General features: G+C 34.9%; 6 protein-coding genes and 2 long non-coding RNA genes across 9 annotated transcripts; 4 read left to right on the top strand and 4 right to left on the bottom strand.

Annotated features, from left to right (window-relative positions):
• The first annotated feature begins 9,526 nt into the window (after positions 1 to 9,526).
• Positions 9,527 to 13,089, top strand: LOC131000415 (uncharacterized). Its single transcript, XR_009093732.1, has 3 exons — positions 9,527 to 9,867; positions 12,170 to 12,233; positions 12,828 to 13,089. It is a non-coding gene; the product is annotated as an uncharacterized LOC131000415 (long non-coding RNA).
• A 2,415-nt stretch (positions 13,090 to 15,504) lies between these two features.
• On the top strand, positions 15,505 to 19,066 carry LOC131000414 (uncharacterized). The gene is made up of 3 exons (XR_009093731.1): positions 15,505 to 15,844; positions 18,147 to 18,210; positions 18,805 to 19,066. It is a non-coding gene; the product is annotated as an uncharacterized LOC131000414 (long non-coding RNA).
• Positions 19,067 to 28,699: 9,633 nt separating this feature from the next.
• Positions 28,700 to 29,772, top strand: LOC131000413 (protein SENESCENCE-ASSOCIATED GENE 21, mitochondrial-like). The gene is made up of 2 exons (XM_057926300.1): positions 28,700 to 29,130; positions 29,252 to 29,772. Exons 1-2 carry the CDS (start codon positions 29,057 to 29,059, stop codon positions 29,472 to 29,474), a joined length of 297 nt encoding a protein of 98 aa, XP_057782283.1. The 5' UTR covers positions 28,700 to 29,056; the 3' UTR covers positions 29,475 to 29,772.
• A 3,107-nt stretch (positions 29,773 to 32,879) lies between these two features.
• On the bottom strand, positions 32,880 to 35,552 carry LOC131000411 (uncharacterized). Its single transcript, XM_057926298.1, has 2 exons — positions 34,949 to 35,552; positions 32,880 to 33,277 (listed from the first exon to the last, which is right to left on the bottom strand). Exon 1 carries the CDS (start codon positions 35,462 to 35,464, stop codon positions 34,955 to 34,957), a length of 510 nt encoding a protein of 169 aa, XP_057782281.1. The 5' UTR covers positions 35,465 to 35,552; the 3' UTR covers positions 32,880 to 33,277; positions 34,949 to 34,954.
• Positions 32,880 to 39,157, bottom strand: LOC131000412 (uncharacterized protein At5g01610-like). Its single transcript, XM_057926299.1, has 3 exons — positions 38,980 to 39,157; positions 38,382 to 38,885; positions 32,880 to 33,277 (listed from the first exon to the last, which is right to left on the bottom strand). The coding sequence occupies exon 2, from the start codon at positions 38,881 to 38,883 to the stop codon at positions 38,395 to 38,397; it is 489 nt and encodes a 162-aa protein (XP_057782282.1). The 5' UTR covers positions 38,884 to 38,885; positions 38,980 to 39,157; the 3' UTR covers positions 32,880 to 33,277; positions 38,382 to 38,394.
• Positions 39,158 to 49,749: 10,592 nt separating this feature from the next.
• On the top strand, positions 49,750 to 51,512 carry LOC131000409 (galactinol synthase 1-like). The gene is made up of 4 exons (XM_057926294.1): positions 49,750 to 50,241; positions 50,361 to 50,681; positions 50,773 to 50,907; positions 50,995 to 51,512. The coding sequence occupies exons 1-4, from the start codon at positions 49,933 to 49,935 to the stop codon at positions 51,217 to 51,219; spliced, it is 990 nt and encodes a 329-aa protein (XP_057782277.1). The 5' UTR covers positions 49,750 to 49,932; the 3' UTR covers positions 51,220 to 51,512.
• A 398-nt stretch (positions 51,513 to 51,910) lies between these two features.
• On the bottom strand, positions 51,911 to 54,893 carry LOC131000410 (ADP-ribosylation factor 1). Of its 2 annotated transcripts, XM_057926297.1 has the most exons (7): positions 54,578 to 54,893; positions 53,727 to 53,881; positions 53,350 to 53,420; positions 52,699 to 52,818; positions 52,468 to 52,586; positions 52,297 to 52,378; positions 51,911 to 52,207 (listed from the first exon to the last, which is right to left on the bottom strand). In XM_057926297.1, the coding sequence occupies exons 2-7, from the start codon at positions 53,872 to 53,874 to the stop codon at positions 52,202 to 52,204; spliced, it is 546 nt and encodes a 181-aa protein (XP_057782280.1). In that variant the 5' UTR covers positions 53,875 to 53,881; positions 54,578 to 54,893; the 3' UTR covers positions 51,911 to 52,201. The 2 variants fall into 2 exon arrangements, with proteins under 2 accessions (XP_057782280.1, XP_057782279.1); XM_057926296.1 differs by having other exon boundaries at positions 51,911 to 52,378; positions 54,578 to 54,734.
• Positions 54,894 to 55,972: 1,079 nt separating this feature from the next.
• On the bottom strand, positions 55,973 to 58,908 carry LOC131000408 (nitrogen regulatory protein P-II homolog). The gene is made up of 8 exons (XM_057926293.1): positions 58,553 to 58,908; positions 58,380 to 58,425; positions 58,247 to 58,274; positions 57,393 to 57,480; positions 57,009 to 57,076; positions 56,846 to 56,915; positions 56,276 to 56,311; positions 55,973 to 56,197 (listed from the first exon to the last, which is right to left on the bottom strand). The coding sequence occupies exons 1-8, from the start codon at positions 58,749 to 58,751 to the stop codon at positions 56,112 to 56,114; spliced, it is 621 nt and encodes a 206-aa protein (XP_057782276.1). The 5' UTR covers positions 58,752 to 58,908; the 3' UTR covers positions 55,973 to 56,111.
• Between the last annotated feature and the right edge of the window lie 570 nt (positions 58,909 to 59,478).

Below are 59,478 nucleotides of genomic sequence, written 5' to 3'. Positions count from 1 at the left end.
AATGCTTCAACCTCAAGGTTGATGGGTATAAGAGGTGCACCCTTAGACCTTGTGTTCATACACTACCTACCAACCAAAAAGAAACAAAGAGTCAAGACACAATCTTAAAATTGAAAATAAAAATAAAGCAAGTAAAATGTCCAAAGTAGTTAAGCACAATGATTCAAAATATCACAAGTAATCAAACTAAACTAATCCCCGGCAACGGCGCCAAAAACTTGTTCGCTATTATTTTTACTACGCCGCAAGTATACGGTGTAGTTGCAATATAGGGAAGCAAGGTCGTATTCCACAAGGATTAGTAGTCAAATTCTAGTGATTACCTTAAGTCATTATGCTATAGCTATTTAGACTAAACGATGGAGTGATTGATTTGATTATCTACTAATTACTTAACAAGTGCAAAGACAAATAAAACCAAATAAGCAAGTGGATTAATAAGATGATTAAAGCGATTTAGGGACTAGGCATCGATGATTAAGCAAAAGACTTCAATTATAGCTCAATATTAATCTTGACAATCCTAATTATCTAGAGTGATCTCCCAACTAGTTCTAGCCCCCTCCCGGACGACTAGAGCGGTAGATTACGGGTCATAGTTGCCGTCCCCGGTCGACTTCTAACCTATAACTCCCAAAAGCACACAAAGATCGACATACTCTCACCCAACTCTCAACCTCCCGGTTATCGAATTGATATGTTTCAAACACCTTATCTATTGCAATTATCCTCTCTCGATTTAAAGTGCAAATTAGAAATGCATAGAATGTGGCCAACAATCCATACAAGAAATAAATCAAGGGTTTGAAAAGATAATGTGCAAATGAACAAACAAGATTTATATTGAGCATAAATAATCAATCCATTACAATAATCATCTAGCCTAATCCCCAAATCAAAGAGAAATTTAGCCTAACATGTTCAAACACAATAAATCAAAGTTAAAGGTGTACATAATGAAAGAGAGAGTAAGAAATGACAAATCCTATTTATGAGCTTCTTCTTCCTTCTCTTCTTTTCAATGGTCTTCAATGGTAGATGGGTGTATTAAAGGAGGCTAGGGTTTAGTGTGTGGAGTGGAGTGTTGGGGAAGATGAGTGATGGAGAAGAAGAATAATGAGAGAAAAAGGGGGAAAATGGGGTTTAAGGGCTGAAAAACGCGACTCCGCTCTTTTCCCGCGGTCATGGCCCGCGCCCGTGGTGCTCAAACGTGGGCAAAACTCAGGGAACCCGCGGTCCCGCCCCGCGTCCGCGGGTGGTGACCGTGGGGGGGACCCGCGGTCCCAGCCCGCGGCCGCGGGTGGTGACCGCGGTACACCCCTGGAATTGAGCACCTAGCCCGCGGTCCCACCCCGCGGCCGCGGGTGGTGACCGCGGGCGATACCTTCCCCACGACGCGTGACCGCGGCCGCGGCCTCTGTGCGCGGCTGACTTTGTCGGCCCCGTTCTCCCTCGTCCGAGCTCCGATTCGGGCGCCGTTCACGCTCATGGATTCCTCTCGAGACGTACTTCGATCCTATGCTCTCACAATTCTCCAATCAACTCTTGATTTGCCCTGAAGATACTCAAAAACTATACCAAGAAATCAAAACTTCATAAAACTAAATATTCGGGCACAAACAAGCATTCACAAGCAAAACATGAAGGGAAATGACAACAAAACATGTGGAATTGAGGTACGAAAACCATGTTTGTCAACCCCCCAAACTTAAAGTGTTGTTTGTCCCCAAACGACGAAGAGAAGAGAAATAAAAGTAAACAAACATGTAAGCATGAATTGGTGTCATTTCAAGGGCTTCAACAATTTTTTCAAATGAGTATCACAAGTAGATGTGCATTTCAAGAAATCACAAGTGTCAAAGAGTTCAACATTAGAGCCTCCAAGCTTGAATCCTCACAAAGGTGGATGTTTCAATGATGCACTCGACTCTCAAATGTTTAGAATGGACGTGTTTACACTCAATTCGAAACAATGCATGCAATCTACCATAGGCTTGCCATTTGTCCTAACTCTCTATGCTTCAATGTGTTATAAATAGAGATCAAAAAGGGCTTTCATTGGGTTGTAATGAGGGCTCTTTGGTAAGGTGAGTAGTTTTTTTAGGCAAAGTGACTCATCCCACAATCCATCAATCACAATGAACAAATCAACTTCACCATTTCTCTTATCAATCAAAAACCAAAATCCCTACATTTCATCTTTAGTGATATCTATCATGGCCATGATTCAAAAGGCAAATCACTCCCCTTTATGCTCTTTTATTCACATTCATTTTCATTTCTTTTTCTTTTTGAGCTCATAGGGGACTAGTGATTTTCACTTAATCAAAGCTTGATAAGCACTTTCAATCATTTCCCAAACTTTTCTTCATCAAAGCAACCACTAACACTCTAAGTTCTACCCCTTTATCATTGGTTCATTCAAAGAAAGGTTACAAGGCACAAAAGGGGTAAACTAGGATCATATGAGAATTTGGCACAATTGGGGTCAAGTGGCTAACAAAGATGGCCTTAAATCACTTCAATATTAACAACACATCTACTTTTATTTTCAAGAGAGGACTCATGGCAAGTTCTAGAGACCAACATACATGCTCAATCGATTTACACTCAAGAACAAAATGAGATTGTAAATGTATGACAATCAAAGGCTCAATTCTTACAAGCTCATTTTCAAGTTCTTGGAGGCAAAACATTTAACTCACTTGTCACAAGTTCAAACTTTTCATGCATAATCCACAAGTGATACACACAATTTTTCCAAGAAACGATTCATATCATAAGCCCAATGACATTCAATCAACATCACAAAGTTTGATACAATTATCCCAAGCAAAACAAAAACAAAAATATCAACCCAACTAACTCTCAAGCTTTCAATTATTCAACAATAACAAAAACAAGACAACAATACTAAAACAAACAAAAACAAGTAAAGCTTAAGATAGATGAGACAACTAATCCATCTCTCCCCTCCCCCCAAACTTATTTCACACAAAGTGAAAATGAGTTTGGAAAAAAAAAGAGAAGGAGAAGTTGTCTCGGACTTCACAAAAAAAACTAACATAAAAAAAAATAAACCATACAAAAATTAAAGGGTACCTTGTTGGGGTGCCTCCCAACTAGCGCTTAGTTTAACGTCATGAGCTAGACGTCTCCATGATGGTGTTATGGCTCGGGGGTGGTTCCAACGAACACTTCAACTTTTGGTTTCAAGGGCAAAAATGCCTTGATTCTTTCCTTCTCAACCACAAAGGTTCTTTCATCCTTCTTTCTCAATTCAATTGCTCCATTGTTGAAAACCTTGTTGATTTTGAAAGGACCCGTCCATTTTGATCTTGGCTTTTCCGGAGGTAGTGATTGACGGAAGGTGAGGAGAAGGACTTCATCATCGGGTGCAAACTCCCGTTTGTGCATCATCTCGTCATTAGCACTTGTTGTCCTCTCTTTGTAGAGGCTTGACTTCTCAAATGCATGATACTCATCTAACTCTTTGAGTTGGAGTACACGGTCTTGCCCCATTGGATGTATCTCATTCTCACCAAAGAATGCATACTTCAAGTGTGTGGGGAGAAGCTTCAACTCCAAGCCTTGGGCTTCCTCCTCTTTCCTTTCTCCCTTCAATTTTTCTTTCATGTTGATGCAAGGTTCAATCACTTGCATCAATTTGCATTCCTCCACTCTCATTCTTTCTTCCCCATCTTTGTGCTTGGGAGCTTTGTGGATTGAGAAGGTAACACTCTCATCATTCACTCTCAATGTGAGCTTGCCCTTTGCAACATCAATTAGGGCCCTCCCCGTCGCCAAGAATGGACGTCCAAGGATCAAAGGTACATCCTTGTCCTCAACCATATCCAACACCACAAAATCCACCGGAAAAATGAATTTGTCAACCCTCACCAAGACATCCTCCACTATCCCTTTTGGATATGAAACGGAACGGTCCGCCATTTGCAAAGCAATCGTGGTTGGCTTAATGGTTCCTATTTCAAGCTTGTTGAAGATGGAGAGAGGCATCAAATTTATGCTTGCTCCCAAATCACACAAGGCCTTTCCAAAACGACCATTTCCAACATCACATGGGATAGTAAAGCTCCCGGGATCCTTGATCTTGATGGGTAGCTTCTTTTGAAGAATGGCACAACATTCTTCGGTGAGGTTGACCGTCTCAAATTCTTCTAATTTCTTCTTCTTGGATAGAACTTCCTTGAGAAATTTTGCATACTTGGGCATTTGTTGCAAAGCTTCAACAAGGGGGATGTTGATGTGTACCTTCCGAAAGATCTCAAGGAATTTAGAAAACTCACTCTCCACATTTTTCTTTTGAAGTCTTTGAGGGAATGGAATTGGTGGGCAATAAGGTGGTGGTGCCTTGTACACATCTTTCTCCTTCTCCTTATCGCCTTGCATTTTTGAGGAAATGTTCTCATCATTGTTCATGACTTCCGGAGGTATCTTGGACTCTTCAAGTATCTTCCCACTTCTTATAGTGATAGCCTTGCAATGTTCTTTTGGATTCACAACGGTGTTACTCGGAAATTGCCCCTTTTGATGTTGGTTGCTTAAGGATTCGGCAATTTGTCCCACTTTCATCTCAAGCATTTTCAATTGGGTTGCTTGAGCCTCTAACCTTTCATCGGTTCTTGTCATGTGGGCTTGAGTGGCCGTTATGAATTTCATTAAGATCTCTTCAAGGTTGAGCTTCTTCTCTTCCTTGATCATGCCATCACTAACCGCAAATCCGGGCGGTGGTTGCAAGAAGTTATTGGGATTACCATAGGAAAGATTCGGGCGCCGTTCATGCTCATGGATTCCTCTCGAGACGTACTTCGATCCTATGCTCTCACAATTCTCCAATCAACTCTTGATTTGCCCTGAAGATACTCAAAAACTATACCAAGAAATCAAAACTTCATAAAACTAAATATTCGGGTACAAACAAGCATTCACAAGCAAAACATGAAGGGAAATGACAACAAAACATGTGGAATTGAGGTACGAAAACCATGTTTGTCAACCAGGAATGGGGAGAGTATACATCAGCAGAGATGTAGTTTTTGATGAAGCTCTCATGCCTTATAAAGTAGGATCTGATCCAGAGAAAGAAAATGCAGATGGTAAAATTTTGTTGGATGAATTGTTTGATAGAAACCATGCTGATAATGAATCAGGTGGAGCAACTGAAGTCTCTCAACAAGCTGCAGATGATGAAGATGTTGGGAGCAGCTCTGATAATCTAAGCTCATACCAACTAGCAAGGGATCGAGCAAGGAGGCAGCCCAAGCCACCTCAGAGATATAACCAAGCTGAGATGGTATACTTTGCTTTGAGCATTGCAGAGGAGCTGGAGTATCAGGAGCCCAAATCCTATGCAGAGGCTATGAAGGGACCAGGGAGAGAACAATGGCTCTTAGCCATGAAGGAGGAGATGAACTCTCTTGAAAGGAATGGTACCTGGATACTGGTGTCAAAGCCACTGAACAAGAAATTAGTAAGCTGCAAATGGATCTTCAAGAAGAAGATTGAGGTTATTGGGAAGGAGCAGACCAGGTACAAAGCAAGATTGGTGGCAAGAGGTTTCACTCAAAATGAGGGAATTGATTATAATGAAGTATTCTCACCTGTGGTTAAGCATACTTCCATCAGAGTTATGCTGTCAGTTGTAGCTCAGTTTGATATGGAGCTTGAGCAGATGGATGTTAAAACCGCATTTCTACATGGAGAGTTGGAGGAGAAGATCCATATGGTCCAGCCTGAGGGGTTTGTACATCCAGAGACAAGCAACAAGGTGTGTTTACTTCAGAAAAGCTTATATGGTCTCAAACAGAGTTCAAGGCAATGGTACAAAAGGTTTGATGAGCATATGGAGTTGATGGGATTCACAAAGTCTGCATATGATAGCTGCGTTTATTTGAAGAAAATGAATGAAGTTACTGTTGCATATTTGCTGCTATATGTAGATGACATATTAATAGCTAGGGCTGTCGATCGGTTCGGGTTCGGTTACCCGAACCCAAAATTGCCAAATTTCAATAACCGTTCCCGAACCGTTTTAGAAGTTCGATTACCCAATACCCGCTTCGGTTAACCAATTGGGTTATTTGGGTATCCGAAATACCCATTTAAAAAATAAAATTCAAATAATTTTTGCTCTATCTACTCTAAAAGAAATTACAAATATATAATAATATATTTACAAATATATATTATATATATATTAAATAATTTACAAATATATAATATATATGTAAATTTACAAATATATAATATATATTTACAAATATATAATATATTTGTAAATATATATAATATATTTGTAAATATATTACAATATATATGTAAATTATTTGTAAATTTACAAATATAATATATTTGTAAATATATAATATATATTATATATATAATATATTTGTAAATTTACAAATTTATAATATATTTGTAAATATATAATATATATGTAAATTTACAAATATATATATATATAATAATTTACAAATATATATATATATATATATTAAATAATTAATAAAATAATTTTTGGTTATTCGGTTAACCCGATCGGTTTTTTGGGTTAACCGATAACCGAAATTTCCAAAAAAATAATAACCGAAACCGATCCATTACCCGAAATTTTCGGTTATTGGATACCCAAACCCGAGAATTTCGGTTCGGTTAATTGGATACCCAAAACCCGATAACCATTTAGACAGCCCTATTAATAGCTAGCAAAGATAAGGCTGAAATCAAGGTAATCAAAGATGGTTTGAATCAAGAGTTTGAAATGAAAGATCTTGGTGCAGCCAAAAGGATTCTTGGGATGGATATCGTGAGAGACAGGAAGGCTGGAAAGCTATGGTTATGTCAAAAAGATTACATATTGAAGATGTTAAGGAAATTCAATATGCATGAATCAAAGGCTGTTACAGTGCCCCTAGCTGTTCATCTGCAACTCTCAGATAAACAGAAACCAAAGAATGACACAGAGAGACATCAAATGATAGATATACCTTACTCAAATTTAGTGGGAAGCTTGATGTACACAATGGTCTGCACTAGGCCAGACATTGCACAAGCTATAAGTGTTATGAGCAGGTATATGGTGGATCCTGGTAGAGAGCATTGGGAAGCTCTCAAGAAGGTGCTGAGGTACTTAAAGGGCAGTGCAGACAGAGCTGTTTTGTTCCAGAGGAAGGAAGACATCAGCAAGCCTTTCTTGATGGGATACACTGACTCTGACTATGCTGCTAACACAGACAACAGGAGATCTCAGTCAGGTTACATTTTCACACTCTTTGGATCAGCTGTTAGTTGGAAATCTTCATTACAATCTGTAGTTGCATTATCAACCACTGAAGCAGAGTACATGGCTGCAACCGAAGTTGTCAAAGAAGCTGTGTGGCTCAAAGGATTAGTGCACGATTTTGGTATTGAGGAAAGTTCTGTAACTTTGAAGTGTGACAGTCAGAGTGCTTTGTATCTTATGAAACATCAAACTTTTCATGAGAGATCCAAGCACATAGATGTCAGAATGCATTTCATAAGGGATATAGTTGATCAAGGACTGGTGAAGATAGAAAAAGTTGGGACAGAGGAGAATGCAGCTGATGCGCTGACTAAGGCTTTGCCTACTGCTAAGTTTGAGCATTGTCTTAAGTTGGTAAATCTGCTGATTTGAAGTTTGATATAGAATTAAAATGTTTCGGAGAAAGAACTGGAGCTTTTGTTATTGTTGTCGATTATTAGCTTAGAAATCAGGTGGAGATTTGTTGTATATGATTTCGTAAGCTTATAATCTAGTTTGTATACTCTGGAGTTGTAAAGTTTACTCTGGTGAAGTTGCCAGAGCAGAGGAATCGCTGCTGGCAGACCAGAGGAATCGGTTCGTTAGAGGATTCGCTGCTGGCAGACCAGAGGACTCGGTTTGCCAGAGGAATCGGTTCGTCAGAGGAATCGGTCTTCTGCCAGAGCAGAGAGATCGCGCCGCTGGCAGAGCAGAGAGGTCACGCTGATGCCAGAGTCAGAGCCGAGGCATATCAGAGTCAGAGTTGCCAAGGCAGAGTCAACACTCCAGAGATAGAGTCAAAGTTTCTTTTGCAGAGCTAACTGTTTTGCATAACGGTTTCTTTGATGGTTGTTTACAGCTCGTTATTTTCAAAGTTTGCTATATAATGAGCAATTGAGTGTCTAATGTAAAAAAAACACCAGTCAACACTTGTAACACCTTGTAAAATTCTCAATTCGCGAATCAATAGTAGAAGCTCCCTTTCTTGGTCCCGTGGATGTAGGGTTTCAGCCCGAACCACGTAAATCTTTTGTGTTCATCGCAATTTCTTCGTCAATTCTTAACATTCTTGTTGAGTAAAACCTCTAGCCACCAACCTAGCTTTGTACCTCAATGTTTCCTTTCCATCAATGACTTCAATTTTCCTTTTAAACAACCATTTGCAGCTTACACACCTTTGTGTCTTAGGTTTAGGAACAAGTTTCCAGGTCTTGTTCTTGATCAGAGAATTGAATTCCTCATTCATAGCTTCAATCCAGAACTTTGACTCTTTGCAAGATATAGCTTCTTTGTAAGTCTTGGGTTCTTGGTAGCTAATTTTCTCAGCAACTGTTAATGCAAATGATATCTGATCTGCTTCAGCAAATCTGGCAGGAGGTTTGATGCTTCTTCTGATCCTGTCTCTTGCAAGTTGATACTCATGTAGATTATCTCCTCCTTGGTCTGAAACATCATCTCCTTGTTCAGCATCAACTTCTTCCTTAACAGTCACAATCTTATTTGCATTTTCAGAATTAGTTTCAGCCTTTGAAGACTCCACCTCAAAATCTGTATCAGAGTTCTCCCCTTTAAAAGGCATGATCTCCTCTCTGAAGATAACATCTCTGCTGATCAGAGCTTTTTCTTTTCCAGCCTCAATGCACCTGTCATACCCCGACTTTTAATCCCTGATTAAGGGCTTAATTATTAATAATTAGGGTTCGGCATCCATTAATAATAAAACTGGTTTGATTTATCTGAGGTGATTTAATCATTATATATGTGTTTTAATGTGCTTAGTTAAAGAATTTTTATAAATGCAGTGCATAAGTTTTAGTCGGTGAGTTAAGTGTATTTATATGAGCAAGTTATTATGATTTTTATTTGAGGATATTAGCACTTGGAATTTTAATTAAGTTTCTAAAGCAAGTGCAGTTTATTTTTACCGAGAAATCAAAGAATACCGGTTTATGGAAATTTTTCCAAACAAAATATTTTCAAATTATTTTTCCTATGATGAGGAATATTATAATTGAGTGAGTGCACTAATTTTAGTGATATTTATTTTAATTTGATCACATGAATAATTATGCTATGATATTTTATTATTGAGTAACATTCCCATAAGTATTGTGATTATTATTTAATCACCCTTCTCACACTATTATTTTAATTTCTTAAGCATGTGTTTAATTACCACAAATTGCCAAGTGTAGAGAGTGAGAGAGTGTAGAGATTAGAGAGTGAGAGAGTGTAGAGATTTGAGAGATCAAGGCAATTAATGCCCAAATATTCCTTAAGATTTTCAAATCTTGCCAAATCTCTCAAAGATTACCAAATCAAAATCAATCTTCCAAAGCAATTCACTCTCTCCTTCTCCCTTAAGTTTCGACCACCACCTTCTCTCCCTCTCCCTCATCTCTCACTTCACTTTCCACCATTATCCTCCATTGATGCACCTTCGGAGCTTCACAAATTCATACCAAAACTCAAATCACCCTCTAAATCCACCTTAAACACCTTCCATCTCCTTAGATTCAAGAAGATCCATGGAGATTCAATCTTGAAGTTAGAAAGAGAAAGTTTGGTTTTGGGTGTAAGTTTGGGTAAGTGAGCTTTAAATTCATAGATATGACTTATATGAGGTTGTATGTGAGTATAGTTGAAGGATTGAAGCAAGAAATCACCCCCTCTATTATTTTTCACAATTTTCGAAAATATGGGTCTCATACCCTTCAAAAAAAAAATTCTTTTTCTTTCCTTGAATTGGGGTGAGAAAAGTGATCTATGATATGTTTGGTGATGATTGATGTGTGTTTTGAAAAGCTATGCTTTGAGATTCAAATTTTGAATGAGTTTAGTTTACCCAAAATTGGGAATTTTTGAGTGGATGCTTTAAATGATGAATTGATGATGTATATGAGTCCATGAGATGTATATGATGATGATTGATGGATTAAATTGAGTATATGATGTCAATTGATGATTTTGATATGAGTTAGTTTACTAAAATTAGGGCTATGTGTATCTATGCTCTAATTTGTAAATTGATGGAATATATGTGAGTTTATATGATTAAAATTGATAGATATATGATGAGATTAAAGATCCATGTGTGTTTATAGAATTTCAAAGAAATTAGTTTAATAAAAATTAGGACTTTCTTGTCTATGTGTTTATTAAGTGATTTGGCTTAAGATATGTGAAATTGAGCATGATGTTGGTGTTTAATTATGTTGGATTAGGTCTTTTGTAAGCTAAGTAAAATTTGGACTTAGTTTAGTTTGAAGGAGTTTTTGAGTTCTCATATGATGTGAGGTTAATGAATGATAAAATGAGGTCTAATTGTTTTATGATCATGATGTGAAAGTTTATCATGTTTTTGTTGAGAGTTTTATGTTGATACATGAATTTTTATTAGAGTTTAGTTGACATGATTAAAGGGGATTTATATGTATAAAATGAGTTATATGAAGTATGAGCTCATTTTGAATGATTGAGTGTTTTTGAGCATGAAATTGAGAAGAGGATTGAATTGATACGTTTGTTGAAACGTTTCCCTTGAGATTGGAGCTAAGATGTAAAAGAGGAGAGTTAATTTGAGTATGATAAGTATTACAATGTGTTTGAATGTTTTTGAGTATTATATGTGCTTAAAATGAGCTTTGATTGGTTTTCTTTGAAGGAATGTTGAATTGAGCATTTAAGAGTTTGAGATGAGTTTTTGGTAATTTTTCGTAGGCTACTGACCTACTGTGATCGACGGGTTTTCGATGTCAAAAAGCTTTGAAAATTTTACAGAAAGTCCCTACATGAGTCTGGAGCACCCCTGTAAAATTTCAAGTCATTGGGACTTGATTTACTATTTTTATAAAATGCAAAACCAAATCTGCACATTTCTACCGGGAATTTCAGAGAACAGGGGACAAGGTCATTCATTTCAGTAGCTTCCTGTGTGATCTAGCTTTCCATATTTTTATGGTATCAACCTTACTGTATGGGCTAGATATCCACAAAATTTGAGCTCAGTTTGATAACGTTTACTATTTTTCAAAAATCAAAGTTTTCGATTGCCCAAAACTGCCGAATATGGTAGATCGTGGTAAAAACGTCATATCTCTCAAACCACTTGGAGTTTTCGACTCTACTTTTTTTTATATGAAACTAGACTTGAAGATATTTCTTTCGGTATGAGTCTCGAGTCCAGGAGATGTCGGAGTCAGAACAGATTAAATTTTGAAGTTGAATCAGTGTAAAAACAGAGCATGTTTTAATGATGTTTGATTGTGATTCTTATGTGCCTTATGTGATTGTGTTGTCTATGTGTTTGAATGAGATTAGACGAGCCTTATATGAGAGATAAATCGAGACTTAGAACCATGATTTTCTTGAAACCTATCCTTGGACTAAAGGATTTGAGATGAGTGGAGAGTTTATATAGAGTTGAGTAAGGAGATAGAATATGAGATAGAGCATGAGTTAAGGCTTTATGAGTATGGATTTTTTTTAAAAAGGATTAAAATGTTTTAAATCAATTCCATTTAATGGAGTTTAAATTGCTTATTTAAGTCATTTATAAATGAATAATGGAATTTCGTATTTATTTACATGGAAATGAAATGTATAGAATGTTATAAGATGGTGCATGATTATTATCTCTTATGTGAACATGTGAAATTTTTAAATGATATTAAGTTTAAGGATGTTGAATTCTTTTATTTTGTTTGTTATGTGGTTACGTGATATTATGTGGTTAGTCGATGTTATGTTGGTTTTTGATTGTTTTAATCGAAATGAATTATGGATGCTAGAACCCTAAAACACTAAAAGATACCCTAGACACGTAGATTTAGACTTTGTCTTGTGACAATTTTTCTTCACGAACTTACCGACTCTTCATCAATAAAGGTCCGGGCGACAGGAAGTGAAGCCGAAGAAGAAGCGACTCCACGCTAGCTTAAGAACGTTTGAGGTGGGCATTATTTTTACTATTACGTATATAGAGATCCCCTGCGTGACGTAGGCCTCATATACGAATATATGTGCATGATATGTTTTAACTGTTTATTTCAGTTTTATGAAATGTTCAAATGATAAATGCCCTTTATGAAAATGAAATGTTTATGAAATGAAATGAAAAGTTTATGAAATGATTGACTGCCAAAAATGTTTATGTTTTTATATGTATCCTATCTGTGTTGGTTCGCCAACTTTAAAGGAAATCCAATTGGGATCCTACGCTAGACAAAGGTCGCTAGCTAGGGTTAATGTGTACACTCATGGAGACCGCGAGTCGCTTGCGACCGGTCTTGGCGTCCGTGGTAAGGAGGCCTCCTTCCCGGCGCGTGACAGAAAGGAACAAATATGGATCATATGAAGGAAAATGGGTCGGCCGGCCAATCTTATGAAAACGAAAGAAATGTTTTAGTAAGCGCAGGTCTTTCAAGAAAACCCCTGTGTGTTACTGTTATGGCAGTTCAATTTATATATGTATGCATGTTGTATTTTCGGCTTATGCCACTGAGTATTTTTATACTCAGCCCTGCATGTATTTCTAAATGTGCAGGTTGAGCTGGCGATGGAATGGATTGGTGTTGAGCGGATCCCCTTTCAATGATTAAGTAACAAAACCTTGAGTATGCATCTCCATATGCATAACTCACACGCATTACGATGCAACACTCTGATTTTGTTATCGTTTCTACATGAACTTAATACCAATTTATTTCGGATGATGTCACGTGGGTCTAGTCTTTGTTATGAACGTTTGTAATTACCCAAGCAGTTATATATTATTAATTGCTTTAAAGGAACGTCTTTTTCTTAAAGTGTTTTAAGTCACAACTAAATTTCCTTTCTTATTGTTCACCCTAAGTCATAACCCCGGTTAACCCGTCATTGGGATAGTGGGCTGTGACAGAGTGGTATCAGAGCGGTTCGTTCGCTCTGGCCCTAGAAACCTTTTTCTAAATAGCCGAGTCTAGCTTAATTCACCAGACATACATGGGTTCATACGACACCGCTCAACACTCCATTGCATCGTGCTCAATCAAGGAAAAAGGTAACTGCAGTTTCAACGTTTTAAAGATGTTAATGTTCTAAAATGCTTCATGAATATGTTTATGTGAAGAGCATGTTATGATGAAATGTTGAATGTTTTGCCTTTCATGGCATATTTTCGCAGTCTATGATGTTATGATCAGACGAATGATAGAAAAATTGACATATGTTTTCCCTGAGAACATAGATTGCTATAAGTTGCATGATCACAATTTCAAAAGAATATAGACTGCTAGATTAGTAGGATATCTCTACAATCTAGATTCTTAAAGTGATGATGTAGAAGAATGAAAGAGAACTTAGAGCATTTCAGCTCCCTCAAGAAAACAATGATTCTTTTGAACTACAAAGAGGAATGGAAAGATATGTACGAGGTAAAGGAAAAGCACAGAATGACGATACGCGACGAATTCAAGGTAAACGTTACATCAAAGGTTGAACCTTAGTCTCTACGTTCAAATGTTCAAGTGCGACGGAATATCAAATCGACTTTTGCTACAGGATAGATTTTAAGAATAGTGTGTTTTGCCTGTGTACGTATGTCTGTGTGTATATGTCTTAAGAGAGGTTTGGGGTTTGAGATCAATAGGATAGGGAACCTTAAGATAAGTTTAGTTGTCATGATGAACTTATGTTTTGTTATGTATAGTATGTTCATGGCTCTCCAAGTTCGGGACGATGTTTCCCGTGTGACTGGGAGGTGATGATGTTGGACCTGGCCAGTCCACATGATCCAAATCTCAGTAGACGTCTTTTGGGTTGGAAAACCCATGTGTTTCAACTTTCGGTTGAAAAGCCAGATGGGTTCTTACTCAAGGTCATTTTGTTCGACCTAGTAGTTAATCATTTCATACCCTCTGGTCATTCTTTTGATTCTCTTGAACAATTTCTACAACACCTTGCTTTGATGTTGTGTTGAGTTTGAGCCTTGCAACTCGTGAGTTGTCATAATAGATCCCCTTGTTTGATAAGACCAAGAAGTGTTAGTCTACCGACGTAGTATACTACCTAAACTATGGCTTCGTATAATTGTGTCTCATTGTGATTAGTTGAGATTAGTCTTTGTCCTATAAGTGATATCGACCACTCATTATGATAGAAATTCAGAGTTCAAGCTAAGACTGTAATATAGTGTTCGAGTACGAGGACTTAAGTTAATTGGTCTATGATAGTTTTAAGATAGGTTCATAGAAAAGTGTTGTGTATCTGATAGGTAACAAGAAATGGGTTGATGACCATTTTGGTCTTTGGAAAATAGAATACCCCGTAGATGAGCCCTAGGAATGAGGTAGGAGCAAAATGAACCGCCGCAAAAGGACGAGGGAACTTATTCTCAAGTAAATCTTGTGTATATAAATTGGAATTGGGAATCCAATTGATATGAGGAGAGATCCGGATCTATTCTAGATCGGAAAGTTAAAGTACTAAGGAATAAGTCGAAACCCTTAATAAAGGTACTTTGGAAGCATCATGATCAAGAAGAGGCGACGTGGGAACTCGAGTCTAGCATGAAGGAGAAGTACCCAGAATTATTTCTTGTGTTACAAATTTCGGGACGAAATTTCTTTTAAGGGGGATAGTATGTCATACCCCGACTTTTAATCCCTGATTAAGGGCTTAATTATTAATAATTAGGGTTCGGCATCCATTAATAATAAAACTGGTTTGATTTATCTGAGGTGATTTAATCATTATATATGTGTTTTAATGTGCTTAGTTAAAGAATTTTTATAAATGCAGTGCATAAGTTTTAGTCGGTGAGTTAAGTGTATTTATATGAGCAAGTTATTATGATTTTTATTTGAGGATATTAGCACTTGGAATTTTAATTAAGTTTCTAAAGCAAGTGCAGTTTATTTTTACCGAGAAATCAAAGAATACCGGTTTATGGAAATTTTTCCAAACAAAATATTTTCAAATTATTTTTCCTATGATGAGGAATATTATAATTGAGTGAGTGCACTAATTTTAGTGATATTTATTTTAATTTGATCACATGAATAATTATGCTATGATATTTTATTATTGAGTAACATTCCCATAAGTATTGTGATTATTATTTAATCACCCTTCTCACACTATTATTTTAATTTCTTAAGCATGTGTTTAATTACCACAAATTGCCAAGTGTAGAGAGTGAGAGAGTGTAGAGATTAGAGAGTGAGAGAGTGTAGAGATTTGAGAGATCAAGGCAATTAATGCCCAAATATTCCTTAAGATTTTCAAATCTTGCCAAATCTCTCAAAGATTACCAAATCAAAATCAATCTTCCAAAGCAATTCACTCTCTCCTTCTCCCTTAAGTTTCGACCACCACCTTCTCTCCCTCTCCCTCATCTCTCACTTCACTTTCCACCATTATCCTCCATTGATGCACCTTCGGAGCTTCACAAATTCATACCAAAACTCAAATCACCCTCTAAATCCACCTTAAACACCTTCCATCTCCTTAGATTCAAGAAGATCCATGGAGATTCAATCTTGAAGTTAGAAAGAGAAAGTTTGGTTTTGGGTGTAAGTTTGGGTAAGTGAGCTTTAAATTCATAGATATGACTTATATGAGGTTGTATGTGAGTATAGTTGAAGGATTGAAGCAAGAAATCACCCCCTCTATTATTTTTCACAATTTTCGAAAATATGGGTCTCATACCCTTCAAAAAAAAAATTCTTTTTCTTTCCTTGAATTGGGGTGAGAAAAGTGATCTATGATATGTTTGGTGATGATTGATGTGTGTTTTGAAAAGCTATGCTTTGAGATTCAAATTTTGAATGAGTTTAGTTTACCCAAAATTGGGAATTTTTGAGTGGATGCTTTAAATGATGAATTGATGATGTATATGAGTCCATGAGATGTATATGATGATGATTGATGGATTAAATTGAGTATATGATGTCAATTGATGATTTTGATATGAGTTAGTTTACTAAAATTAGGGCTATGTGTATCTATGCTCTAATTTGTAAATTGATGGAATATATGTGAGTTTATATGATTAAAATTGATAGATATATGATGAGATTAAAGATCCATGTGTGTTTATAGAATTTCAAAGAAATTAGTTTAATAAAAATTAGGACTTTCTTGTCTATGTGTTTATTAAGTGATTTGGCTTAAGATATGTGAAATTGAGCATGATGTTGGTGTTTAATTATGTTGGATTAGGTCTTTTGTAAGCTAAGTAAAATTTGGACTTAGTTTAGTTTGAAGGAGTTTTTGAGTTCTCATATGATGTGAGGTTAATGAATGATAAAATGAGGTCTAATTGTTTTATGATCATGATGTGAAAGTTTATCATGTTTTTGTTGAGAGTTTTATGTTGATACATGAATTTTTATTAGAGTTTAGTTGACATGATTAAAGGGGATTTATATGTATAAAATGAGTTATATGAAGTATGAGCTCATTTTGAATGATTGAGTGTTTTTGAGCATGAAATTGAGAAGAGGATTGAATTGATACGTTTGTTGAAACGTTTCCCTTGAGATTGGAGCTAAGATGTAAAAGAGGAGAGTTAATTTGAGTATGATAAGTATTACAATGTGTTTGAATGTTTTTGAGTATTATATGTGCTTAAAATGAGCTTTGATTGGTTTTCTTTGAAGGAATGTTGAATTGAGCATTTAAGAGTTTGAGATGAGTTTTTGGTAATTTTTCGTAGGCTACTGACCTACTGTGATCGACGGGTTTTCGATGTCAAAAAGCTTTGAAAATTTTACAGAAAGTCCCTACATGAGTCTGGAGCACCCCTGTAAAATTTCAAGTCATTGGGACTTGATTTACTATTTTTATAAAATGCAAAACCAAATCTGCACATTTCTACCGGGAATTTCAGAGAACAGGGGACAAGGTCATTCATTTCAGTAGCTTCCTGTGTGATCTAGCTTTCCATATTTTTATGGTATCAACCTTACTGTATGGGCTAGATATCCACAAAATTTGAGCTCAGTTTGATAACGTTTACTATTTTTCAAAAATCAAAGTTTTCGATTGCCCAAAACTGCCGAATATGGTAGATCGTGGTAAAAACGTCATATCTCTCAAACCACTTGGAGTTTTCGACTCTACTTTTTTTTATATGAAACTAGACTTGAAGATATTTCTTTCGGTATGAGTCTCGAGTCCAGGAGATGTCGGAGTCAGAACAGATTAAATTTTGAAGTTGAATCAGTGTAAAAACAGAGCATGTTTTAATGATGTTTGATTGTGATTCTTATGTGCCTTATGTGATTGTGTTGTCTATGTGTTTGAATGAGATTAGACGAGCCTTATATGAGAGATAAATCGAGACTTAGAACCATGATTTTCTTGAAACCTATCCTTGGACTAAAGGATTTGAGATGAGTGGAGAGTTTATATAGAGTTGAGTAAGGAGATAGAATATGAGATAGAGCATGAGTTAAGGCTTTATGAGTATGGATTTTTTTTAAAAAGGATTAAAATGTTTTAAATCAATTCCATTTAATGGAGTTTAAATTGCTTATTTAAGTCATTTATAAATGAATAATGGAATTTCGTATTTATTTACATGGAAATGAAATGTATAGAATGTTATAAGATGGTGCATGATTATTATCTCTTATGTGAACATGTGAAATTTTTAAATGATATTAAGTTTAAGGATGTTGAATTCTTTTATTTTGTTTGTTATGTGGTTACGTGATATTATGTGGTTAGTCGATGTTATGTTGGTTTTTGATTGTTTTAATCGAAATGAATTATGGATGCTAGAACCCTAAAACACTAAAAGATACCCTAGACACGTAGATTTAGACTTTGTCTTGTGACAATTTTTCTTCACGAACTTACCGACTCTTCATCAATAAAGGTCCGGGCGACAGGAAGTGAAGCCGAAGAAGAAGCGACTCCACGCTAGCTTAAGAACGTTTGAGGTGGGCATTATTTTTACTATTACGTATATAGAGATCCCCTGCGTGACGTAGGCCTCATATACGAATATATGTGCATGATATGTTTTAACTGTTTATTTCAGTTTTATGAAATGTTCAAATGATAAATGCCCTTTATGAAAATGAAATGTTTATGAAATGAAATGAAAAGTTTATGAAATGATTGACTGCCAAAAATGTTTATGTTTTTATATGTATCCTATCTGTGTTGGTTCGCCAACTTTAAAGGAAATCCAATTGGGATCCTACGCTAGACAAAGGTCGCTAGCTAGGGTTAATGTGTACACTCATGGAGACCGCGAGTCGCTTGCGACCGGTCTTGGCGTCCGTGGTAAGGAGGCCTCCTTCCCGGCGCGTGACAGAAAGGAACAAATATGGATCATATGAAGGAAAATGGGTCGGCCGGCCAATCTTATGAAAACGAAAGAAATGTTTTAGTAAGCGCAGGTCTTTCAAGAAAACCCCTGTGTGTTACTGTTATGGCAGTTCAATTTATATATGTATGCATGTTGTATTTTCGGCTTATGCCACTGAGTATTTTTATACTCAGCCCTGCATGTATTTCTAAATGTGCAGGTTGAGCTGGCGATGGAATGGATTGGTGTTGAGCGGATCCCCTTTCAATGATTAAGTAACAAAACCTTGAGTATGCATCTCCATATGCATAACTCACACGCATTACGATGCAACACTCTGATTTTGTTATCGTTTCTACATGAACTTAATACCAATTTATTTCGGATGATGTCACGTGGGTCTAGTCTTTGTTATGAACGTTTGTAATTACCCAAGCAGTTATATATTATTAATTGCTTTAAAGGAACGTCTTTTTCTTAAAGTGTTTTAAGTCACAACTAAATTTCCTTTCTTATTGTTCACCCTAAGTCATAACCCCGGTTAACCCGTCATTGGGATAGTGGGCTGTGACAGCACCATAGTTTGTAGCCTTTTACACCACTAGGGTATCCTATCATTACACATTTCAATGCTCTTGGTTCCAACTTATCTTGCTTTATATGCATATAAGCAAGACACCCAAATTTCCTCAAATTTGTGTAATCTGCAGGCCTTCCATTCCATCTCTCTTCAGGTGTCTTGAACTCAATTGCTGATGAAGGACATTTATTTATGAGATAGGCTGCAGTGACAACAGCTTCTCCCCAAAACCTAGCTGCCATTTCAGAGCTGGATAACATACATCTGACTCTCTCTAAGAGGGTCCTGTTCATCCTCTCAACCACCCCATTTTGCTGTGGATTTCCAGGAACAGATTTGTGCCTTTTGATTCCTTTTGCTTTACAGTAGTCTTGAAACTTTTCAGATACAAATTCTAAACCATTGTCTATTCTTAGACATTTAAGTTTAGAATTCTTCTCATTTTCAACTAGGCTGCACCACTCAACAAACTTATCAAACACATCTGTTTTATTTTTAATCACATAAACCCAAACTTTCTTGGAATAGTCATCAACAAAAGACAAGAAGTAGTTTCCTCCACCTATTGTGGTGGTCTTAGAAGGACCCCATAAGTCAGCATGCACATATTGAAGTGGAGCAGTAGAAGTATGTTTGCCTATTGGATATGTCAACTTTTTACTTTTACTTAAAACACATGCTTCACAGTCATGCATTTTAATATCATGTTGTAGCTTAAGAGTGCCTTGTTTCTTAAGTTCAGTAAGTCCTTTTTCACTAACATGACCTAGTCTAGCATGCCATAGCATAGTATCATTATTAGCAATGTTCTCATTTTCACCTGTTATGGTAGAAGCAATCAAATGATATAAACTATGCCTTCTCATGCCTTTCATGATAGTTCTAGAACCCTTAATCACAAGCAAACTATCTTTATCAGATTTAAACTCATAGCCTTTGGCTTGCAGAGAACCAAGGGAAATTAAATTTCTCTTGAGACTGGGAATATACCTGACCTCAGTTAACATTCTGATGGAGCCATCATGAAGCTTTGAGTTTTACTGAGCCGATTCCCTTAACAGTACATACTTCATCATTTCCTAGTATCACTGATCCCAAGCTTTCTTCCTGCAAATCACAAAACCAGGATTTAGTTGGACACATATGAAAAGAACAACCTGAATCAAGAATCCATTCAGATCCAAGTTTGGAAGAGATTATGTTTAAAGCTTCTGCTTCTTGAAGTTGTTCTGCAATGTCAGCAGTATCAGGTGCAACTCCCTTTTAAGCTTGCTTCCTCTTCCAACTATAGCAATCCTTCCTTATGTGGCCAGGCTTTTGGCAGTAATGACACTTCCTGTTGTCCTTGGTGTCATCATCATTTCCCTTTGAATTCTGTCCAGACTTTTGCTTATCTTTCCATGGTTTCTTTGACTTTCCCTATGTGAAATTTCCCTTGACATTTAGACTCTCATTTGGAGCTTCTGGTTTTGAGTCTGCAGCTTTCTGGAGTTCCTTTGATTTCAGGGCATTAATCACTTCTTCAAGAGTAATGGAGGCCTCTCTTCCATAGAGCATGGCATCCTTTAGGTTATCATATGATTTGGGTAAAGCATTCAGGAGAAGAATGGCTTTATCCTCATCTTCAAGATTGACTTCAATGTCTGCAAGATCATCAACTGCCTTATTGAAGTCATCTAGCTGATCCAAGATTGCCTTATCATCTGTAATCCTATAGGAATACAGTCTCCTCTTCATGTAGAGCCTATTTGCCAAAGATTTGGTCATATAAAGGCTCTCCAATTTCTCCCAAACTCCTGCTGCTGTCTCCTCTTTGGCAACCTCACGCAAGACTTTATCTCCCAAACACAGTATGATAGCACTGTGAGCCTTTTGCATCATTTCAAGATGCTTTCCTCCATCTTCTTCACCCTTAGGGAGTTTCTTGGTTGTTAGAGCACCAAGAAGTCCCTGCTGAGTAAGAATCGCCTTCATTTTCAATCTCCAAAGGGAAAAATCATTTTTCCCCGTGAATTTCTCGGTCTCAAACTTCGCAGCTGCCATGACTGGATCAAACACCCTAAACACTTGTGGATCTGAATTTGCTTCTTTCAATCGCAATACACCTTGCTGCGCCTCGCTTCGATTCCCACAGACGGCGCCACTTTTGTTAGGAATTGACGTTACAACAAATGCAGCAACTCAATTCAAATGCAGCAATGCAGAAAACGCAGCAACAAAACTCTCAACTCTCAACTTTAACACTCAAGTTTGTGATGAGAATTAAACAAGAAAACAAAGAAAGAAGACACCAGATTTTTACGTGGTTCGGTTGTTAAACCTACATCCACGGAAGATCACCCAAGAACTTTCACTAATCACGATCAGAGGTTACAAAGAATTACACAACAAAGAGCTAGAGATGAAAGCTCTCAAGCCTGAAACAAGACTACTTTTCTCACTCTCTTTTCACTCTTTTTCTCAGAGAATTCTTCTAACTTCTAACCTGATCTAGGAGGATTACATCAAGTATTTAAACTCATAAAATGGTCAAGTAACGAGCTCACAAAGACAGCTGCAAGATGCTCTGCTCAAAGTCGAATTTTGTTAGTTTGTTAAAACAAACTAACTTTCTGTTTTTCACATAAGCCCTCCAACTATTGTTAATTGCTTTCAAGTCCTTACTTAACTAACTGCAATTATGAATTCACATTCTACATTGATTTTTTTAAATCGAACACATGTACTATATCAGTTTGAAATTGAGTCCATGTACAAAGGCAAATGCAGAAAAAAATATTGGTAAATGCTCCATTATTTTCTGTATATATATTAAAAATTGATATACAATACAAAAAAATTATAGTACCAATTAGAGATAAAAAATATATATACATATTTTCAAATACTTTTAAAAACTTTAGCAAAGGCCCCGTTTTGATATTGATGAGCAAGTTTGGAATAGCGGCGCCGCAGATTGTAAAATGTAAATCTATGTGTCGTTGTGTTATTTGCAGCAGAAACAGCCTGGAAAATCCAGTTGCATGCCCACCCCACTTATACATTTTCAGATCTTCTTTTTATTCGTTTTCTTTCTATAAACATACATTTGATCAATTTATCGTCTCGATGCATTTATCAATTAATTAATTCTATCTCGGTAATCTCACACTGTCACTCACATTTGAAATATAGTACGCAATAAATCATTTTTTTTAATCGTGCTCTCTTCTCCACTCAATAAATAAATAATACTTCTATATATTTTCTTAAAACATGTGTCTCCTTCTCTTAGGAGATAAATTGGTGGACGGAAGGGGTACAATAAATTAATTAAGTTAGTTTCAATCAAATAAATGAAACTATAATCCATAAAAACAACTCACACAATATTGACTTGAACTAATAACCTATAAGAAGAGATTTTATGTGATGAATATTAGAGCAATGAAAAATATAAAATAATAACTTTATGTGATGAATATTGGAGCAATGAAAAATATAAAATAATAACTGAAACTATTTTGGGGGCATTGTATTTGAATATGGATGATCATGAGCTCGTTCGACTTCGGTATATTGATTGAACACTATCTTATGAGTTAATGAGCTCAATTAGCCCTTGTTATATAAGAAAATGAAAAAATGTCCATTCAAATAATAAGGAGTATTAAAAATTTCATTTTTTGATGTAGGTGTACAATTATACCCTTAATGATATTTTACACTATTACACACCTTTTCACAAAATTGTGTAATAATGTAAAAGTGTGTAATTGCGAAAAAGTGTAAAATACACTATTACACACTTTTCCAAAAATCGTGTAATGATCGTGAAAATTATTTAATATTGGATTTTATATTGTTACATACTTTTTACAAAAGTGCGTAATAACGTAAAAAGTGTGTAACAGTGTAAATACACTATTACACACTTTTTCGCTTAATAGAGTATCTACACTGTTACACACTAAAATAATATTTTGGTCAGAAATGCTATTATTTTCATATTTTTATTTGTATGGCTAAAAAAAATTCCTATAACTAAAAGGTTTTGGCTACATTAGGGTGCTCCCTCCTATTTCTATTTTTATTTTCCATAATTATTTATTTTGTGAGAAACAATTGATACATGATGTCTGTCACAGTTTGTATACGAGAATCGAGAAAGTGAGTTGCATGACTGCATGTGTGTTACGTTGCTGATAATGTCCGTCCACATTTTGTACAACATTTAATTATGGATTTTATTTTGTATATCAGTATCTTGTATACTCATTTTATTTATCCAGTTTGTCAGAGATATATATTTGTGAAATTGCCTTATTTTTTGTAGCTGTATTTAATCGTGTTTGAGATGTGTTAGAATTCGTTTGATTAGTTATGAGTTATTACGAATATTCGATTTTCCAGATGAGCCACCGAATAAATGCTTTATCATTTCGTAATTGAATTCTCTATTTCAAAACAATTTATAAAATACTACGAAAAGTGGAAGTTTTCAAGATTAAACATAGATTAAGAATATTTTTCAAAATATTGCAAAAGTTGAAAATACAACCTATATACATACTTATCACGACTCCCTTTCTTTTAATTTAAAGTCAAGATCGTATAATATTTTATGCTATTGAGTACTGACGTGTCCCTGTGAACAACAAATTTGCTTAAGCGCAATCATTAAAAGTCTCTAATAGTTAAAGAACGGAATCATTTTTTTTTCTTCTACGTCATCTTTTATTATTTTTATATGTATACATATAACTTACAAAATGATTAATTCGTTAATAAATACCAATAGAAAGAAATTTATGAAAGCGTACAAATTATAAAAAGAAGTAGATGCTCGTCCTCATACGTATTGATGGTTGTTTATGAACCACATAAAGAGAAGAAAATATAAAATAATGTTAGTGTACAAATATTTAATTACAGAACTGTTGTAGCTTTCACAAACATTATTGGTAGTTGGTGGACTAGGGGTTTAATTTAAGATATGTGTATTATAAAAATAAAAATGAAAAAAGCGGTGAGAAACAATTGTGGAGAGTATGATTAGGCTTAATTTGTGGTGCACCCAACATGATAAACCCGAGGTCAAGAATTGATTCTTTTCATTTTCTTTATCTAACTTTAGCGTGCGCAACGTGAGTTTTAGGTACGTACCTAGCTCTCTCGTGATCCCTCCGTCCCACTTTTTTTGGCACATTTTTTTTAATTTATTCCATTTATAATGACACTTTTCAAATAAAATACGTGATCCCTATTTTTTCTGCACACATAAAATAAATGAACTCTACTCACTTTATCCTCTCAGGTTGTGTTTGCCTTTTATCCCTTTAAATGAAGGGATAATATAATGAGATATAAACTTATCACTTAAAATAGTGATCACATTTTTTATCTCTTATATTGAGGTATAAAATTATACCACCATCTCTTAGATAAAAAATTATTTATTTTCAAGGGATAAGAGACTGCCCAAAAACTTATAAACTTGTCCGGATTTTTTTATACATCAAAGTAAATGAAGCAGTATAAGGTGATAAATATAGCTTATCTCTCCCTTATACCTCAAAGCAAATACACCCTTAACCTTTTATTCTTAATTTTCGTGTCCAAAGCAAATGTGTCAAGATAATTGTAATGGAGGGAGTAGTATTTTTCAAAGTGATGCAACTTTATCTATGTCTTATAATTAAGTATTGTAGCTTATATATTTTAATAAAGTATTTTTATTTTTATTATTAAAATATTTTTAATTTTCTTTATATTTTAATGAAATATGAATTCAGTAAAAATGATAGAAAACATCAAAGGCATCCTTTGTAAGTTTAAAAACATCTTAATAAATAATTGAATAATTTTATTATTTTATCTGTCAGGACAAGTTAATCATCATAAGTAAATACCCATGTATGCGCGAAATTTATGTGGTATGTATCTCAACTACTTATTGAATTTCTCTCAGTATAAAGTAGTTTTTAATTGGATCTCATGAGTCATGTGTGCTAGCATAATAAATTTTATACAATGCCAACTTATCAGTTAAATCACCTATGAAGTTCTAATTAAGCACTACGAGTCGGAATTTTCCGTATATGTTTATTTTTTTATGTGTGGTGCAAACGTTGGTTTAATGTACACCGTTTATTTGTTCATTTTCATGATAATTTTATTTATTTATAGTAGCTCTTCTATTAGCACATGTAGTTTTTAAGAATTTTTTTATATATAAAAAGAAAAAACGATTCCTTTATCTTTATATTCAATATAAATAATACTAATACAAAACTTTACCAATGACAATTATAATATACAAACTTTTATGAGCCTCGATACATAGAATAGAATATTAGTATATACCTATTTTTGTTACATACTAATCTACAGCCTTTAGGCCCTTAGTAATCGAATCACAAGAAACGACACAAAAGAAAAAAAGGAAACTGCAATATAAATGTGATGGAATTTGTGGAAGGTGCATATATATAGCACTTACAAGAACATATAAATATACAAAAAATAAATAATCATTTCAATATTTTTTTCTCGATGATAATGAAACAAAGACAATTAGAAAAGTCTAAAAAGGAGTGAAAATGGGCCCCTATCGCTTCAAAAAAAAAAATGGGCCCCTACCCACGAGAAACAGACTATTGAACGCCACCCCGAAATAAGGATGCGAAACGTGCGTCGTGGATATTTGCAAGAAGACTGAAACTAGCCGTTGGATCTTCTCCAGTTGGACCGGTCAGAAGGTTCTTCACGTGTTCCCAGTTGTTGATGGCGATTCTTAAAGAAGAGAACCGCCGGTTCACCCGACATCGACGACCCGATCCACCACCGTTAGATTATTTTGACCCACTTATAACAACACGAATCGCTCTATGGCGACGAGTTTTTACATCTGCTATTTGAAATTTCATTTTAAAGATTAATTATATTGTTTAATTATACCACTTTTCGTATTTTTTCAAAATTTCTTGATCTTTGAAAATATAGAAAAAAGTTCGATTTTTCTTTCTTTTTCAATTTTATCATCGAAAACGTGATATTGACCCTTATAATATTTATTTTGGCCTATAATGAACCTTTGATATTTTAAAAAATCCAAACGCAATATTGTTACAAGTGAATAAGTTAAAATATTTGTCTTTTGGAAATATGTAGTGTGTGGAAGGAACTACGGAGACCCTCTAGAAAAAGAAAACAGAAAGTGGAAAGACCCTTCTAGAAAGACTATAAATCAATATAGTTATTGTATTTTGGCTTCATAAATACTCATTTATAGATCAAATTTAATGGAAATTTTGATGGGTCAAAAGCTAATTCATTTACGTCCCCAACAGACAGAGCTTAAATTAATTTACTTATATCCCTAATACGAGTAAATGTCATCTCACACACATCCCCTATTATAATCGAAATGTAAACTATTGTTCTTTGTGTCGTCTCCCCATATTTTTTGATGTAGCATTAATTCTTTATATGACATTACCCTCAAGATTATTACATCTAAAAAATTGCTATATAGCAGCATATACATATGCATGTAGCATGACCACCGTTCCACCAATACCATGTAATAACATATGGAACATAAATGTGTTATAGAAAATTTATGTCCTCGAATATTTACCAACTTATATTCACTATAAATGTATACTTCTAGTCCAAAAAATAAAGTAATCAATTTTACACCCAAATAATCCTTCATGCAATTACTCGAACACAACACACATGTCTTTATTGTTCAATGAACTTAAATTATTTATAATATTAAATTCATATATGATACTCAAATTGAAGGAGGGTCATTCAATTGTCGCACCGTGAGACGATCAAGATATGAGTTTGACTCATATTCAATAGTAATATGGAGTATTTGTTATTGTAAATATTAATGATATCATAAAATATGCAATTGAAATATAAATTAGAATTGAAATACTCTTATCTCACACAATTTTTTATAATTAATAAAGCCACACGTTCCAATAGGGCTGGGAATCGAGTCGGGTTCGGGTACCTGAACCCGAAAATACCCTAAACCCACTACCCAAACCCCACCCTGAATTTGAAATCGGGTACCCTAATACCCGATCGAGATTCATACAAAATACAGATCAAGATTCATACAAAATACAGATCAAGAAAATTCATACAATATTCATACAGATCAAGAAAATTCATACAAAATACAGATCGAGACTCAGCAAATTCAAATGAGGCTACCTCTTTTAAAATTCATACAAAGAAGAAGAAGAAGAAGAAAAAGCGTAGACAAGCTCGGCGGCGGAACAAGCGGCTGGGGGGCTGGGCGAGGTCGCGGCTGGCGGGGGCAGCAAGCTGCTGCGTGCTGCTGCGGGGCAACAAGCTCGGCGGCGGAACAAAGGGGCGACTGGGCGAGGTCGCGGCTGGGGGGCTGGGAGCGAGCTCCTCATTGGCGAGGGGCGCCGCTGGGTCGCCGGAAACGGAAACGATTCTGGAGTGGGGGCGGCCGGGCGAGCTGGGATTGGGAATTTGGGATTTGCGAAATTGGAAGGGCCGAAGGGATTCAAGGGAAATAGGGCTGGGATTGGATTACAGCTGTGCCAGCCAATGTATTAAATAATTTAAAATAATTAAAATATATTAAATTAATTAATTCGGGTATTTCGGGTATACCCGATACTCGATCGTGTATATCCGATACCCGATTTTCTAACACCCTAAATACCCGATCCCGAACCCGAACCCAATTTTTTCGGGTCAGGTAATCAGGTACCCGATACCCGATCCCGAAATTCCCAGCCCTACGTTCCAAACGAAATTGGAACAACTCGAACCTCGAGGAAAATACTTGGGATCCTCTATCCCAACTTTAGTGTCCCACTCCATATTTCACTTTCTATTCTTTTAATTATTATTTAATTTTTTTCATCAATTTTAATATATTGTGATATAGTTTAATTTTATAACTATTATCTAAAGTTCACCTATTCAATTATAATTTATAATCATTTTTTATTTTTAATTTACTTTTCTGTAGTTTAAAAAATATTTAGTTAAGTATAAAAAATAATTATTTAAGTTGATTATTCTAAAATTAGGGTATATTAATTTTTTGAATTTAAATATTTTATAAAAAAATAATTAAATTAATAGGAGGACACAATAATATAGCTGGAGCGTGGAATAGAGCAGATGAGATCATCTGTCCCAGAATATTATGTGTACCATGTGTACCACTTTTAATTTCTTTGTTTTATAAATTGTTTTTTATAAAAATAAAAATTATTATTATATTATAAACTCTAATTAGTATTTATCATTGAAAAATTATATATCCTAACTTTGAATTAATGAACCCAAATAATCTATTATTAATTCAAATAAACATAAAAAAATAATTAGAAATCCTAAATGGATGAGTGAACTCTTGTTAATTATTTTTATATTATATAAATATATAATAAATTAAAATTGAATAAAACATAATTTAAAAATATAAAGAAATAAAAAATGATACACTATATATTTTGAGACAGAGGATGCATTTGGGAATAGAGAATCTTCTTGGCAAAGAAAAAGTAGTAAACGTTGACCGGGTGTCAATGAAGGCGAGAAGAAAGCAGCAGCAAATTGCGTAAGCTTGAAATCCTCCCCATTGACGCGGCCCAATCATAATTTCCGAGTATAACTCTCCATTTTTGTTTTTCCTTTTACTTTTTCCCCTCCCAATATTTTTCAAACCGCCCCTTTCTCTCACTATAAATATGGCCGCCCTCTCCCTCACTTCTTCATCCATTCTCAACCCTAGGGTACCTCCAAACTTTCTACAAACACAGAGGTCCCCTTTTATAAAAAAAAAAAAAAATCTGCACCTGCAGCTCCATTTCCAGATCTTCTCATCCAAAAAGGAAAAAAAATGGCTCGTTCATTCTCCAACGTTAAAACCGTCTCTTCCTTCATCGGCAACCAAATCTCTGCCGCTGTTACCAGGTTCGTTATCAGATTCTCAAAAAACTAATAAACAATCATATAATCTGCACCTCATTCTGTAATAATCTCGCATTTAAATTGGAACATCGTTTATTAAATTAATTTTTATTACTCGATACAGGAGGGGATACTCTGCTGCGTCGCAGTCGCAGGGGTTGGGTAGCACTAGCAGGGCTGCCGGGGCTCCGAACATGATGCTGAAGAAAGGATCCGAGAAGGCCGGGGAGAGTGCATGGGTGCCCGACCCGGTGACCGGGTGCTACCGGCCGGAATCGAATGCGAAGGAGATGGATCCGGTGGAGTTGAGGAAGATGCTTATCAGGAGCAAGAACAGGGCGAAATGAACCGCACCGGCCATGGAAACGGGCTTCCAGAACGTCACCGCGTTCGGCCCGTTGCTGGACCCGGAGCAGTCGGCCAGCTAGGGAGGCGATAGATGCAATGCATTAGCGCGTAGAATTTTTTCAAATTCTATTTGTTTTAATTAATTTGAGCAGAAATATAGAGAAATTGTCCTGCTCATCTTCTTCGTCGTTTCCTGGTAATTATTACTAGTATTTCCCTGTGTTTATATGCTCAGGTGATCAGACTATTTATGTTGCTATTATTATTATTATTAAAATAGAGATTTTTATTTGAATATTTTTTTGTGGGATCGGTTTACCTTTTATTGTTCTGGAATGTTCTTTCTTTTTTTTAGCACTTGCTCGTGCGTGTGAAATGTTTTTTGCCTTTCCGAGTTTTTTCCGCGAAGTGTTGAAGAAACAATCAAACAAACTACATTTATTTCCGTCCTTATAAAGATTATTAATTTCTAAAAGACACGAATTTTAATAAAATAGTTGAACGAATATACGAATTTGAATAACATAATTGAATGAATACATTTTTCGAGGATCGAGAGAGTAGTAAAATTATGGTTCCAAAAAAAAATTAAAAATTGTGGTTTCATATAAAAGGTAGAATATGGTGGCACGTAAATTAATAAAAGAAAGCGGTAAATGGTTAATGTCTAAGGTCAAAGGCCTTGGGTTCGAGTCCCCTGTGACACGACTTTTTAATTTTTTTATTTAATATTATAAATTTATCAAAAAAAAAAAATCGAATAATGTCACGTTTTTATTATTTGTAAATTGGTATACAATATTTTAATAATTTTTCAATATATCACGATATTCAAGTTTCACATTAGAAATTCCACATAACATGCTAAATATGAAGTGGAAATACGCATGAATTTTTTGAAATCGTAATATTAGGTGTTGTGACTTTATTAATTAAAAATAATATTAAATGTGTACCAATTTACAAAAAACGATTAAAATATACGACAATATTGAAAAAATGGTGTACCAAATAATGTAATTTCCCAATCTGCATTTTAAGTATCTTTATAATAATATTCTTACGTATGATGAAAAACAATAAAATATTAAGAGTTGAGATTTTAAATAAATGCACTATATATATATATATTTTATATTAGTGGTTAATGGTAATTAATCTGATAAATGCATTTAATAAATTTTATATGACCCCATTCAATGTTCACAAAAGATTGCTTCACATTTAATTGATACCTACTTAATAAACTTATTTTAGTTCAAATTATTAATTTATTCATTTTTTCTGAAATATAATTTATACAAATTTTACTATAAGCATGTAATAAGTCATCTTTAACAATATTTTTATAAATCTAACACATATAACGAATGTTGCAACAATTAACGAGGACACTGAATAGTGAATCCATTTTCTCGTAGTGTTGAATAATGAATCCATTTTCAACACTATGATTAGAATAAGATAATATTCTTAATTTTTCATGCAACTTATAAATGTAAATTAGATATTTGTGAATAGTGCAACGACCTAACAAATACTAATAGGGAGATCTAATTAAAAGATGATGGCAGAAATTTAGGTAAACTAGTGAACCTACAAAATATAGTGTCCTCCACATCTCATCATGTATTTCTGGACAACTTAAAGAGTGACAAGGCATTCGACTTTTTATTGAGGTGTCATTTCTTGATTGCACGAAGCTAAACCCAATTTCTATAGAATAACAATTATGTAGTATTTTAAGAGAACAACTATATACTCCGTAATCATTATGATTCTTAATTAGATTCCCCTAAAATACACGTGTCGTATATAGGATTTCTCATAATCACAAACCAAAAGTAGTAGTTATTTGATTAAGATCCATGTCATGAAATAATATTTCACCACATTTTCTTCGAAGTTAGATGTTTTTTTTGACCTGGGAGAGTTGGGGAGGGAGAATAGTGGAGTTTGAACTTGTGACCTCACTGTTCACATATAAGAGGTCGTATCGCTTGGTGTCTCTTTAGGACCGAAGTTAGATGTTTTAAATTGATAAAATGCAATTTAATTAGTAAGACATAAGTTCAAATAACTAAAAAGGGAAATAATCAATGAAAAATCATTATTCTATCTTCTTTTTAAAAAAAAAAAAGTTAGATGTTTCAAATTCAAATTTCTATAATTTTTTGTTTGTTTTGGTCCTTTTGGATTAGAATATGTTGGGCCTTTGACAAAGAAGAACGTGTCGATTGATGAAAGGACGCTTCCTACTCTAATTTAATCTTGAGCTGGTCTCTTGGGCCGGTTCGCACAATGAAATAATAATTTTATAAATAATAAATGATTGATAGTATATACTCCCTCCGTCCCGCCCAAGATGCTACATATTCCTTTTTGGGCCGTCCCAACGAAGATGCTACATTTCTATATTTGGCAAAAATAAGGAATTTTAAACACTTAATTAACACGAAAGAACTTACTACCTATTTTTGGACTATACCACACCACTCTCAGTACTAATTAAAACAATTTTTCACCATTCTCAATACACTCAACAACTTTTTCTTCACTTTTAATACACTAAACATTTTTTTTCTTAAAACCCGTACCACTCTCTCCTTGGAAGTTCTTTTGTGGACGTCAGGAGTATTTTTTAAAAAATAAATGATACTTTATTATAAAAACATAATTATTATTAATAAAAATTATTTATATAATATAACTAGAAGTGTCCTATAAGAAAGTGTATGGAAATTCACATAGTGTGGACTCACGCATAAAATAATTTATATTTAATTTTATATATATTTAGAAACAAAGAAAAAAAAGAATATGGTTACATAACTAATCAACTAGATGGTCTTCTAGTGTAACTTTGGCTTTTACATGAATCACGTTATTCATATTCATCCAAAAGTAAAACGTTTATATCATTACCTAATATAATTTTACTCTTGAGCCAAAAAATACATGGATTTATATTTTTGTTGTAATTTACATGAAGTTGATTTCTTGAGCCAAAAAATACATGAATTTATATTTTTGTTTCAATTGACTTTCGACAAAATTAAAGCTTAGTTGACAGTAGGAAGTTCACATGATGAAGAGTATTTATAAGCCTGGAGGTCTAAGAAGACAAAAATAAATATATTTGACTTAATTTCGACTGTCAACTAAGTTCTAATTTCATCAAAAATCAAAACTAGATAAAAATTGCAACAAAATATAAATTATTGTATTTTTTTAGCTTAATTAAATTTTCAAGTCAAAATTGCAATTTTTTGTAAAAAGTAGTGTAATTTTTTTTTATCATAACCCCCATTTCTTGTTGCAGATAATTTGATAGAGTTGTATAATTTTATATATTACCACTTTAGAAATTAGAACAAGTCAATTTGATTTATAGAGCTTGCACGTAAAGAGGAAAAAAAACAAATACAAAATATTACAATTGTTCGTACATGCAAATAATAGTATGATGATGATAAAAATAATATTTACTACTCCTATGAGAAAGTTTGTATGATTCGGCAATAGAATGAAGAGGGGGAAATAGAAAATCAATTTTTTGACTGGACCAGATCCAAACACCATTTCATTAAAAAGTGTCTGGAGAGGCAACAATTTGGACTTTTGATCCCATTTACATGCTCCAATGTCGTATTTCACTTTCTAAATGCATAAGCCATCAATTAACAAGTGCTATGAATCAACAAAATGAAATACGAGACTGAAACATGACGGGGAATTGATGTGAAAACACCATTCCTTGCCCATCAAAGTCGAATCATGAGGATATTTTTCCAATAAAAACCTGTGGAGAAGTAGCGAATAAAATTATATTAGTACAGCCATCTATAAGCATATCAGATCAGATCACATGTAAGAACTAATCCTGCAAAAATATACGTGCTATCATAATCATCACAGAAGATACAGAAAAAGAGGCTGGTGAGATTAGAATCCAAACTATGTAGTCGAAAAAGATCATGATTCGATTGAAAAATCATGCTCAGACGACTTAATCGCTTAAAAATATAGAATAGAGAGAGGAGAGAACAACTTATCTCTTCCAAAACACTAGATCAAGAACTCAGACAATAGATCTAAGAAACACAGAGGGGGATTCACCATTCATTAGAGTTGTGAGATGTAACACTTAAAAGAGTGATAAACTCCAAATTGCAAGTGTCTATTCATACCGATAGTCATAGAACTGATGAGGTAACACAATGACAGGTTCTGACTACATTCCTCATTCGTGTATTCACCAAAGTAAAGAATTTTTAAAAATATAAATAATAAGATGCAGATAATCATGGTTAGGAGCTATGGTTATAGCTGGCCAGAACTGAAGTAGCACAAGGCACAAACAAGCTATTCTAGCAAAATAACAAGTACAAGATCAAATTATCCAATTTATATATTCAAATAGTTCATTATTTCCATAACCACATAAATTTTTCTGCCTCTCGGCTTGGATAGCTATTTTGATGCTGTATAATGGATCACCACAACTGAGTAAAGGTGGCCCATAACTTTCTCAAATAATCCACAGAGGCAAAAACTGTCTAAAAGTGAGGCTAACTGTGGAGGGTGCGATATTTGTCAAAACTTGCACTTGCATCTTCGTTGTTCTATTTTAGAAGAAAAATCATGAACTGAACTATGCTGTTTTGATTTTTCAGTTCAATTTTTAATTTGGAAGGAACTATCACCGACACAATGCCGGTTTGCCTTTACCTAAGACTCTTCCCAAATTGCACAAATGCACTCTCTCAACTCTCTCCGAGTAGCATTATTGCCCAACCCCTAAGCATCGAACGCCTAAGGTAAGACGTTTTGCTCTTTCAGTTTTGAAGCTTCCTTGGAGAGTAAGCCTAATGGAAGTAAAAACTATTTATATCTTAATGGTGTTCAGCATATTTACAACACCTAGTGGATTTGGCAAAACTGCAATTTCAAATAACTCCAGAAACTTCCGTGCTCGGCAAAAAAGCCAAAGGTTTAGCTCTCTACAGTCCATTGAAATAAATTTTTCTAGCTCTCTGTTCTATCCAGAATCACTCATCCTTTCTGCTCTCATCCAGAACTAACCACCCACGACGACACAGAACCATTTTCTATATCTACATATGAGCACATTGTTTATTTATTAACTATGATGCAAGTGATAATGAAGATGAGCAAAGAGAAGCAACAGAGAATATTACTCAATAGTTTCAGACAATGCATAAACAAATGAATATAGGCAAAGTGAAATTGAGCACAAGAAGCTTCAGGGCTATCATACACTATCAAATTTTTTATCATACACGAAGAAGAATACTCTGATACGAATATATAACTCAGTGAACATATTCATGCCAGCAAAAAAAAAACAAAAAACAAATAGGCAACACATGAAACAACGAAAAGTGCATCCAAGTCATGGACAATTTCGACTAGAAAGAATGAAAAAATAAAAATCCTAAAAGAACTCTACCTCGGTTTAAATCGAAGAAACTAGAGGATCAGCCCTAAGATTATCCGTATCCCCGTCCAAACCATTGCAATCCAATCCACAGCCACATTGCGGGCAGATAAAGAAATTTTCGATCCCAAAATCAGCAGATGCAATTCCAACAGAGAATTCGAGCTTGTCGGCGTTTCTCCTGACCTCCACAATATTCAACCACACAAACAGCACTTTGACTTTGACACCAGATAAATTAGTGAGCTTATCTTTATATATGTAGCCGCTGATTACAGAGCTGTACTTGAGCTGATACGAGCCTTCCAAAGAGAAACTGCAGGAACCGTTCATATAGGCGTTGAATTTGCCGCTGGACTCGTCCAGATCATAGTGTGTTACCCCTTTTGGGAGGATACCGATAGGAAAACCGTAGCCTTGGATTACTTCGTAGGCCGTGGGGACCGCAACGGCGCCGGTGAGGACGACGACGAGAATGAGGGAGAGAACAACGCCTCTGCCCGCCGACATTTGGACTTTCGATTGCATTCTGCTAATTCTCGATTCAATTCGAGAATCGGAAGAAGGAATTATGGGGAATTGAGCTTGTGGCCAATTTTGGGAGTCTATGACTGTAGACAATTAAATTGTCGTCAAATTAAATCATGGCACGTGTAAATTCATGAATTAAATATTCAATTATATTTTCTATTTTATTAAATGGGATTTTATTCCTAATTAAATAGATATATATTATTAATATTTAATATAATGAATTAATGGGCTTTTGGACACCTAAAGCCCTAAGGCCCATGCATGAAGGCCCAAAGCCCATAAAGCCCACGAAGCCCATCTCTAAAAATCTATAAATAGAGGTGTTGGGGTGCTCATTAACACAACGTGAAGGAACGGAAGATCGAAGGGCATAACGAATTCTCTCTAGTATCACAAGTTAAAGTTGAAGTGGTGCAAGAATTGAAGGTTCCAAGTATCTTCAAGAATTTCATCAAATCTTCAAGTGATCTTCAAGTATATCTTCAAAGATTCAAGTATATCTTTAAATTTTCAAGTATATCTTCAAGTGATCTTCAAGTATATCTTCAAATCTTCATCAAGTATTCAAACCTTCAAGGCGTTCTTCAAATCAACCAAGTCCCAAAGCTTCAAGGCGTTCTTATAAATTCTAAGGACGTTCTTCTTCAAATCAAATCAAGTTCAACGTTCAATCCAAAATCATGACTTGAGTCCCTTGGATTTATCGTCATCAAATCAAGTATTTCAAGAACCTTCGAGTTTGTTCAAGAATCAAATGGAAGAGAAGAATCAGAGGATTAACTAGAGATTGCAACCCGCATAAATCTATTCTCAAATCTATCAAATTATCTTTGTAACGCGTTTTGTATTTTATCAAATTGAAATACAAAAATTTGTGTTTACAATGACTTATGGAGAAAGAAAGCACAACGTGGGAAACTCATTCACGCTGTACAAAACAAAACTAAGAGAGGAGATGATGATGATGATATCATATAGTATAATTATCAATTGCGTATGATACATTGATTTGGATATACATAAATCTGATGAGTCACGCGCAATTATTTCTGGCCTCTTTTCATGCTTTGTTTTTATATTTTTGCATGGATTTTGGCCCAATATTCTTAGACTTGCAGAAGGATCATTCATTAAGCAATTTTTTTCTTTGTTTTTTGGAAAACAGATCATTCATTAAGCAATTTGTTCAATTTTTTGTGTGTGTATATTTCTATTTTATGTGTGAATTGTGATATAATTTAAATATCACCTCATCCGAAAAAGGGTAAGTATAAAACTAAATCAAGATTAATTAAGATCCTCACTTATTTGTTTCAGAAAAAAAAAAATCCTCACTAACTTTTAATCAACTTTCATATTATATATATATATAGGGAGAGGTTCAGGAAAGAACCATAAATAAAAAAAGAACGGAGAACCATTTTCAGCCATTCGATCATCAAGATCTACGGTGGATACATCATCTTGTTGGATGAATACAGATCCTGGATTCGAATCCTGAAGGGAGCAATTTTTTTTATTTTTTTGAGTGCATTAATTTTAACAGCGAATGCATTAATTTTTACAGTGAATGCATTAGATTTGATGGTTCTCCCGTTCTCACAAATAATGTAGTTCTCTCTAGAACCACACCCTATATATATATATATATATATATATATATATATATATATATATATATATATATATATATATATATATAATTTTCCTATTCCGTACCAATTAACTAATCTTCATTTTCTCCATCAAGCTTCTCCAATCTTCACACAAAAGTTGAATATCGAACTATTCATAATAAATTTATCTATGACAACCGTAATTGTGAAAAATAGTTTTATTCTTCTCATGAAAGTTGTGAAAAATCTATTTTGAAATTGAATAGAAGATTGTTAGATGAATTATTGTATAAGTGGTTACTTATATTGAGAAGAAATTTTTCGAGACAATTAATAATGAATTAATATTACATCTTTTGGAATATGAGTAATCGTTATTAAATAAATTCTCTCAAAAAATCACTTTTATTAATCTACATATTTTGTCCTTTAGATCTTTGGGGCCTGCTTACGCCGTATTGGGCCCACCCATCCCACCAGATGAACTTGGACCTTATCGATTGGGCCCACATTTATGGCTGCTTCATAAAATCAAAGTGAAAACATCCCTAAAATAAACTCTATCCGCGCAATATTTTCTATTCGTTAGCATATATTCATAATTTTAAATTCACATGCACACGCACACACATATACTAGTACATAATATTTCAAACATATATAATGATAATATCATAGTTTAAATGTAATAGTATAACAAATTTAAATTAAAGTACGAGAACGAGATTAAGGTATTTGAATATCTTAAAATCGACCCCTTGCATATTATAAGATGAAGCTACCAAATTACTCAGTTCTAATAAAATTTTAGTGATTTTGCGCACGATGCTGAAACTGCATTACTGCATAATTACATCTGCAATTCGCAAATTTTGAATAAACACTGATTTCCAAATGCAAATCTCATGCCAAATCCGCAAACTGATACACGGTCGCAACTGATTGAAGATTTTGAAGAGTTTAAATTTATTTAAGACCATTATCTTAGGGCTATTTGCAAAAATAGGCCACTATTTTTCGGACTTGCAAAAATAGGCCAATTATTTTAGTTTTTTATATTTTTAGGCCACATGTGTATCCAATCAGGCTATTTTGGGCCACATTTTGACCCCAAAAAATGGCCTATAAATGCTGAATTGAGCTCAAATGTGGCCTAAAAATGCCAAAAACTAAAATAATTGGCCTATTTTTGCAAGTCCAAAAAATAGTGGCCTATTTTTGCAAATAGCCCTAAGATAATGGCCTTAAATAATTTTGAACTCGATTTTGAAGCAACAAAACCACATAAGACTCACCTGCATATCGCGATCAGACTTGGACGAGAGGTAAAAGCTTTTCGAGGCTGAATCCGCCGCCGCTTCTACCGGAATTCGCGCATTTAAACCCGCAGCCGCACCGTGGACTCTCCTCGAAATCGCCGGCCGGAAAACCGGCGGACGCGATCCCGACGGATAACTCGAGATTGCCGCCGTCCTTGGTGACCTCCACGATATTCACCCACAGAAATAGAATTTTGACCTGGATTCCGGTCAGATTCCTGATCCTGTTCCTCGAGATCGTGCCGGTGACGGTGGTCTTGTACTTGAGGTCGTAGCCCTGGATGGTGAAGCTGCACGTCTTGTCCAAGTAAACGGAGAATTTTCCGGTGGCTACGTCGAGCTTGTAGTTCGTCACCCCCTCCGGCAGAAGGCCTTGCGGAAGTCCGTACGATCCGATTGCCTCGTACACCGTCGGCCGGTCCGCTGCGGCGGCGACAGCGGTGAGGAGGAGTAGCAGAAATCGGCTGAGGGAAGACATGGCTAGGAGAAATATGGATTGGAATGGCGGATTAAATCGAAGAATGGATATATGATTCTAGAAATTGAAGTTTTGCGATGTTAGGTTTGACCTCACCTCTGTCAGTAGCAGGAATGCAGTGGGGCAAGTTGGGCGTATATTCTCAGAATCATAGTCTTCTTCTTCCTATATTTTACTGACCATACAAGTGCTGTTTTATTGGCCTTATTCACACCTCAATTCAATTGCTTTGAATACTAAAACCACGATGCATGTGTTTCCAAATTAAAGAATATTAGTATTTATTTTACTATACAAGCTTTAAAAAAAAGTTCCACAGCTAGGTGGTACTTTATTTTACTAATGTATCTTATTGAATAATTTATACTCATATTACAAGCTCATCAAAATTAGGGGTGTAATCGAGTCGAGTCGAATCGAGCCGAATAGTGTCTTGTTCAAGCTTGGCTCGTTTAGCTAATCGATCTGTTTGATTAATTATCGATTGAGCTTTAATCGAGTCTAATACAATGCCGAGCCTAATCGAGCTTTTTAAATTTAAATTTTTATTTAAAATTTTAGTTATTTTCCTAATACAGAAGTTAATTTTCAAATATATAAGTTATTTTATTTACAAAAATATAATATATTTACTATTTTCTTGTAAATAAATGATGTTAATTAGATACTTAATCCAAATATTACTACATATAGTATAAAATATAGTAAGACATTTAATGAATAATCTTATGTTTTTAAGATAAATCACTTCACGAGCTTGTTCACGAACTAACAAGCCGAGCATCGTCATGCTCAAGTTTGGCTTGTTTAGCTAAACGAGTTGTTCATTAAATTACCGAACGAGCTTTTATCGAGTCGAACGTCGAATAGCTCACGAGTAGCTTGGCTCGTTTACAGCCCTAATCAAAATAAGTTGTTTGAGGGGGATCTGTTATGTGCCGAGAGGTGATGAAAGTGCAATACATTTTTTTTGAACTACGACGCAAGAGCTGAACAAAGACTATACCAAGTCACCTATATATATATATATAGGGGTGAGCTAGAATAAAAACACTTTTAAGTGTATAAAATATAAATGATTTTAATATATATATATATATATATATATATCATCACATAAGTCACTATACTGCATGCAGATAGGGTCTCTACATCATACAAATGTAGAAAATATACTACACCTCAGGGACTTCGTGAAAAGGTGCAATACATAATTATTCAACTAAAATGATGATAGTAACTCATGAAAAGTCCGGCTCCATCTATAAATTTTAAAATTAAATAGAATCTGTTTTTATATATGTCTTTAAACAAATCCCTCAAAAATGACGAAGTCCGCTTAAATTCAGAAGCCTTGTTTGTATACTATGGGTTTGGGTTGTTTGGATCGTCAAGACTGCGTTCAAGGCCCACATACGAAATTGGGCCTTAAATTATCCTTGTTTGGATATAAGGGAAATTCAGTTTATGTTTTTCCTTCTTGCTTGCTAGTTGCTACTATTTAACTTGGCTTTTGGTGAAAAAAGAGGGGGGGGGGGGGGGGGGGAGAGCTTTTGGTGTTATTATATTGTTGAACGAATTAAAACTTTTAGTTGAGACCAAAATACTTTCGAAAAATAGAGATTTATAGTCTCATTAAAGCCTTATTAGGAGAAAAAGTTCATTAGTATAAATACTTGTATTGTTTATAAATTAGTACGCCTTCTCGTGTGATGCACGGGTCACGATTATAAAATTTTAAATTATATAAAAATATCAAAATATCATTATTTATTTTCGATGGAAAAGACTTTCAAATTTTAGTGGATGCATTAATAATGCATTTAACACGCGCGCATTTGATATACCGTTAAATTATTCTGTGTGTATATGGTCACAAATCAAAATTCAATATAAGTGAGGGAACAAATCCTTTTCAAAATGTAAGGGAACAAATCCTTTTCAAAATGTAAGTGTGGCCTACATATATTTTGGGGGGATAAGAGTTGCAAATTTCCACCAAATACAAACAGAGACAACCAAATATATATTCCTCCATTCATTTTATATCACTTGCTTTTCATCACTCTTTTCATATCACTCACAATACTAATAATCATAAAATGTTAGATCCTATCATTTTAGTTAGAAATTGATCTATTATGCTCGGACGCATGAAATTTGATTGGAGGAAGATTTGTAATCCGAATTTTATATATAGAATTAAAGATTAAAGATATAGTAAAAAAATGACATAGTATAGCATATTACCAGTTGAAGACCGAAAAAGTTGAACACAATCAATTTATGATTCAAAAATCATATATTTCGATTTTTTTATTTTAGGATTATTGTTAGATCAATAATCAAACAAATTACTTCTTTAATATAAATTTAGATTCTAAACCAATAATTTTAAAATACAAAACCCCCAAAAAATATTAATAAGGTCCAAAAAAATGAAGCCAAAAGCATGTGATGTAATTAATTAAGTAGGTCCCCAAAAAATAATTTTGGCCTGTAATTACAACTTTGATTTTAATTTACTTCCCATGATCCAAAAGCACGTGTTTGAAACTTAATTTGCCGACGATGTCAATGTCATAGTAGTTGACGTCGCCGTTTTGTTATTTGACGATTTTGTCCTCTTCTAAGTCGGCCAAACCAAACAAGTCTCCCTAATTATTATTATTATTATTATTATTATTATGAATTGCATTGGCGTCAAATATCTTCCACATCAATTACTACTTATTACTTGGAAAAATAGCCGAAGATGATTAATTATAATCTAAAATCAAATTCGAGACTGTGGTCATTGGGATTATATTGGTTGGGTAGCTCAAGTCAAAGCTCGAGATGTTAATTATTGGGAAGCATTACTTTTGTTGATTATTGAGGGTCTCCATTATAATTGATAAATATCAACATTTACTTAGAAGGGGAAAAAATGCATTTTTTTTTTTTTTTAAAAAAAAGGGAAAAAATGCAATAAAAAAACATGGATTTGTGTTTACTGGCCATCAATCACAGATATGTCCTTCCATTATTGGAAATTTGGATTTTGGAAGGTGACGAAAAACTAAAAGGCATGTGCAATTTGTGCATCAACTTTAGCTACCTTACCCATTATTTCAACAGTGAAACGTGATAAAGATGTGAAATCCATGCAAGTTGCTATCATATACTCCCTCCGTCCCGTTAATCAAGTCCCCTTTCTTTTGGGCACGGGTATTTAGGAGAGTTAAAGTAGATGTAAAAATAGTAGGGACCACATAATTAGTGCATTAATTAATGGTATTTTATTTCTTAATTAAATCAGAAGCTTCCACCGGCCGTCACCTTCTTCCCCAAATTCCACCGGCTTCTTCAAATCTGAAAAATCCTTCGTCTCATCTCAGAGCCGCCGCCGGAGCCACCACCCTTCGTCTCATCTTTGCACTGCCGGCAAGGCCACTATTTTCCCCCAAATCTGCAAAATCCACCGCACCACCGCGCCACCCAAAATCAAGCTCAGAAATCCACCGCACCAAATCTGCAACCAAAATCTCTAACCAAATCTGCAACCCAAATCTACAACCAAAATCCACCATCTTTGCTCTGCCGACAAGGCCATCATTTCTCCCCAAATCTGGAACAGAGCTGGGAATAAACCTCCCTAATCTGCAACCCTACCACCTCTATACTGCCGTCGTGCCGCAGCTGCTGTCCGTCGAAGCCAGAGAGGGGAGGGAGAACAGAGGGCAATCTTGAGGGTGAAATCGGCGGCTGGCGGCGGTGGTTCGTTGCTGTCGACGACGGTGGCATCCGCTTGCTGCAGTCGCCGGAAATGGTGAGAGAGCAGTGGAGGTGGCCTTCGTTTTTGCTTACCGGAATTTGAAGGGAGAGGGAACAGCGGAGGATTTAGAGGGAGAATCGGAGGGGGGTGGTGGCGAGGACGGCGGTGCTGAGGTCGCCAGGGTGACTGCCCACCGCGAGCAGGAGGAGAGAGAGATGGAGAGAGGGGATGGGCCGTGAGGAGGCGCGGCTGCCGTCGATTCCGCCGGACTTGGAGCGGCGGCGGCAGAAGCCGATGGCCGTCCGGCCAAGAGAGAGAAGGGCGGTGGTTTTGAGGGAGAAAGAGAGAGATAGAGAGGGAGAGGGGGATAGCCGTTTGAGAGGAGAGAGAGACACTTAAATCTATTAATTGTATCCTAATTAATGCCAAAAAAGGAAAGGGGACTTGAATATTGGGACGGCCCAAAAAGGAATAGGGGACTTGAATATTGGGACGGAGGGAGTAATTTTTTTTTTTTTCACTTATAAACAAAACGACAGTGAAATGAAGGTTGAAGATGCATATTACTTCCTCCCATCACGGTAATTATTATTATTATTATTATTATTATTATTATTATTATTATTATTATTATTATTATTATTATTATTATTATTATTATTATTATTATTATCCGTTTAGTGACAGATTCAAAAATTTTAAATTGAAAGTGTGATAAATAACTACATGATCTAAAATATAAAAATAATGAAAAAAGTAACACATCTTAAAACATTCTTTATTTTTTAAATTTAGGATTTATTTTAAATTCGACTTATATTTTGCTTTGATGTTATATTGTTAATCGAGGGTGCAATAAATAATTTATACTACCTATGTCCATTAAGACTGTATCATTTTTGGTGGATACGAGTTTTAAAAAAATAATTGATAGTTATGTGTGAAGTACAAATGAGTTGTTGTATTTTAACTTGAGTGTGGGACCATATAAAGATAAGTGGTTGTAGTTAAAGGGAGATAGTTGAGTCATGTCCCAAAAAGAAATTTTTGGTGGACGTCCAATTGGATAATTGTGTTACACTCTTGCAGCTGCACCACCATGCTCCAAGGTGGATACACCATTGATTAAAAAAAATATTTTAAGATATATATATATATATATAGGGGTGGGCTACCGTGAGAGCACATCTTAAAATAAGAAATAAAATCAATTTTTAATGTATGAATTTTATGTAGAACACATATGAATTCGATGTATAAAGGTATGAATTGTGAAAAATAAATTTTTGCTATCTTTGGAATTCGAACTCAGGACCATAAATTCATCCAACAGGATTACGAATCAACCGTAAATCTTGATGATCTAAGGGCTGAAAATGATTCTTATTTTATATCTTAAAAAATGCTCTTATTTTAGCCCTTCCCTATATATATACACACACACAGGGGAGGGCTAGAATAAAAACACTCTTAAGTGTATAAAATATAAATGATTTTCAGCCCTTAGATCATCAAGATCTACGGTTGATTCGTAACCCTTTTGGATGAATTCGTGGTCCTGGGTTCGAATCCTAAAGGTAGCAAAAATTTATTTATCACAATTCGTAACCATATTGGATGAATTCGTAACCCTGTTGGATAAAATTCGTACATTAAAAAACGTTATATTTATATTTTAAGATGTGTTTTTACTGTAGCTCTCCCCTATACACACACACATTTATATTTTTACTTCTATACACACATTATATTTATAAAAAAACTCATATCACAAATCATTTATTAATTATGAAACAAATCAACTTTAATCGGTAAATTTCTTCATTTTATATACATCTTTCAATATTTATTTATTTTTAGAATCCTTCAATATTTTTTTATTTTTTTTAAATGTCTTTCAATCCACACTCAATTTATTGCGGGCAGAACCACAGAAGAAGTATAACAAATAGAAGTTCAAATATAAGAGGAATTAAATAAAGACATGAAATGAATTTCAAGCCACGTGGATATTTTCTTTTTCTTTTTTGGATAAGAAAAATCAATTAAACAGGCATGTGGATATTTTCTTTGCAAGACGCAAATAATTTCGTTTTATAATAATAATAATAATAATAATAATAATAATAATAATAATAATAATAATAATAATAATTATTATTATTATTATTATTATTATTATTATTATTATTATTATTATTATTATTATTATTATTATTATTATCTAACGCGAAAGTTCCGTAGCCAACATAAATTCTTACAATAAAGTTATTTTTCCATCCAAACATCAAAATAAAAGGTAGACATGAACCATATATATTTGCAACTTAGCAAAGAATACAAGCCTTAAAGTACTTTTATTATTATTATTTACAATCATGATTCCTGAGTAATTGATAGATTCTCTTGCGCAGAAAATTAATAGTGAGGCATAATTAACATCATATATCACTTTGCAACTTTTGTTATAAAACATTATTTTAAATAATCAGCAATTATCTGATTAGAGCACCCGCATCGCGGGTACTCGAGGGCCTCCTCGAGGAGATGGCTGGCTTCGAGGAGGGCGATGCAGCGTGGAGTTCCTCGAGGACTCCTCGAGTTATCGAGGAGCCTCGAGTAGGCGCGTGCTCTGCACGCGCCATAATTAAAAAAAAAAAAAATTTCCTATTTCAATATTTTCGACCGTTTCTTCATTATTTTATTTATTTTATTAAAGTTTTATGTAATATTTAGGATTTTATAATTAATGCAATTTAAATTTGTAATAAATTGTGTTATTTAAATTTGAGAAATAAAATTTAAATGAAAAACATAAAATCAAAACTAATATTATCAAGGAGGCTATCAAGGAACCCCAATGCAGCACTACCTACTCAATAACACAAACACTATCAAGTAGGCTATCAAGGAGGCTATCAAGGAGGTCCCAATGCGGATGCTCTTATTTCTCAGGGCGGACCTGATTGATAAAGACACGTTCGAATAATAATAATAATAATAATAATAATAATAATAATAATAATAATAATAATAATAATAATAATAATAACAATAAATCTACAAGTGATTAAATTCATGTCAACCCAATTACGCCTACAGTTTCCTCAAAAAAATAAAACACGTACGCCTACAGTTATAAGAATTGAATCAAAATAAAACTTGGAGAATCAATTAACAATAAATAAATAAATCCGTGTCAACTCCATAACGTATACCGTTATTGAAAAATAAATCAAATTATCTTAAATTTAGAACTACCAAAAATTGCAACTACGATTTATCAAAAATAAAAATAAGAATTGCAACTACAATAATTATATATATAAAAATTAGCAACTACCAAGAATCACACTAATTATAAAAATAAAAATAAAAATAAAAATCCACCCGAATAAGGAGAGTTCAGTTACCTCACAACTATTTTCGCACTATCAATTATATCCTGAATTATCGAAAATAATTTTTAAATTTTGAACTATTTGTATCAATTGTACTTTTTAACTTTAAAAATATGACGTGGCTCACCGAATGCCTCGATGCATTTAAAATTATTCTTTTTTTGACATACACTTTATAAAACGACGTGACTACTAATTAAAAATTCACAGGATGAAAAATAGATTAAAGGTACAGTTGATACAAAATTAATAGTTTAAAGTTTAAAAAATTATTTTTAATAGTTCAGGATATAATTGATAGTGTGAAAATAGTTTGAGATTTAAAATTATATATACACATAGAGGTTCGATATACTTCATATAAGGAAGAGTTCAGTTACCTCACCACCACCAAACCAATTTAATTGGCACGAGTCATACTAGATCGACAATTCGACATTGATAAAATTCAAACTTATTAACATTACAAATCATGCAAATGGTAATGTTCCTTAATATTCAGTAGTATTTAACAGATTTGGTAACTATTAAAAAATCATATTCACACACTCATCAACAGTATATTAAGAACGTGGAAATTTTAATAATATAATTAAAAAATTGGTTAATTGCAGAGTTGTGTCATGTGTGGCCCGTGAACGTCATGGAGAAGTTCTAGCTTCTTCCATGGTTTTCCGAAAATACCCCCATTCCTATCGGGAAGCTTCGCGTGAGCCCTTCTCCGCCGTCCGATGACATCATACGTGACCGTTGGATTCAAAATATGAACCTCTTAATTCCACCGCTAATCGCTATATTTAGGCTAAATTAGGTCCACTCATAATTGAAATACAAAATAACGCAATTGGTGAGAGTCTCTGTCACTAAAACGTTTCGACTTTGTTTCTCTGCTTATTGTATGCAATACTTTTTTTATTTTTATTTTGGATTATACATACGATATACTAGCCGAGGAAAATAAATGCTTAAAGTATTAGTTCAAGACTTTAATAGATTTCTATAGACTTTTAAAATCTGGGTGTATTAGTTTAAGACTTTTAAAAGTCTTTTAAAGTCTGGGTGTATTAGTTCAAAACTTTTAAAAGTCTATCAAAATCTGGGTGTATTCGTTCAAGACTTTTAAAAGTCTATGAAAATCTGGGTGTATTTAAAAATCTACGGATTTTATCATTAAACTGATTTCCATGGATTTCATTCAAAAAATACACATGAACAAATCCGAGCTCGGACCACGAGAATTCAAATCTTGAGAGTTTACAGCGCTCGCTGGGTACCAACGGACGCGGCTGAAGAAGCCAGCGCCGGCTGACACCCAGCGCTCGCTGGATGAAGAAACATGTGCTTGTGGACTAACTGACACCCAGCGCTCGCTGGATAAAGAAACATGTGCTTGTGGACTAACAAGTAGCTGTGGACATACTGATGATGTCAAAACCATTCCATTCACACCAGATGAGACAGAGCCAGGCGAGGTTATTCCAGCCTCACATTGTTCTTAATTTTAGCTTTCTTCTTCCTCAATCCAAATTCCCTCAACTTTTTTCTTCCCAAAACCACATTCCATCTATCTTTTCATCTTTTTCCCTTTTTTTTTTTTGAATTTTCTGCTGTAACAATTCATGGTTACGTGATTATTCCCACCACTTTCTTCATCCCAAAACCAAAACCACAACCACGTTGATTTCATCCTTTTTCCCCTTCAATTTTCTTTGTTCGAATTTTTTGATTTGTAGAATTCATGTTTACATGATTTTGATCGAGAATGACACCGAGGAAAAAGAATCCAAATGGATAGAGATTATTATAGATACATAATCACGGATGATGTATATGTATACATGCAGGCAGAGATTCCGTATATGCATACATGCAGACAGAGATTCCGCGTGGTGGGTAAGAAGAGAGGGAAAGAGGTAGTTAGAGAGAGGGAAATGGGGAGCTACAATTATTACAAGATGTTCGGGTGCTTCAACCGGAAGTTCAAGATCAGCGAGTCGGAGCCGCCGCCGGACGTGAGAGAGGCGTTCTGGCGGTTCACGGCGGGGGCGCAGCAGATGACGGCGGAGCAGCTGCTCAAGTTCATGGTGCAGCACCAGGAGGATTACAATTTTTCACCGCCGTGGACGTGCAGGATATCATGCACCGGTTGAGTCCTTGAGGCATAAGATTATACTCTCAACAAAGTGAGTAATTTGTTTGTAATAAATTACGTCAAATCCTCCCAGCGGGCGCTGGGTTCCTCTCTACCGCCCGTTGAATCCCAGCGCTCGCTGGATTTGTGGATTTCAAATCCGTAGAAATCACGTCAAATTCTTGGTAATTCATTAAAAATCCGAGCAGGAATTCATTTAAAATCATGAAGAATCTGAGAGAATTCTATAGACTTTTAAAATTCACGGACTTTTAAAATCTATAAAAATCCTGAACGAATACACCCCCTAACATTCATGATTTGGCGATTTATTATATGGGGCATATAAATATATAATAGAATTGGAATCGCATATATTGGGATCGGAGCGTCAAAGGAAAAAAAAAACGTGACATTAAGCAGTATGTGTGTATACTAACGTTTTAAGTTATGGAAACTGGATCAAATTATCCTTAAACTTAATTATCATAAATTAAGCTTCAATTTACCATGTGCACGGGAGTTGTCCAAACCAATATAACTGAAACCTATGATTATTGGAAATAATTTCTTAACGTGACCATTTATAGTCATCAAGTATATAGATTTAAAGAAGTGGAAATATTGTTAGCAAAATACCATATTTATCGAATGTCCTCTTAAGCTCGTAAAGGAGTGACCTAGTAAGTTAAAATATTATAATAAATTAAAATTTTATCAACATGAAGCTCGCATGGAGCTTAAGTGGTGAGTGGTGAACACAAAAATACCAGTAATAATATTTTGATCATGTTTCCGCCCATAAAGATAATTTTAGAAGGAGATGATACAATTTTAATAATACTCCCTCCGTCCCACTAAAGTTGGCTACATTCGTTTCGGCACGGGAATTAAGGAGTTGTAGATTAGTATTTTAAATGTGTAGTTAATAAAGTATAAAAGTAATAAAGTAAGAAATAGAAGGTGATAAAGTGAGAGAGAAGGTAATAAAGTGATAAAGTAGGAGAGATGATGTGATAAAGTATGAGAGAGAAGGTAATAAAGTGATAAAGTAGGAGAGGGAATGTGATAAAGTAGGAGAGATAATGTGATAAAGTAGGAGATAAAATGTGATAAATATTTCCATTTTAGGAAAGTGGCCAACTTTAGTGGGACGCCCAAAATGGAAATGTAGCCAACTTTAGTGGGACGGAGGGAGTAATATAATTGAATTGAATGTATTCTGAGTGAAAAAAAAAAATTATTTTTAAAAAAATTAATATTAATAATTAATTGTAATGATTAATGGAGAAAGGGGTGTGTGATTGACAGTTATCAAAAATAGAATTATAGCCGTAGGCCCGTACAAGGAGAATTGTAACAGTAAATAAATTGTGGCCTGTAATGATGGAATTCTAGCTTGTTCCGTTTTTCCGAAATTACCCTTCCCCACATCCAGAAGATTCCCATCAGCACTTAATCCTTATCGACCGTCCGATCATATGTGAGGGGACACGCGTCTCCACGCAATTCAATATCTTTATGTTTTTTTTTGACGAAATTCAATATCGTTTTGAGAAACTTAAAACAGTTGCCCATTTCATAGCTATATAAACACTACTCCTATCACTCCAAAAATATTACCAAGAAACCAAATTAATTTAGAAATTAAGCCCTCTCTTTCAGTTTCAGCAAAGTAAAAAGAAGATTCAATTTAGTTTTCCCTCTTCAAACAAAAAAGAACCAACTTCAAATTCACCTCTTTTTTAGCAATACATCCCATGGCTCCCGAGCTCGTTACCGCGGCGAAACCGGCGGCTGTGGCGTCGAGGGCCTACGTGACTTTCTTGGCCGGCAACGGGGACTACGTGAAGGGCGTGGTGGGGCTGGCCAAGGGCCTGCGGAAGGTGAAGGCGGCGTATCCTCTCGTGGTGGCGGTGCTGCCCGACGTGCCGGAGGAGCACCGCCGCACACTGGTGGAGCAAGGCTGCATAGTTAGGGAGATCGTGCCCGTTTACCCGCCGGAAAACCAGACGCAGTTTGCCATGGCGTATTACGTCATCAACTACTCCAAACTCCGTATATGGGAGGTACATAGAAGTTTATAGAACTCTCTAGAATAATATGTTGATGTTATTACACACACCTATTTCTGCATGCCTAACACGTGGGCTTTTTTTCTTTTTCTTTTTTTGTTATTGGTGTGCAGTTTGTGGATTATACGAAGATGATATATTTGGATGGTGACATACAAGTATACGAGAACATAGATCACCTGTTTGATTTGGAGGATGGTTATTTATATGCGGTGATGGATTGCTTCTGTGAGAAAACGTGGAGTCACACGCGTCAATACAAGATTGGCTACTGCCAGCAGTGCCCCGAGAAGGTGACGTGGCCGGCGGAGATGGGGGCGCCGCCGGCTCTCTACTTCAACGCCGGCATGTTCGTGTTCGAGCCTAGTCTTGCCACCTATGAGAGTCTCCTTGATACCCTCAAAATCACCACTCCTACTTGTTTTGCTGAGCAGGTATGTGTTTGCCCTAGCTTTATCAAGAATTGATTGATCGATTAATTATGGAATGGAATTAAAGTTGAGTTTTGAGTTTGTTTTGTGGCAGGATTTCTTGAACATGTTTTTTAAGGATGTGTACAAGCCGATACCGAATGTGTACAACCTTGTTCTAGCCATGCTTTGGCGCCACCCAGAGAATGTGCAGCTTGAGCAAGTGAAAGTGGTTCACTACTGCGCTGCGGTGAGTGTTTTTATATAGTTAGATTAGATGTTGGTTACTTGATTTGATTTGAGTTGCATTAGTTGATGAATGTGTTTTTTTGGATAGGGGTCGAAGCCATGGAGGTACACAGGGAAGGAAGAGAACATGCAGAGAGAAGACATCAAGATGCTGGTTGAGAAATGGTGGGACATTTACAACGACGAGTCTTTGGACTTGAAGAAATCTCACGGCCAAATCGACGGCGGCCGTGTGCAGCCGTTGATTGCAGCGGTGTTGAATGAGGCTACTGCGCGTAAAGTGAAACTGGTCGCCGCCCCTTCCGCGGCTTGAATTCTGCTGAGGAGCTTTGTATATACTACTATGGCAAAATTAAGTTGGAGATGAAGTTGAAGTCTTTGGTTTCTTCTAAAGAAGTATTGCTGTGGGGGAAGATTGCAGATAGAGTCTAAGAATTGTTGATAGTTTGTGTGTCCGATTTTGCTGTTGCAAAAGGGGAGAAATAATGTTGGTATTAGGCTCCTGTGGTTTGCTTGCCATTCTAGAGAGAGGTGGCCAAAGTTTATTTAATCCTCTCTTTTTTTTTTGATAATCAATACCAATACCGATTTAATTCTACTTTGAAACTTTGGCTTATTTAAATATTTTGATGTGCCTTGCCAAAAAAAAAAAATTTTGATGTGTCAACGACGATTTTCTGATTACTAATTTTATGGTTTACATCGTTACACTAATGAACAAGGAATCCATAATGAACGCGTGATTCCTGTAATGGAAAAACCCAGAAAATCTTGACTAGTATTCTCCACCACATAATCAGTTTGTTACTTGAGCTATATATCAACCTCTAAAAATATATGTATGGTAAAATCAAAATATGTGAATAAAACGTAAGAGTGTGCTGGATTACGTAGCGTTATTGCCTTGAAAATGTGGGAATGAGTTTTTGAATAAGACCAGAATAGTAATATTAACCCATCTGATTATCTATATATATTGAGCAAAATAGATCCAGCGACCTCATTGAGAATGTAATTTATTAACATAACCGTCTAATCAAAAGTGAAAATCGATATTGGTAGGTAGTTTCTATAACAGAAGTCGATCCTATACCATAAAACAGTAGTAGGACGAAAGAACCACACGGTTGACAAGAAAATCTACAAATTATTATTAACTACACACGAAAGAGGAAAGATGGCAACGTTCTCGACTGGATCCAAGGCTGTCGGCATACTGGACGATCCGAGTTATAAAGAATGAAAGCCCCCACAGGGCACAGGCCGTAGTGAAAGGTCATCTGGAGCTGAAGAGCTTAACTCTGAAAAAAATGCATTGAGGAAATGATTATGGAATCCAGTGGTACGAAGAATAGATTTTATTGTTCTTGGCTATAGTTGCAACTCTTACCTTGTTCGCAATGTTGTTTGACAGCCAGTCCAATCCCTCGTAGAGTCCTTCACCGGAAGTTGCACATGTGCTCTGGATGTACCTGCATTTCAGAAGCAGACAGTTACATAAGATTTCAAGATGCCTAACTCGGAGGGAAAGGTAATAGTGAGTTATGACAAGAGACTATACCAATGGCGTTGGCGGAGGGAATGAAGGCCCAGCTTGTCAGTTATCTCTGCAGCATTCATTGCATTTGGAAGATCCTGCTTGTTGGCGAAAACAAGCAGAACAGCATCCCTCAACTCGTCCTGAAAAAGGGGGAAACACAAAAGTTTCGCTCAGTTTGGTGGTGCAGCGCAGTTTTTTGCTCTTCTGAACCGTCTCAAGAGTAGAGAAGTTCAGAGACCGAGAGACGTGTACCTCATTCAGCATCCTGTGCAATTCATCCCTTGCTTCAACAACACGATCACGATCGTTGCTGTCAACGACAAAGATAAGGCCTTGGGTGTTCTGGAAATAATGCCTCCATAATGGACGGATCTGCATAACAGACAGAGTACATCAAATTCTGGAAAGAAGATCAAACTTGAGGTGGTCAAGTTAACAAGAGCTTTGGGGGGGGGGGGGGGGGCGGTGATGCCTGCAATATTATAGAAATTGTTGATTATAGGACCCAATTTAGGCTTCTTTAACACAGTTAAGATCCCGCAAATTTCTGAGCAAGAGCAGAAGTGGGGACATCAATCCCCAATTATATGTGTTCTACTTAAATATTTGACACGAAGATGAACGCAAAAAGTGCATACACACTTCCAGCAGAACAAGAGCAATGTCTTTTTAATGCTTTAGATAAAAAAGGACATACAAATTAACACACTAGCAATCAACTAGCTTTTGTACCCCCCCTAAGCTATTTCTTAAATTATAATTAATTTGTGTCTGATGCAGGAAGAAAACTTAGTAATAATTGGGACCATGTAACTACTCATGAGAGTTTAGCAACAGAATGAAAACCACAAGACACTTTCCATATATCAGGCAGGAAGAAGAACAAAACAGGGAAATGAATACCTTGTCCTGGCCACCGACATCCCAAACAGTGAAGCTAATGTTCTTATATTCCACAGTCTCCACATTGAACCCTGAACAACAGTACTTAATCTTGTGAGATTAAGGATTTTAGGCAAGTTTAAATGAAACAGTTCTAAGGCAATTCAATTTGCAGCAGACAAAGTCGAATATGCACTTAATCTTGTAAAATCATGGATTAGGCAATTTTAAAAAGGAGTGTGTTGGATTAAATTGTCTCAGCAAATGAAAATTTCTTACATGAAGGGGCAATTAAGACTCAGAAAACGCACCAACAAGGAATCAAGGAAAATATATTTCATACAGTTTGATAGTGAAGCAGATACAATAACGAGCAAAATGGAAAAGATGAAACTTACCGATGGTAGGAATTGTGGTGACAATTTCTCCAAGTTTGAGCTTGTAGAGAATGGTTGTTTTACCAGCGGCATCGAGACCTACCATGAGTATACGCATCTCTTTCTTGGCAAACAGCCGACTGAAAAGCTTCGTGAAAGACAGCCCCATCTTTTAACTGCCAACCAATACAATGTAAGCTACAACTTAGTTCAAAACCATCAAATACCCAACCTACAAAGCTTGGATAAAAGAAAACATGACAACAAGTATATTCATTATAACTGGGAAATGACCATTTGATATTATAACACAAAACCAACCAAATTGATGTCAAAGCTCGGGAGGCTCTCACGTGAACCTCAATCTAGCCACTCACCCGTGGTAAATTTTACATATGGTAAAGATCACCAGAACTGAATCTGCTCTATATGCATTCCTTAACCTCTATTACAATGGATGAACGAATCATGCCATAAAATGAAATCATCAAGAGAAGTTTTAGGCGACGTATCAAGGAGCAAACTAATATTGTCCCAAAATTCAAGCAGAAACCATCAAATCCTACATCTGGAGCAAATTAACCTCAGCAAGTTGATTGCATAAACACGAGATCTAACACCAACACGATCGGATCGAGTACCAGACCAAAAATTTAGGACAAATAAGCGCAACTAGGAATTCAAACAACCAGCTCATGGGATCGAAGACGAGGATCTAATAATGAATTGAATCCAATTTCTTAAAGTTCAAAAATGAAATATCACGCACAGACGCACAAAATCATACCGAAATCTGAATAACAGAGGAGCAGCACAAATCGTTGAAATTCAGTAATCAACAGAATATAGAGAGGGAGAGAGATAATTCTTACATGGAAGAGGAGCAGCGAGGATGGACCGTGCCGGGGTTTAGAGATCTCTCCAAACGAACGATGAGTCGTGTGCTAGCGTAATATCTGAGCAGTGCGATGTTTTATTGTGGTGCGCATTTCCTTTTCTTTTTCTTTTAATAGAAAAAAAAATACGGTAACTATTTTTCACCAAAATTGATTAATTTGTTTTTGCATTTTAGCTGCTGCTAATATTCTTTTATTACTCCTATTTTCGTTTTCTTATGTTCAATTTATAATTTAATTTGCGTATTTTCACAGTGAGCAAATTCGAGCTTGATATCGAGCCACTAATGTCACTCCGTTTAAAATAGAGTGATGCTATCTGTAATTTATAATATATTAAAAAATAATTTTTAATTTGAAATCAATTTGAAAATTGATTGGTAATCTTGTAGTTATAATAAAATTGAAGATTTATTTGTAACCGTATTTTTTATTTTTTTTCCTTTAACTTCTTATTTTTTTTATTTTATTTCTTTCCAAAATTTTGAAATTCGATTAATTATAAAATATTTAATATGCATACCAAAGTAAAGATCACGATAACATCTTTAATTTGATACTCCCTCCGTCCCAGCTTTTTGTATCCACTTTTAGTTGTATTTACAACTAAAAGTGGATACAAAAAATTGGGACGGAGGGAGTATATTTTATGTAAATATTTGATTTAAAATGCAAAATTATAGTTTTTGTTTGTATACTACTCACTCTGTCCCATTACAAATGTCTCATAACTTTTGGGGACGAAGATTAACAAATTTGTAGAAACTATGTAAAGCGAATTGGTGAAAATTAATTAAATATTAGGTATAAAGAGAATATATTGGCACAAGGCAAAATAAAAAAGGAATGATACATCTCATTATAGAAAGTGAGACATTCGTAATGGGACGGAGGGAGTTTTAAAATTTTAAAAAATTCTCTCTACTCTCTCATCTTTTTTGAATAAATCTATTTTCTAATTCTTTTATATTATTTTTGTATTTTTTTTAAAAATTGATAATATCAAATCTTATACTTGTGGATTCTTCTCAAATTTTTTTTTCAATATTCAATTAAAATATATTTAGTTAAATTTAAATTTTTATTATTATATATCCATAAGTATGATAATTGAATTAGTATTAGTTTTATATAAATATAAAAATTTAAAAATATTTTTGCCTGCATTGTGCAAATGCTAGTTTGATTATAATATGAATAATAATAATAATTTTATTCGATATCTATACTTTATTTTTTATAAAATAAAAATAGAATAGACCTAATTTTATTGAAGAGAACATCATGAGCATCAAATATGATTGAGAAAGTCCAAACTTAAAACCGATTAATCCTAGTTTTCATTCATAAAAACACAGCAAGACTGCAATCAACAAGAAATATGTCTGAAATATTGAATTTATGCACTGTTTTCTTGTTGATTTGTTCTATAGTAGAAACTATATCAAAATCTCACAACAAAAGGTTCAAAATTTCCAACAGCGACAGACAACAAAAAGGTTAAGTAGTTCTAGCGGGCTCCAGTAGAGGAGGATCCAACGGAGAACATATCAGAACGTCCGCCTGTCATCCTTTCCGCCTTCTCCCCTCGCTCACCTGAATTAGAGCATAACTACATCATACATGAACAATAAGATAGAGGAGGAAGCAAAATGTGTTAAATAGGACGATTACCTGTACGAACTCTTATTATGTCGGCCACGGGGCTCACTGCACAGATGACAGACCAAATTAAAAAGTTTACCTTAAGGTAGTTGATGATAGTTTCTTAGATATCACAAACTAGTCTCTTGGTTACAATTTTTTCTTTTCTCTTCTCTGCCTTAAAAGAACAAGAGCACGCGTGCCGGAGGGGGTTTGGTGGGGGGTGTGGAGAGAGATTGGAAAACTTCTATCTCAATTCCTAAATTGAGCCGCTTTTTTTTCCAACAAATTACTATTCTCTTTGAGATCTCATTGCAGTTCATAGTTTGAGTTTGAACTATGACAAAAATCAAGAATCCCAGGTTAAAATATAACAAGAAACTAGCAGCATAACACAAGGCTAGGATAGAATCCAACTAGCATATGTGTATAGCCTCATTGAAGAGCTAGCAACTGTGCTTTTGCATGAAATATAAAGCATTAAACAGAACTAAAATGGGGCAGGACAAAAAATTAATTAGGAGATCACTAGAGATAAAGTAATAGGTTGGACTTTGGAGAAAGAATGAAGTCCAAGAGAAATCAATTTCGTAGTCTTACCGAAAATCTTGCCATCTCCTATCTCTCCGGTTCTTGCCTCGTCGATTATCTTTGCAATGATTTCTTCGACCTACACGACAAAAGGTGAAGATAGAAACCTTTCATGAGTTTTGAGGTGGACATAACTGAAAGGTTAAAACAAAAGTTCTTTAGATTGCTATACCTGATCTTTGCTCACAACAATCTCCATCTTTACTTTCACGACAAAATTGTCTTCAGAAAACTCAGAGCCTGAAGAGAGCACGCATTAGATGAAATAGAGAAAAATGGTTTTGAACGCGAAAAGCAATAATAGGACTCTGTTGAACTGTGTTTGGGGATGGATGTGAAGCATTTATCCACCTCCCTACTGTTCCCATGCCCCAGGAATGCAATACAGATCTTTAAATGCATTAGTAGCCTTCTTCAGCCCAGGGCTAGGATATAAAATGCATTTATTAGATAATCCTTAAAAACTGAACCATCTTCAGCCCGCGGCAGGGATATAAAATGCGTTTATTAGATAATCCTTATAAATTGAACCACAAAATTGTGTATATGCATATACCAGCCTGTCTTTCTGCTGAGCCACCTTGAGCACCAAAGCCTCGTACATCAGAAACTGTAATCCCACGAATTCCCATCTTCAACAATGCCTAGGTTTTTATCGACAAAAAATCTTCAGAAACACATAGTTTTCTTCAAAAATAACACAAAAATGTGTCTCACAGTAATAAATTCAGCAGTTTTCGGAGATATGCTGGAACACCATATGTTTTCTAAATTCAAGGTCCAATGTAGCAATTCATGTGGTTTAGCTCAACGATATATATTGGTTATTGTTCCAAATTAGTAAGAGCCGTGCTGGTAGCTTTCCAGGATAAAGAAATGTCACATTTATTGGAACATTATTAGCCATGGTATCATAATTAATGTAACGTTGCCATATCAAAGATGTTGTGTTAGTAATCTTGAACTACGACTAGTGAGATAGTGATCCAGGTGTATTATGTCATTGTAACTTAGTTGTAAGATACGTAGATGTCATTCTAAACTTGCTCAAAACATTCCCTAAATCATGATCACTTCAACAGATACTATTAAAGAGGCAATGACGATAACTAAACCCTCATAACCAACATATTAATTCAATCAACATTTATGAATATACAGAATAATTGTAACGACAGCAGTTATCATCCACACAACTGTAAACGGAATAGACTATGTTTTGGCGTAGGGTTATCGTTAGAATTGTTTATGAATAAAACAACATAATGTGGATTTCTTTACATGCAAACAAAATTTCAAAACAATTTAACAACCTTCAAAACAATTTGCATATGCTAGCCTGATTAAAAAAGTGTCACAAACTCCATATATAATCTGTATTATAACAATCCAACAAACAAAAATCCTTACCGAAGAAACCTGTTGGATCCTCCACGGTCTAAATCCACCCAAGTTTAGCAGCAAAAGAAAGAAGGAAAAAAAAAAAAAAGAAGTTAACGAGCTATCGGATCATGTAAAAACGAGATCAGCACATCAAGCAAACCTCAGAATTGCCTCAACTTTGTAGAAATTGGCCTCAGGTATGTAAGCTACAATGTCAGGGATAATTCATCAAACAGTTAGTGAGCTATCGAAATGTCACAATAATAGTCTCCGTCTTCTGCTACGTACGCAATGCTAACCAAATGCCACATTAAATTATTGCCATCTGCATACCTGGAGAATTCTGAGCTCTAATAATCGGTAGAGAAGAACCATTTGTAGCGCAATGATGTGCGAGACCGAGCGGAGAAGGGCGGAATTCTCGAAGGCCGTGGATGAGTGAAATGGAGGCAAATTTAGGGCAGAGGTGGTGGCGAGAGTTAACGGCGGCGAGAGCGGCGGAGGAATTTGCAATCGCGGTGGACGCCGCCATGGGAGGATCTCGAGAGCAGCTGGTGAAAGATGTGGGAAGCAAATTATTGATGATTTGCGGTTAATTGATCTTTGTTATAACTTCCACTTTGTTACAACAGAACAATCAAAGAGGAGTTTGGCTCCCCTTATAAGATTTTAAATATAAGCTTTTAAATAGCTTATAAAGATTTTTAAATCATTTTTAAATTATTACTCTATAAAATATTTGATAAAATAAAGTTTTAAAATAGTTTATTTAAGTCATAAAAATATGCTCTAATATTTGATAAGTTTTTAAAAGTATATTCCTCAATCCAAACTCTGAAAGTGTTTGATTTAACTTATTTTAAAGAATGATTACTGAACTTTCAATAAATTCTCATTTTACACATGAACTTTAAAATTTTTATTAAAATTACTCAACTATTAATTTCTTCTCATTTTGCATATTTGTTTATTTTCTGACCGAACTTTGGATCTAAAATGACGTCGTTTCCATCCAACTATACATTATAATGTCAATTCTATTTTTCCACACGATCATATTTATGCTACGCAAGCATATTCATGTGAAACGAGTATATTTATGCCATGTCACCACGATGAAAAATGGGCAAATATACAAAATGAGAAGAAATTAATAGTTGAGTAATTTTAATAAAGATTTTAAAGTTCATGTGCAAAATGAAAATTTGTTGAACGTTCAGTAATTTATATGCAATTAACCCTTTAATTAATTTATAAGT

Source organism: Salvia miltiorrhiza, chromosome 8, assembly GCF_028751815.1.
Source record: "Salvia miltiorrhiza cultivar Shanhuang (shh) chromosome 8, IMPLAD_Smil_shh, whole genome shotgun sequence".
In the NCBI taxonomy this organism is placed as follows: domain Eukaryota; kingdom Viridiplantae; phylum Streptophyta; class Magnoliopsida; order Lamiales; family Lamiaceae; genus Salvia; species Salvia miltiorrhiza.
The sequence above is the reverse complement of the archived record's forward strand: the minus strand, read 5'-3'. Positions and strand labels throughout refer to the sequence as shown.

Excerpts from the sequence above, each read along its gene's own strand:
- LOC131000413 (XM_057926300.1), top strand. The coding sequence starts at position 29,057 with ATGGCTCGTTCATTCTCCAACGTTAAAACCGTCTCTTCCTTCATCGGC. Across the intron at positions 29,131-29,251 it reads ATCTCTGCCGCTGTTACCAG|GAGGGGATACTCTGCTGCGT; the intron begins GTTCGTTATCAG and ends TACTCGATACAG.
- LOC131000411 (XM_057926298.1), bottom strand. The coding sequence starts at position 35,464 with ATGCAATCGAAAGTCCAAATGTCGGCGGGCAGAGGCGTTGTTCTCTCC.
- LOC131000412 (XM_057926299.1), bottom strand. The coding sequence starts at position 38,883 with ATGTCTTCCCTCAGCCGATTTCTGCTACTCCTCCTCACCGCTGTCGCC.
- LOC131000409 (XM_057926294.1), top strand. The coding sequence starts at position 49,933 with ATGGCTCCCGAGCTCGTTACCGCGGCGAAACCGGCGGCTGTGGCGTCG. Across the intron at positions 50,682-50,772 it reads CTACTTGTTTTGCTGAGCAG|GATTTCTTGAACATGTTTTT; the intron begins GTATGTGTTTGC and ends GTTTTGTGGCAG. Across the intron at positions 50,908-50,994 it reads TGGTTCACTACTGCGCTGCG|GGGTCGAAGCCATGGAGGTA; the intron begins GTGAGTGTTTTT and ends TTTTTTGGATAG.
- LOC131000410 (XM_057926296.1), bottom strand. The coding sequence starts at position 53,874 with ATGGGGCTGTCTTTCACGAAGCTTTTCAGTCGGCTGTTTGCCAAGAAA. Across the intron at positions 53,421-53,726 it reads CACCACAATTCCTACCATCG|GGTTCAATGTGGAGACTGTG; the intron begins GTAAGTTTCATC and ends ACTGTTGTTCAG. Across the intron at positions 52,819-53,349 it reads ATGTCGGTGGCCAGGACAAG|ATCCGTCCATTATGGAGGCA; the intron begins GTATTCATTTCC and ends TCTGTTATGCAG.
- LOC131000408 (XM_057926293.1), bottom strand. The coding sequence starts at position 58,751 with ATGGCGGCGTCCACCGCGATTGCAAATTCCTCCGCCGCTCTCGCCGCC. Across the intron at positions 57,481-58,246 it reads GGATCCAACAGGTTTCTTCG|GCATTGTTGAAGATGGGAAT; the intron begins GTAAGGATTTTT and ends ATAAAAACCTAG. Across the intron at positions 56,198-56,275 it reads CATAATAAGAGTTCGTACAG|GTGAGCGAGGGGAGAAGGCG; the intron begins GTAATCGTCCTA and ends GCTCTAATTCAG.